Source organism: Aquila chrysaetos, chromosome 2, assembly GCF_900496995.4.
Source record: "Aquila chrysaetos chrysaetos chromosome 2, bAquChr1.4, whole genome shotgun sequence".
Taxonomy (NCBI): domain Eukaryota; kingdom Metazoa; phylum Chordata; class Aves; order Accipitriformes; family Accipitridae; genus Aquila; species Aquila chrysaetos.
Genome location: NC_044005.1, coordinates 29,551,991 through 29,617,685, shown reverse-complemented (window position 1 = coordinate 29,617,685; position 65,695 = coordinate 29,551,991). Strand labels below are relative to the sequence as shown.

General features: G+C 41.2%; 2 protein-coding genes and 1 long non-coding RNA gene across 8 annotated transcripts; 2 read left to right on the top strand and 1 right to left on the bottom strand.

Moving 5' to 3' along the window:
• The first annotated feature begins 466 nt into the window (after nucleotides 1–466).
• On the top strand, nucleotides 467–4,485 carry LOC115352393. The gene is made up of 3 exons (XR_003927132.2): nucleotides 467–609; nucleotides 1,516–1,645; nucleotides 3,734–4,485. It is a non-coding gene; the product is annotated as an uncharacterized LOC115352393 (long non-coding RNA).
• A 19,779-nt stretch (nucleotides 4,486–24,264) lies between these two features.
• Nucleotides 24,265–48,556, bottom strand: LOC115333362. Of its 5 annotated transcripts, XM_029996255.1 has the most exons (9): nucleotides 48,420–48,507; nucleotides 45,285–45,433; nucleotides 37,086–37,207; nucleotides 35,834–35,972; nucleotides 34,860–34,981; nucleotides 33,056–33,166; nucleotides 28,697–28,803; nucleotides 27,225–27,315; nucleotides 24,265–25,737 (listed from the first exon to the last, which is right to left on the bottom strand). In XM_029996255.1, exons 2-9 carry the CDS (start codon nucleotides 45,301–45,303, stop codon nucleotides 25,621–25,623), a joined length of 828 nt encoding a protein of 275 aa, XP_029852115.1. In that variant the 5' UTR covers nucleotides 45,304–45,433; nucleotides 48,420–48,507; the 3' UTR covers nucleotides 24,265–25,620. The 5 variants fall into 5 exon arrangements, with proteins under 5 accessions (XP_029852115.1, XP_029852105.1, XP_029852125.1 ...); XM_029996245.2 differs by lacking the exon at nucleotides 45,285–45,433 and having other exon boundaries at nucleotides 48,420–48,556; XM_029996265.1 differs by lacking the exon at nucleotides 45,285–45,433 and having other exon boundaries at nucleotides 35,834–35,991; nucleotides 48,420–48,537.
• Nucleotides 48,557–48,879: 323 nt separating this feature from the next.
• Nucleotides 48,880–65,283, top strand: SRP54 (signal recognition particle 54). Of its 2 annotated transcripts, none has more exons than XM_041119924.1 (16): nucleotides 48,880–49,158; nucleotides 52,723–52,831; nucleotides 54,297–54,388; nucleotides 54,976–55,060; nucleotides 56,011–56,115; nucleotides 57,337–57,403; nucleotides 57,485–57,542; nucleotides 58,256–58,406; nucleotides 59,304–59,452; nucleotides 61,438–61,538; nucleotides 61,659–61,745; nucleotides 62,172–62,245; nucleotides 62,498–62,606; nucleotides 63,393–63,563; nucleotides 64,058–64,250; nucleotides 64,294–64,800. In XM_041119924.1, exons 2-15 carry the CDS (start codon nucleotides 52,754–52,756, stop codon nucleotides 64,216–64,218), a joined length of 1,488 nt encoding a protein of 495 aa, XP_040975858.1. In that variant the 5' UTR covers nucleotides 48,880–49,158; nucleotides 52,723–52,753; the 3' UTR covers nucleotides 64,219–64,250; nucleotides 64,294–64,800. The 2 variants fall into 2 exon arrangements, with proteins under 2 accessions (XP_040975858.1, XP_029852092.1); XM_029996232.2 differs by lacking the exon at nucleotides 64,294–64,800 and adding an exon at nucleotides 64,818–65,283 and having other exon boundaries at nucleotides 48,887–49,158; nucleotides 64,058–64,153.
• The last annotated feature ends 412 nt before the right edge of the window (nucleotides 65,284–65,695 follow it).

Genomic DNA, 65,695 nt, shown 5'->3' with positions numbered 1-65,695 from the left:
GCGACGGCGCCCGCAGGGCGAAGCCCCTCGCGGGCCGCTCATTAGGGGCGGCCTCGGGGCGGGCCGAGCGCCCGCGCCTGTAGATAAGGCGGATGGTTAAAGCTTAACCCGAGCAGGCCGAGGAGCCGAGCGCCGGCGGGAGGGGGTGTTCTAGGGAAAGCCCTGGCAGTGTGGCCGGACCGTCTCCCAGGGGGTGCGCGGGAGGCCGAAAGCCGCCGCTCCCCGGGCGGGCTGCCCGCCCGAGGAGGAAGGCTCGGGGTCGCAGCCGCCGCGGAAAGGCCGCGCAGCCCGTCACCTCCACCTCCTCTGTGCGTCGGGCGCGTGTGTCCGCGTGGCGGGCCGGCCCCAGCGCAACGGTCGTGGGCCGGCGGCCCACCACGAAGTAGGTCACCCCCTGCCCGAGGGAGGCCCGCGGCCCTCTGCACCTTTTAGGCCTTTGCCGAAATTGGGTGGGAAGCGTCTTTTGGCTCCAAGCCGCGTGGAAGCTTTGAAGCGTGTGGGTTACGGGCTGCCCCTTTGGTTGACGGTGAAGAGGCGGCACTCGGTTCGTCGCCGTAAGCTGCGCCGTTCCTCGCACAGCAGCGGGATCGCGTCCAGCGCTCGGCATCGGTGCGTGGCGTACGTAAAACCTCTCAGAAATTAAGAGGCCCTTCTGCCGAGAGTCGTAAAATGTAGTCGGTTCCAGTGGGGGGTCGAACAACAAAATGCTGCTGGGAGTAACTTGGACTTTGTTTCTTCAGTTAGACCAGAATTAATCTATGTAACTAGTCTTTCATATTTCCCTGGTGTGTAGACCTTGTGCATGTGACCATCCTTTTTTGTAGAATTCAGTCTGTCCCTTCTGTCATTTTGTAAACTCTCAGTTCATAAGGATTTAGGGAAGGATAAAAGCCCCTGTAAATTGTTACTGTTTCACAATGTCAGGCAATGCAGGAGGAAACTTCCCTGACTCCTCTGTTTTTTTAACACAGTCTACTCCTAAATCCTGCTCTTACATGTATCGTGAGCTTTGCATGCAGACCAGACCATGAACTAGTTTAACTACACTTATTTTGGCATCTGTTTAGCTGCTGTGCTGCGAACTGTCAGGTGGACACACTGAGAAACAAGGTGTAAACGTTGTATTAGCACGTTAACACAGGGTTTTAAAGGTATTTAGTTAAGTAGGCGTAAAAAGTGATCTAGATGAGCCAGCACAAGCTTTGTGCATAGACTAGTTTTAGCATTATTTGGAATTAAGTTCCTTTTGTCTGGAGTTTGCCTGTGTAGGAACTCTGCTTAATTCTGTATCAGATGACTGGTGTGAGTATATACTTGTCCCACCAAAGGGAGATTTGCCTTGAAGTATCTGAAATATGTGACATAGTATGCTTTCCTCCTGTAGTAGTAAAGCTAAAAATCCAGCCCTATCAGCTGACTTACATGCTGTTTTCTTTACACTTAAATGTAATTTATTAATTCCTTTGACAGTCAATAGCCATGTATTTCAAGACATAATTATTTTCCCCTATACAGGTATGTTCCAAAGCCTTTGCAAAAGGTCTGTGAGAGGAAAAGCTCATTAGTGTGCTTGAACTTCTAAAGAAATGAAAGGTAGAGTGAGCAGTAAGATGAAAAAGCATCCAGAAGGAGGGAATGTTACCCCGTAAGTTCAATCATACTAAAATTACTCTTCAGTTCATTCTGGAAACCTGATTATTTTTTCTTAATAAATGTAATATGGATGAACATGATCTGCAGTTTTTCTGAAGGTGTAAGTGAAAATACACACACACACACAAATGCCTTGTGAGCAGGATCATTAAAGATTCAGTAGTGTTCAGTATGTCAAAACACTTGAGCAGCTGTAAGATCAGAACCCAAAGGCCTACAAGCAAGGATGCAGCACCTGGGAGGGCGATTAAGGTAAAGTGAAAAATGCTTACATGGGTCCTATTGTGGTTGCTATTTAAATAATCCTATCTGAACTTAACCATTGTGCTAAAAAAAATAATTAAGTCTTGCAGGTTACTTGCACTTGTACAACTTGAAAACAAAATCTATCAGTTGAGCCAGGTCCTTGGCTCTGCTCCAATACTTCAAACAGGTCTAGAGCCAGCTTAACTGCCCCAGCCATAACTATTTTCACTTCTCCAGGAACAGCTCTGCAGGGCATAGACCCACTGAGGCAGCCTACACTTCCCTACTTCTGAACTCTGACTCCCTGAACGTACGCAAAGAAACAAATGGCATGGGCACCATGTACCTGCTCTGCAGTGCCTCTCTGCCTCAGGAACACTCCCCCTGGGCTAGCAGCAGCTGATTAATTCTTCAGACAACAAAACAAACCCCAAGATAGGTAAACAAAATGTTCACTGTACTTTTTCTTTTTTTTCCCCCTTTTTTTTTTAAACTCTTCATCTTTGGCGATAGGATAGAATCAGCATTGAGAAAACTATTATTTTTTAACGTCAACTGATAGGGTTCAGGCATATTTGCTTTTCCTTAGTCTCTAGTGAATCATCCAAGGTATCATTTTAGAGTTCCTGTTGCTTGTTTTATGCAAACAGGGTCTTAAGCTTCTGTCTGGTGAGGAAGTAATGAGAATTTGTGGAGTAATAAAGAAGAGTCAACATTTTACAATGTTGCAAACTGTTAATAATCAACATCAAAAGGCTTTAATCTGTTGACAGTCATATACTTGATTTATACAGCTGGCTGCTCTACTGGCTCTTCTTTCAGGCTAACTGGAGGGTGCCCTGGGACATGTGCCTTTGTACAGTGATAACTGGAAATGTTGATGTAGTAGCTATCCAAAGCAATAGCTTGAATCTGAAAGCCTGAGCAAGAAGTAGCCCAGGCAGTATGTGTGATTTTGCCAGGCTGATGTGAGTGAATTAAGAGCAAATGCACTGCCTCCAGGAGAAAAGAAACAAACCAAACCAAACCAAACCAAAAAAACCAACCCCAAACCAAAACAGAACAAACCCCAAACCCTCTGTCTAGCAGTTGCCCAGAGCAAGGGGACGGAAATTTTGTTTTTGTGTTCCTGTTGCCTAGAGTCATGTAAAACCTTTGCCCTTTTACAACTATCTACAAATCCTGGGGCTGGCTGCATATTACACTGTGTGAGAAGGAAGAAGAAAGAAGAGAGAAAGAGCGCTTTGGGGCGCTGAATGGGCCTGAGGGCCAAGCACAGTGTTTGGAAAGAAGAAATTGCTTACTGTCTGTTTATTTACAAAGATTTTAGAGGAAGGGCTAGAGCTGGTACTGCCCCTTTGTCCTCCTGATAGGTGCACTAATTCAAAGTTTCCAATAATAACTTCTAGAGCCAGGAAGAAAATGTTATTTTCCCCTTTTATGACAATCAGATGTTTAGTGGGAGGAGCACTCAATGTGCATCTAAGAGATAGGAGATGCCAGTTATGAGGAAAAGAGGACTTCACACCCTCAAACTAAACTAGTTTGGTTGCCAGTACAGTAAGCAGCCTAAACAGTGCAAAGATAGGTTCATAGTCATTTAAAGTGTAGTAGGTAACATACAAAACCTTATCTAGAGACACCATAAACTTGCAGGGCTTGCTTAGCAAAATGAAATGACAGCTAAGGTTCTTCAAATGTGGGATAGTCTCTTTCCAGGTTTGACTGAGAAGGGAATGGAACAAGGACACCAGAGAAAGATGCTGATTTCAGCCCGTTTAAAGCAGCTTCACTGGCATAAGTGATTATCACGTCCTGTCCTCTCTTTCTGCAGGTGCATGAAACCCTGTTTCAAAGGATTTTCATCAGTACCATATTTTGGAAGGTCAGGCAGCGACAGCAATGAACACGTGACAGCCAAAAATTAAAAGGCAACACAGCTACCTGTTTGAAAGTAGCCTTTTCATCATTTCAGCACTCACTCACCTTCTCCCAATTTGCTTCATCTGCTTATCGCTTCACGTGAACTTTGTCTCATGAAAAGATAAGAAAAAGATTATGCATCAAAAGATTCCGCTGACTCCTTATTCTGACGCTCTGCAAGGAAAGCGGTATAAAAATGTTATCTGTACAAGGTGAATTTCCCCTTGCTTTTCACTGCCTGATTTCAAAAATATTAGATTTATAATATTTCTGTTGATGTTGCCCTTTTCAGCTTGTTGGTTTTTTTTTTTAAATATCTTTGAACATGTTACAGTTTCCTAGAATTTCTAGTTCCAGAATAACCTAGATCATTAGGAAAAATAAATTGCTAGTGTTACTTTAAGTGCGTCCTTATCAATCAGAAACACAGCTCAGCATTGGACTGTCATATCCAGTTTTACAGCAGCAATGTACATCAAAAGTGAGCTTGCTCTGATGTTATAAAAAGTTTTTAGGAGAGAAAGAAGTCACAGTTCCTTGGGATATTTATAGTATTTAAGAATGCTTTTAAGTAACTTGTAATGGCAGATGCCATTGGGTACTCTGTCATAAGTGGTTTTCTTATTCATAACAAGTAATGCATATTATGGTATGTTTCAAGCTAGGCCCACATTAAACTTTGTAGAAAAAAAAAAGACCACGTCTGTGTTACTCTATGAATTCCATTTGGATTTAGTTAATGCCATGTTGTATTTTGATTTTTGTTTTGAATACAGCTCTTAAGTGGGGTTTTTAGCCATCGCTTTGGTAGTGTAACACATGACAGACTTCAGTGGATTTTGTTTAAAGCTCCAACACAGGTATCAATGGCACACGCTGAATGGTGTTACCATGGGGTAGAAAATGGACTTGTTACAACAGGACTGACCTTTGAATGGCTTGGGCAAGAGGCCCGCGGAGTGAGATTCCTGCTCTTCCAAGTGCTGGCCCCTTCCTCCCTTTCACAGGAGGCTACCTCCTCCCACCTCTACTATGCAGCCTCTCCCCAGGAGGGCAATCTCTTCCCCCAGGTTACATGGTTGTGGATTGCTGCCCCAGCAAACAGGGAGATGGCTAGAGCACATCCTGGCTTGGGGTTAGAGGAGCAAGAGGGACTTGGAGGACCACTGGGAACTCAGAAGGGCTGGGATACCAGTTCTGGGATCTAAACAAGCTCCCACTGCTCCAGAAAGATCCCAGTTGTGGAGCTAAGAGTTGGCAATGCACTGGAAAGACAGAGTTAGGAATTATTGACCTGTAAGTGACAGGATCAATTCACAACACCGTAAGTATTCCTAGAACAGGACCAGGCCACATTCTAACAAAAATTGCCACATTTGACCAGATTTAATGTTTCATTCGGGCCTTTCCAGGCTAGAAAGCCCCACTCCCTTGGAAATGATGATAGCTTCTCACACTACATGTGTGAGGCTCCCAGCACTACTACAAGAGTTTTGACCTACTTTCAAACAACATATTTCTGTCCTGTATGCCCCAGTCCCATCTACTGTCTCTGGCCTTAGCTTTGTTTCCAGCCCTGATCCCTTCCAACTGTTGCTCTTAATCATCCAGTCATAAACATACCTTTTAATGCGTATGCTCAGCTGCCAGCTTGCTTTTCTTCTAGAACGGCTGTGGTTATTGATTATTCAAAGTTATACTGTAATTGGCAAGTAACAAGTGATTTCACAGCTGTTTAAAAACTTACAAGAAAATAAAGTTGGAACTTCAGGGGCATGTAGATAAAAATATTTACAGTCATCGTTAAATAGGTTAAAAAGTAGGTCATTCTTCTTTTATTTCTTCTCTTTCCTCTGCCGTTTAACATCATGTGCGAGGATTTTCCTTTTGTAAGTTACATAGCTGCCTTAATCAGCACTTCTCCCCCATCTCGTAAAAACCAAAGAAACTGGACTGGGAGCTTCTTGCATGTTCTCAATTGAGGCCTCTAATCCAAACTCCATCTTAAGCACTGTTAGTATGATCCTCACTGGGAAGATGTAGTTCTGCTGATTTCTGAGTGGGTTTTTTTCCTTGTTTTTTCCTTGTTTTTTTGTTTTAATACTTTTATGTAGAACTAAGCAGATAAGTCTCTGTGTGGTGTGCCTCGACACGCTACTTGAGTCACTCTGGCTTTGTTGAAGGACTGAATTGACACCCGTCTTCATTTACAGCTCTATTCATAGCTGCCGAGTCCTGCCTACCACAATCATTCCAGAGCCTCATAACTCAACAACCTGTCCCTTTTCCTGTCAACACAGCATTTCTCTAAAGAATGCTGTTGACCAAACAAATACCTGCAGAGAGGATGAGACTGCTATTGCATGTGTAGGTTTTTTAAAAAGTCAATCATCTGCTGAGGTGATGAGAATTCTGTACTATAAATATACAGATGTTTATAGTACATATATGGCTTGCTTGTAGACAAAGCCAGCACTCAGGAGACTTCAGTATATATAGAGAAATATAAACAGGAGATGTTTAGTTCTGTCCTAGTGAATTACATACCAGACACAGAGACTGGGGATTCTGAGGATTATTTTTGAAAAGTCGAGCATTTTTTCAGCCCCTGTTTAAGTGAAGCAGGGGCTGAAAGAAGAAAAGTCAGGTTCTGGTGGCAAAGGAAAGCTTTATATTGCTGCTAGCCTACAGTTTTCAGTTATTGCCTTTAATTATTCTTGAATTGTATCATATTAGGCATGGTTTATTCAGGTGTTTCTCAAGGGCAACGAGTGTTTTGTTTCAGCAAAGCGTAAGGGTTACCGAAAGAGTGACTCCCAGCAAGTAATAATTCAGTACAGAAATGTAGATTTCGTTCAGAGGAAACTATTTTTAAGATGTGTCATCACCAACAGAACAGACTTTGGTTGGTATAAGCTAGTTATTAATGGCTTTCTGATGTTAGGCACGGTATAGGTCTGAATGTGATTAATTTAGCAGGAATTCTGCCACTCTTCGGTGACAATGACGTTGAGTCCTGAACTGAAAAATAGAAACATCTTAGCAAGAAAGTAGCTATTTTGAATAATTCAACTAAAATATTAGAAAATTTCAGGGTAAATGGGAAGAGCAGACCTCAGCATGAGTGATCAAAAAGAACTACAGTTGTTAAGATCTAATTATTATGCAAAGGCTGAGAAGCTTAAAAAATCCCCAATGTTGCAGTTTACCATTATCAGCTTTTTGAGTACCTTATTTCTAGGTGATGGCGTGATTAACATCTAACTATGGAGGCAGCTCAAATTCCTTATAATACTGCTGTAGCTGTTAGTCATGCTATCAGCCCTAGCAGAATCCCTAAACCTAGTTTTCAGTGTATTAGTACAGGAATAATTTGTTTCTCAACTGTTACTTTGAAACATATTGATTTTTCAGCCTACACATGTTTTTACTTGTTTGTGATCTTATCTTATTTAAATTTCAGAACCACACAATTCACTGCTAAGATAAAGAATGCAAAATTATCCACCCAGTTTGGCTTCAGACAAACAAATGCAACTCAATGCAAACAAAGGGAGTTGTATCCAAGCGTTATTTGCCTGTGTTCTTAATATTTCAGTACTTCATGGAAGAAAGCAAGTTGGGTAACGAGCTGTTTTGACTTCATATCCAGTACACTTTCAGGTTTCTCTAGTCTCCAAAGCCAAGAATCCAGTCTAAAGATGCCACAAAGCTTCAGCATGCTTAAGGCAAGGCAGTGCCATGCTTTTTTTCAATCCCTGTTGCCATACTTTGGAATAAAATAAAAGTTTTGCTGTAGATAAAAAGAAAAGCATGTCTGAGACATTACCTGAATCTTCTACACCTATTCCATATATCATTTAAGCTCAGAAGAAGGAACCGTGGGTTGGAGCTGGTTAGATTTGCTTTTTCTGCTGAAACAAGCTCTGAGCTTGAAGCGTTTCACTGGAAGCACTCTGCTTTGATGAACTTTCAGCAATCAGAGCTGAAGCCAAGCTCCCCAAAACAGGGCACCACACCGGCCAGACCTCTGGTGTCTGACCCGCTGGCAAATGGTCTGCAGATACAGCATCCAAATCATCCATCTCGATACGGGCTGACACAACTTCCTCAAAGAGCAATTTGTGACTTTTCCAGGAAAAACTCAAGCCTCACAAGTGTGGATGTTGGCATGTGGATGTTGCTTTTGCCATCATGTAGTAAATGGGGTCAGCTTTGCAGAGAGCAGCCTCTAGACTGCTCTGGGTCATTAAACTGGCAGCTTGAAAGCCAGCCTCCCGCAGCCCCAGAAACCTCCTCCCAAGAGTTAGCAAGCTTGAACTGCAGCCCTGTGAAGGACTGCGCTTTCTAGCTGAGTAAAACCCTTTTGTGATTCCTTGTCTCTTAGTGCCGTTTCATTTTGGAGGGACTTGTTTGTCCCCATCAGTACCAGGGAGGACAGGACCTGACTTTTTGAGTAACTTGGCTGTACTACCCGGCATGTGACAGAACTGTTTGGCAAGATCTACCACCACCTTTCTTTACAGACAGGGCCGCTCTTTCAATCCTGACTGAATGGAAAGTGTTTGCCAATTTGTGTTTTATTTTAATTTCCTCTGCACAGATCTGGAGAGTGCCTGCCTATAAATACCTGCTTATAGGGTGCTTGGGGAACCACTGTTTTCTCCAGGGATTAGGTCGTGTTTTCAAGTCATATCTTGCCATGGTAACAACAGGTAATGAAGGATCTGAACTGGATTTCTCTGCATGAACATCTCAGTCATTCACTCAACCAGGTGTCAAACCCTCATTACAAAATAAAGGCTGCAATCCAAAATGATGGTTACAGTAAAAGCAGGATCCCAAAACCAAAGGGTTCACAGTTTAACAGAGATAAGGAGTCTTTTCCAAATCAAAATAAGTAGTGCAGTGGTACCTACCAAATATGATAAGGAAATTTTCAAGTCTTACTATAAAAGGTTTTCCAGTCAATTCTGAATGCGTTTCAGACTGGCCTATGAATTAAAAAATGTATATTAAAACAGAGACCAGAATGTGTGACTGAATTCTGATTCAGTCTTTGCAACTGAATTCCAGACATCGTAGAATGATTTTCAAGATGTTACTCAAAGCAATGGGATATGTATTTTAAAGTGAGCTTAATCTTGCCCAGATTCTGCACAAAATCATTTGGAAATGCATGCTATTGCAATTTTTTTATTACATCTTAATCTGTTACAGTAATAAAAAAATCTATTGGAAATTAAAGGCTATGATCCTGCAAATATCACCATTAACTTTAATAAAACTACCAGCATGCTGTTAGGGGCTGCTAAATACCAAGAATTAATAAATAAAAGTTTTCTTAAAGGTGTTTGCTGAACCAGTACAAAACTATGTCAGCATTAACAATAAAATTGTTCAGATTTTTCAGGATGCTATTGAAATTATCATGAATTTCTGAATATACAGATTCATCAAAACAACCAGTCAACAAAATGAGGGTTTTAGGAAAGACCAGACCTTTCTTTGACAATATACCACACGGAAATGCCTAGAACCCCTGCAATGGATGCCAAAGATTTGCCGTGGAACATCTCTCTGTGCTCTTGATCAGAACAAGAGACAAAGAGTATTCCCAAAAAATTCACCATGTGTTTGACAGCCCTTAGTGAAGATTGAAGAAACACTTTAGAAATCTGAGTTTGTCCAAGCAGAGCACATAGTTTCTATCAGCTTTAGTAAACCTTGTAATAAGTCTCATCATATTATTTTAAAGATTATTTAAGAAACTTAATCTATAATAGTAGTTTTCAGTACTGTCATTCCTGAGTAGGAATTACTAGTTGCTTGGTGCTGTTAATGTATGTTAGCTAACTGGAAAATGTTGTGGAGATCAGAGAGAATGTTAGTAGAGAAGTAATTTTCTTATCTTTTGCTTTGCTTAGCCCTTTTTCCTCTTTTGTGTGAAAGAGTAGTGGTAGCATTTCATTCCTCATCCTCATTACTCCATGGAATTATTATTTTGTGTCTGATCATCATTCAGCCCAGTTTGTACCTCGCTCATGATGCTGGTCCAGTAAAAAGGGTGGTAGGAGCATTCTACCAGAAGGTGAGGGAAAAAAAGCTATAGAAGGACCATGTAAGTGAAAAGGTTTGAAAGTCAAAGGGAGGGCACATGTTTGACTTCACAAAAGAAAATGCTGTTTTCTGTTGCAATGTTGGTTACACAATCACATAAGGTTTTATTTTTAAAAGCAAATAAAAAAAATTATAGTGCATCAGCTCTTCGACTGGTGTAAATCAACATGGTTTTATTGACTTTGATGGAGCTATGTCGATTTATACCAGATGAGGATTTGGCCCACTGTATGGAGATATTTTTATTTCTCTTCTCACTCTATCAGTTAAGGAAAGGGTAATAATCAGCAAGCTGGAAACAATTATGTGTGTGTGAGGAGGGGTAGTTTCATAATAGCTAACTTGATATTATTTCCTGTAAAATGCATCAGGAGAATAGAGCCTGGAGCCTGCTGACCAGTTTGTTTTGTAAAGAAATATTTGGTCAAATCTGTTTATAATAATTTGTCAAACGATGGGCAGACTCGGCTCAAGCACTTGCCTTTCACTGACACCAGCGGCGGCAGTTCTGGTGCTGACCAGTGCACCCAGCGGCAGCCGAGGAGGAAAGACCCAGGCAAAATTAGGCTTTCATTTGCATCCGTGTAAACCTGGAATAATTCTACCAAAATCAGTAGACATATTCTCTATTTACAACAGTGTGCCTAAAAGCAAAATTTGGCAGAGTTTTCAACTGAGCATTTATAAGCTGTTTCTGGCAGCAAATAAGACTGGGGGAGGGGAAGATTATTCATTGCAGATGCTTTGTAAGATTAACAGAGGCTTTCTGGTGACAATAAAGTCTACTAACATAGTCACTTTTGGAAGATGCTTTTTAAAATGTGATTTGAGGGAGTTTTCTGTCATCCTTTAATTCTTAGAGCATTTCATGGTGGTAAAAAGTGCTAACTGAGACCTCAAGTGAAATGATCAAAATTGTTCTCTTTACCCTGGCGAGGCAGATGAGTCCCGCCCTGTGATACCAAGTGGGCCAAAGCAATTGATGGGAAGCTAAGATTTCTAAGAAATAATTTTGGATAAATGCATTTCATAAGGTTCAGCTTTAATTATTGTTAAGCAGCCCCACATTGACAAGGGAGCTGAAGACACACTAGTCACAACTAAAATAAATCAAAAGATTTGTCAAATTATTTTTAAGTTATAATGCAGATTATTCTAAAGTACCAACACTAGCACTGTTAACGCTGAAGTGTTCCAACCAGCTCTTGCAATATAGCTCACTCATCTGTTATCTTTGCTCTCAGGGATGATTTAAACATATTTTTGTAATGTTTTTAACTTACAAGTATCATTAAAATTACTTCACACCCTGTTAGATTGGAGGCAGTTATACCAGGCTAATGGTGCTTCTATCACTGTAGCTTGTACCCATATGGCTACCTCTTTCTGAACTGATCTACAGTTAAATTAATCCCAAAACTGGCACGTAGGTGAACCCTTAAACATTAGCAGACAACTTGTAAAAGACTGGAGAATACACGGTTCAGAAATTGTTCTGGAAAGATGCATAAATGCAGTTCTTGCCCCAACTACGTAGAGCCCCATGGAGCTGTGCAGCCCTTCTTCCCCACGCCGGCCCTCTCCACCCTCCCTGCTGTGTCTCCCTGGGAAGGGTCAGGTAGCCTATTAATTAATCATGCTCTTGTCTTTGATTTGTGGTATATATACGTCCACCGCTTCCTGGATCCTTTTGAAGCAAGGAACAGTGAGCAACTTTTCAAGGAAAGAGTGGGTTTTCTTATTTGGGGGTTCTTTTTTTAATAGCTCAAATACAACCTCCTTAAAAGCAACATAAGATAAGGCACCATTTCAGCTAGGGCAGGTGACGGTGTTCTGACATTGAATTTAAATCCACTTTCCCATAGTGAATATGTAACTTTAGGTATAAACAGCTAGGGTTTTTTATTCTGTATGGTGTTACAATGCATCTTTCACTGGTTTTGTTACTCAGCTTTTCAGCTACTCATGGAAATTCATGGGGTGTTTTTTCCCAGTAAGTTTCAAATGTATATGCTGTTCTGGACTGGAAAAGACAACTGCAGGGTCATTATCATCTTTTCTAGTGAGAACACAGAGTTGAAAAACAAGTGCAGTATTGTAACGAGCACTACCTCTTGATTGAATTTCTACAGTTATGTGGATTGTATAACAGAATTATTCTATTTTTTATAAATACATGCACCCAGATCCTTTTTACTATTTAATATCTTGCACAAAATATAACTGCTTACAGACAGTATTCCTAGAATCAATACCACAAAATCAATTCACACTAAGAATATTTTAATAAGGATGAGAAAACTTTGAGCATGACACATCAGTGAAATGGAGGTAGGCTCTTTTCATTATTTTTCTGCTTAGGTTTTAGATCTTTACAGAAAAAAAAAAAAACAAAAACATGAAAAGATCATTTTCAAATCTGATGTGCACTGTGAAGATGATGTCCCAGCTAATTTTGATGTGGACAGAGATTATGACTGAAGTCAGGAACACACAGAAGATTAAATCCTAAACTGTAACGCTGTTTTCATAGAAACGTATTAAGGAAACAAAATAGAATGACATACCTAAACCAAAGCATTTCTAAGTAAGGCATCTGTCAGATTTTTCCATGAGGTGTAGGCCGTTTAAGATGTGCTGTGACAGTATTTGAGATTGTTGCGTTTTAGTATTGCTCAGCTTTCAGGGTGAGGGTGGTCCAAAGCCTGAAGATTAATTTCAGGGACAAGCTGAGCAGCAGCCAGGAAAAAAGTTAATATTATAGTAACTACCAGTTCATACGTGTCAGCTAATCTTTAACTTGAGAAACACTGGACGAGGTCATCATTAAACCAAGTGAAGCTTGAATGTATGAATGAATTTGAGTTTAGTGTCAAACTACACAGAGGATCAGGTTTTACACCAATATCTGATCCTGTACATACAACTGGAGTTAGTGCTTAGCACAGCAGAACTTCAGGCTGCAAGCACAAGTTCTCACAGGCAGTAATGGTGGGATGCGGTGTATCCCTGTTTGGTCTTGATCAGGGACCAAGATAGTCCTGTCACCAGACAGAACTGAAGTCTGCTGAGACATCTCCGAAAGGCACCTTTCAGGGTCCTGCAGGAACTGACACTGATCACTTGCTGCTTTATTCACTCACTGTTACCCAGCGCAGGAGGGAAAGGACCCAAGTACCAGCTGAAACCGCCAGCCAGGCAGGACTAGGGTAAAAACTGACAAACTACCACAAGTTCCCTTCCAAGTGCTCTAGCCTGATCTGAGAGGAAATATTAATCACATCTCTACTGCCTAAAATAGAGCTGAGCTATTCTGAGGTACATATTTAAGGTTCTGGAAGCCTCCTAAGTTTTTTTGTGGGTTGTTTTGGGTTTTTGCTGTTGTTTTTTTTTCTTACTACACATGTAGTCAATTGGTTTACCAATTGGAAATAAATCTTTGGAACCAAGAGGCACCCACCTCTTTTTGATCATCATGTTCCCACAGATACTATGAAGACCAGAAAAAATAGGGCTGAAAGGGATCTCTGAAGGTCATCTAATCCACCTTCCATTCTAAGGCAGGTTGAAACAGCAAAGATCAAATTGCTGGAACATCTTCCCTCACAATAACTGTTTCTAGTGTGCAGCCTGTGTCTGACTCCACTACGAGGTTTTACAAAAAGAATTAGTGTGGGACTTACAGCTCCCGGGGGAAGAAATGAAAACAGGAGTGGAAGTAACAGAATGACTTCTAAAGTGCTGTTGCTCAGCTTGGCCTCTGATTAAGTATCACTTTAGTAGACCTGTTAATTAAAAAACTTAATTTGATTACTCTGGTTAGTCCTGAAATTTAAGAAGCTAGTGTCAAGGCCCACAGAGCCTGAGACCAGCTACAGTCTAATTACTAGGCTGGAATTTTTTAATTACTACAGATAAGAGTATTGGGGAAAAACGGTCATGATTCAGAATTCAAAAACCACATCCTCCCTATTTTCTACCCATCCCACTCAGCCTCTGAGAGGGAGTGTTGAGAGTGTAGTAAGTGGAGGCAGATAACCACATCCCCAATCTGCTGTCATCCTCAGACAGCAGAATTTCCGATGTGCCTTCTGCTTAACAAAGAGAAGCGATGAAAACAAAGAGGATGTAAGTAACCTCACTCATTAACAGGTGCCTTCACAATAATTACTCGTAGTTGGCCTTTTGCCTATAGGCAAAATTTCCATAGGCTTTTTAGCAAATTTCTGCCATGTCTCCACTCAGAAAACTCAGGATGAATCAGCTGAAGGCATGAAGAAAACGTGAACAATTTAAGACATCTTAAACCCTACGTAGATGCTCTCATTCAGGAGCAAAGGGTCTGCAAAGCTCTGATGGATCTGCCCTTCTGAATGTCACCTTTGTCGAAAAAGCTTTAAGCTAGCATAGTCATGAAAAGTTACTGTCTCTTTTGCCAGGTAGCAGAGCAGGATTCAGGTATTTGTGAGGGACATCCTCATTTACAGCTCGGTGTCTTAGCACAAGCCCACCTTTATTATTGGCTTAAGCCAAAACGCTGGGCTGTGAATGGGAAGGGGTGAGGTGCGGTACCCATCCTGTTCTGCTCTGGGGGGAAAGAGCAGCAAGCCGGTTGTGTTAATGCATTACACTGCCTAGCTAGATTTGGCAGAGGGTGCCTGTCCAAGTTTTCGGTTCATTATAAGTAGACCCTACTAAATAGCATCAAACTAAAGCCGCTCGATCTGTAACAGAAACCGCCATCTTGGGACTGAAAGTATTTTAAGGGCTCTGACAGATGGGCTCTGTTGGATTGAACAGCAGCCACCTTTAACGCTTCACCTCCCCCGCGTCTGCTGTAGGCCTCTTCCAGCGCTGCCTGTCCCAGGAGCAGGGGAGACGGGAGCAGGCGCTGACGAGGGTGGCCTCGCTGCCCAGTCTGGCCGGGGGACGGTGCGCGCTGGGGCAGCAAGCCCCTGCTGTGGCTGCTGCTGGTGCAGAGGCAATGACCCCGGCAGTGAGGGGGAGGAGGGGGGAGGTAGGCGACGGGTAGCCATCACTGCTAAACCTGACAGAGTCCAACCAGGATGTTTCACACTCAGCCGATTTGCCAAAACCTTCTGTAGCCGCCTCATGCTGGCAGCTTCTTCACACGCATAATTTGACCACAGTGAAAGTTTTTGCTTAAAGCAAAGCATAAGAGGGTGGTGGTGCAGTGCAGGCAGAGAGCAGAGTGGATTTAAAAGCCCTTTCACAGCTTTGATGTGAAACTTTCTGGGTTCCGGTAAACCCCTTTTGCCCTGCCAGCAGCAATCCTCACAGGAGCTCGAGCATGGGCCCTGACTCCTCCCTGTTGCAACACCACCCCCCCCTCGTGTCTGGGCATACCTGCCAAGTTTTGTGCATCTCTGTGTCTGGCACCTATGCAAATTAAGCAATCTGTATCTAATTTATATGTGGTCATAAATACGGCTTCTGAGAAAACACTGGCTTTAGGGGTGGTTAAAAGTGTTAGGCCGAGCCTAGGCTCCGCAGGGAGAGCTCCTTCCAGTTCCAGGGTCTGAGCGCGGGGGAGGTGGAAGGGGCCTTCTCGCTAGGCAGCCTGGAAAGAGCAAGTTTTTGTGGAAAACAGAGGTAACAGGTGAAGACCAACGAGCATAGCAGCGGAAGGACAGAACTTGAAAGAGGGCTGTTCCCCGCGGGAGGACGAGCGCTAGCTGCTATCCCACGCTGCGTCCGCGTCAGGTGCTGCCAGTCCCTCGTTGGCAGAGCCCTCCTCCTGCCAGCCAGCTCCTTGGCCCCCTCTTCCCCCTAATCCACCTCTTCCCCTGCGTTGGATGCCCAGTGCCTTAAAACTGCCCTGGGAACAGGGAGCACCCAGAGGAGGAAGGGAAGGCTGTCCGCCAGCTGTGCATCACCCCAGCTCCCGGGGACAGACAAACCACAGCCCACACCAGCCTCTTTGCCTGGAGCAGTTTTCCCTAATTTTTTCAGAACAAGTCTTGCTGCTCCCGATTTCTCCTGCTTTTCCTTCTCGCCTTGCCCCTCTCCCACCTCACAGGGAGGCTGGCTGGGAACCAGCATCCAGGTGAACCAGTTTGGGCAGAAAGCGATCCCAGTCTGTTGACCTCTGTACTCCAACTCCCCTTACTGAGGTGCGGGGTAATGGGACAGCCCGCGTGCATTTCGGAAAACACTGTAGGAAGAGTAAAGAAGGGAAGAGGATTGGGGGAGGTGGGACGGTTCTGTAAGGCAGGGGAGAGAAAGCTAGCTCAGTCATGCAAGAAGCAGGGTGGGAAGCTATGGGGAGAAGTCCTGACTTAGCAAACCTGATGGCTGCAGCAGCAGAGGGTTGGGCTTTTCAGGGCTGCGAGCTATGGTGCAACGCTAAACAGGGCTCATCCCTAGGCTCAGGTCATCGTTGGGGTTGTAGGCTTTACCTCTTCTCTCTGGAGCACTGAGCAGTATATTGCTACTTTCCCCACCAGGCTGCTCTGGAGATGCTGAGAAGTTTGTACCTTTTTTCTCCTGCGCTGTGATCACAGCACTGAGGTGAGCCCACTCCCATGGGCTGGAAATACTTGCTTTGGAGCCTAGATAGCTCTGCCAGTTAATCTAGGCTGTGAGCATGGATGTCACCCACATATATAGGATGCTTGTCCACTCTCCGCTCTGCCAGGGTCCTTCACCACCATTAAGGCCTGCATGGGGAGGGGGGAAATTAGTTTCTGACCAGCTGTGTGTCTTCTTCACTCCCTTCATGCCCTTGCAGGCACTTGCAGGAAGGACAAAGGAATAATCCAGAGTCTGGATATCGTAACACTGTAGTTACAAGACAGTAAAAAAACATAAATCCATATTACCAAACGGCCAGTAGCTCTGGGTTGAATGGTCTGCTTCTAAGTCTCAGTAAAATAGCTCTTTCTAGCTACTAAATAAAAACTTGTCTCTGTTATTTGTGAGAGCTAAACCATATGTACAGTTATGATGAAATGTGGGTGCTGCAACTAACTTCTGTTAATTCAGAGCATGAATATCAACTCAAACCGATGAGTGGTAAGAGGAAAAAATAGTAAAACATGTAAGAACATCCTTCTGTTACCAGAGAATTTCAGGGTGGCATCAACTGTTCTGAATACAAAGTCTGGGCAAAATAGCTGACCAGAAAAAAACACCAAACAAAACCAAAGACAAAAAGCAAAAGGCAAAACCAAGATGGGCAGACCACAGCAGCTCAGAGAAAAAGGAATGCAGTAATGGACTGTACGTCATACGTGTACTGTGAAGGAGGGTCAGTTTGAAAGGGATTGGAAAATTGCACAGAAACCATCTTGTTATCTACATAAGTAAAAATGAATCTGATTCTCATGCTGTGCTCAGTCATGCTGTTGCTGTGAGCAAAGCCCTCTCAAAACTGAACAACAGAACAAGTCATTTTAAGGTTCCTCTTACCTGCAGGAAAGCCTGAGGAGGATGGGAAGGAAGAAAACAGTAGCCTTAAGAGGTGCTTTCAGCCTTCTAGACATTAGCTGGTAGTAGAGACCCTGGGATAACTGCTAAGCAGCTCATATTCGGCTATTCTGCAAGTTAAAGTTGTTGTTGTTGTTTTTTTTTTAATCAGAGCAAGCAAAATAATACAGATATGGAAGAACTTCAAAGGTAGCTTAAAGCCATTTTTGTACTTTCTCCCCCAGCCCACACCTTTGGCTGTAGCTCAGGATCTGAGTATCTGTGCATAAATAGGTTTAAAGATCCATCTTCAGAAGTCTCGGTGCCCTGAGTTAAAGGTGGAGAGGCAGATATTCAGCTGATAAGAACTGAAGGAAATCCACTGAAGTCTTGCATGCATGGAGTTACACCAGCAGGCATCCGAATCAGCGTGCTCCCCTTTGCTAAATAATTGCCATGCTCAGCACCATCTGATAGGTCACAGTGGCTCTTGTAAAGGGAAGACGCTTAAATTGTGCAGACTTCATGCTGCACAGAGATGCTTCAACTCACTTGGCTACCTGATGGGAAGGGACGAGTGGCCTGTAGCAACCTCATTTGCTAGTGCCAGACGTTGAAGGTCTCTCATTCCCGCACGTGCCTCCGAGGCACTGGTTCCAGGGCAGCAGCGCAGCATGCCTCACTGCAGAGGCACACCAGCATCCGAGATGAGGTACGGAGCAGAACACAGGCTAAAAACCTCTGCTAGGCGTGAGCTGAGGCTCCTTTCCAAAGCTGGCACTCATCAGGAAGCAGTAAGCAAGAGCCTGGGGAGTCGAGGTTAGGAAACAGCCCTGCGGAGAGGCGGGATACAGCAGAGCTGGCAGGGGCCAGGGACGCGCCAAGGGGCAGGATCAAGCCAGTGGGTAAGAAGAGCTGAGAAGGTAAGAGCCAGGACAGTGTGGTGGCCGCCGGAGGTGGCCTGAAAGCAGGAGCTGGGAGAAGACGCCGTACTCGGAGCCCGCACGAACAAAAAAAGCAGCTACACCTGAAAGGTAGCTCCCCAGCTATATCCCACAACTCTGCGTGCACAAGTAATGCGGCAGAGGTAGCACTAAAAGCTGGTGTAACACCGCCACAGCTAAATGTCAGCAGTAGCCTGAAGAGGGGACTTCACTCTGAAAAATGCATAGCTGTGAAATCCATAGACAAAACTGATGTCTGCTTCTATTAGTACCAAAACAGCAGTTTGACCTAAATAGCAATTTCTGTTTGGTGTTGAAAGACAAACAGGAATAAGGTCCAAAATATGAGTCATTAAAAAATAAAAAAAGCCCAACAACATGTACTGTACTCTGCAATCAGCCCCTTCCTGAAAGAGGGCCAAAAGCTGTACATATTTTGGAGTCTTCTCTTCCACAGCAAATCTTAGTGCAGCTTCAGAATTTTTGGCTGACACCTTGATGACACTGAAATAGAGTCAGTCTACGAAGCACAAATTTTAACTAGGCAGTGGAGGTCCTTACTAATTCCAGTAAGTGCATTAGAATTACAGACTCACAGTATTGCAACACCACATGTTGTACTTACACGTGCGGTAGTTTTGATTATAAAATCCTTGAATGCTTACTGTGACCCGCTCATTGCCTGGCTCTGTTTTGGATTTTTTTGCTGAGGACATTCTGGGTTATTGCCCTGGCAGGAACAGAGCTCTGACAATGACCTACCAGTCATCGGTCCAGTCTTTCTAACATGCCCAAATGGGAAAGGATCAGGGAGAATGTCCGAGATGCTCCTGTGCAGACTTCTGAGAGACACATACATAGCATAGTAGTTCAAGATCACCTGAACTTAATAGTTCAAGTAATCGTTTTCCCTAATTGTCACAGTTCCTAACTGAAATGTACTTACTATTCAAAATGCTTTCAAAATTACCAAGAAAATGTACCAGTTTATGCACATCCTCAGCTTGCCCACCTTAAGCAGGACTGAAAGAAAACATGCAGGCATCTATTATCTCTAGTACAGAATACTGCTCCTCAGCATCCAGCCCTAGTTAGTTGGCAAGCACTTTTAAAACATCATGCTTAGTTTCATTTTAAGACACGAAGCCTCGTGTTTTGTTAGCTTGCCATTTAACTTACTACTAAAATTGTTAATTTTTCCTTTGTTTGTTTCTTTGTTCAAGCAGTTGGAAGCAGGCAGCTCCACCCAAATTCTTCATTGCGCCAGTGCCCTTGCAATGTTTATCTGTGTCAGCTTGGTGCCTGTATTCTAGTGTCTTAAACGTTTTGCCAGGAAGTTGTCAGTGATATTCCCCTTCCCTCCTCCCTCCCCAGTAAATTGCGTACTATTTATCTTCCTAATGTCATTTTTAAAATAGAGACTATTTATTTTAGCAGCTGTGTGTATATTTTCATGCTCACAATTCTAAGTCCCTGAATATATTGACCACAAAAAGTACACTCACCGATCCTACAGCAGACCATGTGCGTGCAATTACCTCATTTACACAATCACAATAACGACACAAAATTCAATGCCCCATCTGGAAGATAGGAAATAATATTTCCTTTCTTCTACCTTTGTCCATATATGTTGTAGACTCTTGAGGATAGGCAGAGTCTCATTCCATGGGTGGATATGTATACACACATACACAATACACAGGCTCACACAGTACTGCAGACAGTCGGGACCTGATCTCTGTTGGGGCTGCTAGCAACTCTGGTAAAATATTCTGCTTCAAATTTTGGCATGAAATCTCCTGCTGACTTTCCCTATCCTTGCTATTTCCAGTCCAGGCTGACAGTTTGGGCTGGCTGCCTTCCACGCTCTGGCAAACCTGGGGAAGCTGAGCGGAGAGGCAAGAGGAGAGAGGCAGAGCATCCCCTCTCCCCCACTTGCCCCACGGGCCTTTGGTGGGGCTTGGGGCAGGCGATGGAAAAGCCAGCCCTCCCAGCCATTTTCACAGAGAAAGGGGCAGATCAGCAGGAGCCCAGGAGGACTCTCCTGCACCCTGTGATGACAAATGAAAACTGCTTTCCTCTTCTTCCACATCAAGTGGAAAGAGAGGAACCTCCCAACAAGAATGTATCAAAAAAAATCCCTGAGATAGGGTCTACAGGTAGAGAAGTACCACAGCGGCAGGAAGGGCTGGGACGTTATGCAGCAGAAAAAATGGGGGCCGGTGGGGGGATGCAAAATGCTTAGTAGAAAAGACTTGCAACTAACAGGGAACTTCTGGGTTTGGGTTTTTAAGAGCTATTTCTTTTGTTGGCATTCCTGAAAGAGAGAAGTGGGGAATGACTCCAGCATGCGCTCATGCAGGGGACTCTTACGTTACAAGGGACTCTGGAGGCGATCAGCTCCATGCCTTCAAGCATACTGCTACCTCGTTCCTGTCAGGAAAGACTCATCCCTAGGGCCACACAAACATTTCATTTTTTAAATGTGGCAAGCTGCATTGAGTTGCAGGAATTAAAATAGGGGCCTGGAGCACCTCCCCTATGAGGACAGGTTGAGGGAGTTGGGGTTGTTCAGCCTGGAGAAGAGAAGGCTCCAGGGAGACCTTATAGCAGCCTTCCAGTACCTAAAGGGGGCCTACAAGAAAGCTGGAGAGGGACTTTTTACAAGGGCATGTAGTGATAGGACAAGGGGTAATGGCTTTAAACTGAAAGAGAGTAGATTTAGATTAGATGTCAGGAAGAAGTTCTTCACCGTGAGGTACTGGAACAGGTCACCCAGAGACGTTGTGGATGCCCCATCCCTGGAAGTGTTCAAGGCCAGGTTGGATGGGGCTTTGAGCAACCTGGTCTAGTGGAAGGTGTCCCTGCCCATGGCGGGGGGGTGGAACTACATGATCTTTAAGGTCCTTTCCAACCCCAAACATTCTATGATTCTATATATTTAAGCATGACGTTCCATCTTCCTACCTCAAAACCCTGTGCCACATTAATCTGATCTCAAACAACGAGTGGAAGTACAGACATTTCCAGAAAGAGCATTTAACATGCATTTGCTGGCCAAACAGCATTGCCTCCTTCTCATTTCTACAAATACATGCCCCTCTACTGCAGAGGGCTTGTGAGAGCCCCAGGGTGAATTTTGAGAGGCCATTTGTTAAAATGCTGGCAATGAGCAGTGGCATTGTGCATACGGAGCTCCCACTTTACCAAGGTGGGCGAGCCAGAGCCTGAGTCTGTCACGATGCCTCAGAGATGAGATGGAGCTGGTTCCGCCCATTTCTCTGGAGTCCCTACTGAGAATTCCTGGAGAGTGCAAAGCACCCCCTTAAAAACGCTTCCATTGTTACTCCAGTCAGCATTGACCCTGAGAAGTTGCTCAGCTGAAGTTACTGGCTATGTTTGCTATTGTCTTCCAGTAATGGAGACAACATGCAGGCTGCAGCCACGCTCAGGCAGAGCTTGTGTGTACCTCCTGCTGCACCACGGGCCAGTCCTGGCGCTGGGAGTGGGGAGAGAAGATGGCTGAAGAGACAGAAGACATGAGAAACCTAAGAAAGAGAGGACATAAATGGTGAGGAATGAAGGAGATGGATTTGGTTTTTTTTCAGGCTTGCCCTACTGTCAAGTTTTCCCAAGCATGGGTCATTTAGACCCTTCCAGTACTACTTACTGGGAAAAAGCACACATGGGAAGTGACTCACCTTTGACAGCCAGGCTGCCCACACCAGGCATTTGATGTTTTTTTTTTTAAAAACAATCTCGAGCGAAAACATTTGCAATGTTTTGTCTGCAAAGTTAATCTATCATTCTTACCACTTGACAGTTTTTGCCCTATTACGGTGGATCTGAAAAGTCTTCTTTGGTTTACAGAAGTAGTTCCTGATGGATTTGAATTTCAGATAGCTCATTCTGCAGAAGCCAGAGTACTACAGGGAAAGTTATGCTGCTAGGGAAGAGTGGAGCTGCTTTCTGTGTGTGCCAGAAACTGCTGGTGATTACAAGCACTGCAGATGCACAGCTCCCTCAAGATTAAGTTGTTCTAATTCAGGCCTACAAATGTGAAATTTTGTGATTTATGAGTTGTTCACCACCACAGGGTTTCCATGTCATAGCTGGCGTTAGGATCTCCATCAGGTCATACACGGAGTTGTCTTTCACAGGAAGATGTAACACACTGGTTGTGCAGCCCAAGAGCTGTTTGGGGCAGCAAGCAGCTGAAGGGCTGACAGCTTGCAACAGCCACCGTGCCATCTGCGATAGCTGTCACAGAGCTGCCCTGCACACAAAACCAAAAATCTGGGTACCAGTAGGGGTTTGTTTCTCCCCCTCCCCGCCTCCCAACACCAGTGACCATCTAACAGCAAGGACAGCATAAAAACTGTGGACACTAGGAAACAATTACTTACACGTTTTCAGCACTGTAGTGTGGTTAATCTAGGCTTCCTTTTCAATGCTGTCTTGTGAAGAAAAGGGCCAGAAAGTTTATCTCAGAGAGGTACCGATATTTTCTTTGCCTTTCAGGTCTTTTAAATTAGGTCAGTTTACAAAGAACAGCTTGGCTGTTTAGCGCGTTTTATATGACAATCTCAAAGCAACTGATATTGAATTAATTCACAACCTTGCTCTGATTTTGGATATGTTATTCACATTTTCACTGTAGGCATTGAAGCAGGAAAAAAGTTCAATCATCTGCCAAATACCATGCAATACAGCAGTAGCAGAACTGAGAACAAGGACTCCGCACCCTGGATATACCCTTGGCAGCTTCCTCAAGCCGAAAAAGCAAAACCTGAGTTGAGGCAATACACACACTCTTGGGAGGATTTCAGCTGATGTCCAAGGCCGCCCGAGCGTATACAGGGAGGACCGATTTGCCCACTTTCACACAACAGGGTTTTGCAAACCTCCTCACACCTTACTTTTGCTACCCTTGTGTGTGGGAATCTACAACAGGACTAGAAGGGGCCAGATAACAAAAGTTAAAGCTGGAAAAGGGACAAATTCAATTAATGCCTTCTTTCACACACTAGTTGTTTCTAGCTCTTCAGTAGACAAGTTAAGCAGCTCATAACATCCTTAAGAATGGCCCTATGAGCTCCAGCCCTATGAATCCAAGTTAGAAAGAGATGTCTAAAGGGACAGAGGAGTTGTATTTCTGAGTATCAATTTAACAAAAGCAAAGTGAATTACCACCACCTTTTCTCTGTGAACATGTTGTGGTACGGGTTTAAATCAAGGACCTGTTAAGGACAGGAGAGGAAGACACAAGTTCCAGCAGCTTGAACTCGCCTCTTGAGTTTCTCCTGATGTCTAAAAAAGACAGGGGGAGCTTCCCTATTGCACCCTCTGTTGCATATGAGCTCCAGATGCGTGCATGCTATTTCCAGAGCCAGAGGATACAGATGTCATTAAATATGCTGGTGATCTGCTCCAGTCTATTGAAATTTTTTTAATCTGAGATCAACACCCAAAAAAGTATTTGAAGACTCAGCATGAAGAGGGGAAACAACTGCAATGAAAGCTATAGTTCCTGTATTACCAAAACAAGGTGCAGGGCAAAGATTATACCCAGTATTGTGAGCCAAAGTCCTGACAATTGATTCGGGAGATCTTGCAGGACCTCTGGAAGAAGTAAGCAACCTTCCGACATGGTGTTTTCTTCTCACATGATAGTAGGGTTATGAAGTAGCTTTTTAAGACCCAGTCAGTTTTCCTTTTATAGCAACCTATTTATACACTCCAAATTCAGTCACAGCTTCCACTGTACTGTACTGATTACTATAGTGCTCATTTCCTCATTCTGAATTGCATATGCATTTCTTTTCTCATTTTTTATTCTCTCCTTGTTAGATCTATTAGCCTTGCACTACCTCCACCCCATTGCTTAGCCTCTCCTAGGTTCCCTTTATAGGGACATTTGTCTCATTGACAACAAAGTAATCAACAGTTCAGTTATTGTACTTTAATAAAATAAACATTTTAAGAAAAGCTTTCCATCGTTGTTCATTTTTAAATGCATGAAGAATAGATTCACACAGTATTTGGGCAGCGGTTTAGTATCACTCAAGTTAAAACATCCTCCTCCACTCCACAGACCATGGAAAATAAGACTTCTTAAAACTCACTATCCTTTCTACAGTACCATTTGCTTACTATGTTAGTGGGTGCCTAATGGCCACTGCTCCTTTTTGCTTACAGCATATATTATCAAGTTCACTGACCTGTAAATCATTTGAAGACTGAAATCCAATTTAAAGTTTTCCCATTTGCACTAGACATAAGTTGTGTAGCAAACTTTTAGACACTAACAATGCTTCTAAATTCACAATGCACTTAGTCCAAAACTCCTAGTATTTTTGCACTTGGATTGTTAATGTTTGCTAAAAACCATAACATTCTTCAGCTGACTAAAAGCTTCACATCCTGAGAATGTAAAATCTAAATATAAATGTGGTGGGCGTATGTGGATCTTTTCTCTCTGAGGAGGCTCTGTTACGAATTTCCAATGTTTTACGCCACCACCAAGCCTCTGCTAAGCCGTGACACCTGTTCAGAATTTTCAGCTTCTTAACCCCTTATTACACTTCCTACCATGCCCAGCAGAAGTGCAGAAAGTGGAACAGAGTTCTGTCGTCCCAGACTTGCTGTATTAATTTTCAATGGCTCCTTGGTGTCTTTCACCATTCACTATTCACCATTAATAGCCACATTAAGGACAACTAAATGGAAGGACTTGCTTCTCATAACTGATGCCAGTAGATGCTCTAGTTATCAAGCAGACCCTGGAAAGAAAACCTACAAATTCCATAGGAGGAACATTAAAGATAATGCTGTTAATAGTAAATATTATTACTGATAATAATAAATGGTCTATACCAAAACAAAACAGCAAACTCTAACGTACTGCAGCTTTTAATTAACATTATGCTAAATGCATTCTTATCATTCACATGAATAGATTCGCTATTGTTAGGTTTGATATATTTAGCAAACATGAGCAGTGCACAATGCTAGTGAACAAAAATTCTTCTAGCATCAGTATGTAGCCACTTTCTAACATTTCTGCAAAAATTAAACCATAAGGATATCTCTTAGTTAAAAGTTAATATAATTCTGTTGAGACAGAATGCCTCCATGAGAAAACTTGTTTCAGAAGACTTTTTCATTACAAACCACAGATTCAACTCAGATTAATTACATTAAGAATTTTGACCTGATTTATTCATACAAATCAATCCAAATTCATTTTAGATCCAAAATATTACAATGATATCACAATGATATTAGTAAATTTTTGCAGGTACTAGGGAATCTTGTATAAATGTATTTGTTCAAGTGCTTCTCTGTCAACATCCTTTTCCATATACACATCATAGTTTAGCTCCATCTCTTCGACCCATTGGCTGAGCTGTATGTCTGTCTGAAACAATGAAAACAGATCCTTATATTAACACAATGTTGAGAAACACAGCAGGAGTTTCAACGTCAGTACAACATTAAGAAGGCAAGACATAGTAAGAGAGATTAGTCATTCCAAATTACGCAGCAATGATAAATTCATTTCTGGAAATGCCATTTAACTTAAATAGGAGAGAATAAAGATAAGTTTTAAAAATTATCTCAGTCAGTAGTCTAGATATTTTGCTAGCATGTTACAACTGCTTCTCTACATGCATTTGTATAAGCCTCAAGCAACCTGATCAGAGGGCAACATTCTGACAGAAGTGTTGAGGGAACAGCTAACTGTACCATGGAAGAATCACAGGTACTTTCTTGTTTTACACCCAGGGAGTATTGTATTAAGGCTACAAAGGGCTTCTCAGCTGCTGTGTAACTACTGCCTGCTCCAAGAAAAGGTTAAATGATACCATTGCTGCTCCTGGGGCTGAGGATCTATTTCACCCATCAGCATATAGGCAACAAATGATTCAATTTCTCTAAAGCAGACTACTGTGGCAAGCAAGCCACTTTATAAATAACCTTGTAATGTATGATCAGAGTTTGTTTCCTAACTAAAGCCAGCCCACATAATTTGTCTAGGCATCATACACGGAACAACTGTAATCTACCAATGACCTATGGCAGAATGGACACAGAGCAGAGGTTGGTCCATTGGAAGCGGTTACTACTCAGGGAACAGCAGCAGCAGCACAGGGCGTTCAACATCTTTGAAAGTTGCACTGTTGTCATGTTTGTTTCCAACTGCAATTTAAAGCTATGTCACTGATCCAAGATGCCTGATGGCAATCACTTGGCTAGTTGGGAGGCCACATCTCTCCCTAATCTGTACTCCTAACAGTTCATACTGGCATCTTATGAGTCATGTTCTGTGCTGACAGCAGGTCAGAAGACAAGAGTATCCTCAGGGATGATCCTTCTTTAATATGGCCCTTTCTCCCACTGGCTTAACAAAACAGTTTGTCATGTTTCAAGGCTATGCACAAAGGTAGAGCTAAATAGAGAAAACATTTCAAGGTTTTGCCTCTAGAAATTTATAAATACATCTGTACTTCTGAGGTTCTACCCCTATACCTGGAAGAAGTCTGATGGAAGTCCATATGATTATCACAAAACTTACTCATACCATAATATGGCTTTTTGTGTTGTTTTTTTTAACCTCACAGCTAAGGCATTGTTAATAATATGCACAGTAATACAATGATTCATGCAGCCTATTGATATAGGCTGGGATTTCAATTTTACAGGTGGGGACAATCAAAGTACAGGAAGATGTGTTGGCTGTCAACCTGGAAATACAATCCAGAGTCCTACATCTTTTAATCTATGCACAAAATAACACATCCTTCCTCACAGCAATCCTGGCAAGCAGATAACCTCAACTACAGAATTGCCACTTTCACAGAAAGTGACAAAACGTGTTGGCTAAAACTGGCTGAGGGAACTTACCTGGAGCTTTGAGAGCGATTCTTTAAGGCTTGGAACTGTCACTAATAAGGACCCTCTTTTCCTTACATTACAAGCAATAAATTCCCAAGCTCTGAAACATATTTAAAAGTAGGTCACCAATTTTTAGTAAGAAACCCATATTTGATATAAAATGAATCTAACACTTGTACAGTTTAGTGGCCGGAGGTAGGCTAAGCTTAAAGACTTACTATACATGCTTATCAGTCGCTATTAATATCTAAGCAAAAATCTTTGTATGAACAAAATCAAGCTTCATATTAAAAACAGATGGAATACATGGTCTTATAATGTTAAGATTTTGTAACTTCTTAACTCTGATACGTATATGCATGTCATTTTGTACTGTCAACACCTTCACTTTGGACTAGGATTAAACAATGACATTTAGTCCCTTTAAACTTTTGAAGAAAACAGAGTCTCTGAGCACACTGTTTTATTAAGCTTAACAACAAGCTGCTCTTTACATACATACTTTGCAGTCGTGACAAAATATTCTCTTAAGACATTAGCAATCGGAATATTTAAATATAGCCCCCAGCATTCATTTTTTTCTGATTTTGCAAGTCAGATCATTTCTCACAGCACAGCAATTCAGACTAAAAAGAATTTAATTTCCAGCATTCTTCAGATGTCATTTGTCTTCATGGTACTAATGCAACATTAAACCAATACTCCTGAGTTCTTGAAGAATCAAATGAATTCTCAGTCATGTGCCTGGAAACAAATCTCCTGGCAATTTGAAACACCCACTACCCTTCACCCATCCACTCTGTGCCTCTCTGGTTGACATTACCACCTGATATCAAGGGCAGTAGGACAAGCCTTAGCTGAAACAGCTAGCAAATGTCAGACTGTTGGCTGGGATGGTAGAGACACAGGCACTCTTTCTTTTTGACTGCCCATTCTAAAGGCACAGTGACTTTGGACGGTGAAGTTATTTATGTTTTAAACTGATAATGCTGGATTAGCAAAACCTCAGCTGTGAGTGTCTTGCACCTGAAAGAGAAGAACCTTAGCCATGTATTTGTTTGCTACCACATCCTTATGAAGTTATATTAGAAATATCATTAATAACCATGTTTTGCAGTGCATCTATATTAAAGCTCTGACACCCACAAGTCAGTGACCTGTCTTCTTTCTGAAGATTAAGCTTTATGCTGATATAGTAATTTCAGATCCTTTAACAGCAAGACACTATTTTAACAGATCAGTACAAGGATTCAGGGCAAGATTTGGGTAAACAAAGCACCAGTGTTTAGTGGGTTTAACAATAAACAACTGCCATAACACCTTAGCAGTTAATACAATTAAGTGTAGGCAGTTTAAAACAATTTCCTTATGTAATTTATGTATGTGACTTCAAAAAGCACAACCTTAAGGTTTTCCATAACTAACAAGGTTACACACACATTGTCAAAGAACTAGATAACTTGTTTGGACACATAGCTTACCTGGCCTGTTCCTGTCTGTCAAGAAAATATTCAAAGACATTATTCATTACAACAACATCAGCCTTCTGAAGAAGTGAAGCCTGAGTACAGATGTCTGCGTGAACCACCTGAAGGAGAAAAATGTCACAAGGCATAAATTAATTTAAGAGACAAATACAGCCTTCAAGTAGCCATGAAGCTTGTCAACCTAATACAGCACCTGCTACCACCATTTTGAACCAGTCATAAAAAAGGGTATTTCACAGGCTTTATAGTAGATAAAACTGTAGTAAATAACCAGAATAAGCTTTAAAAAATTAAAGAATAAAAATCAGATTTATCTCCTCTAATTAAAATATTTGATTCATTATGTTAAGTGAAATAAACTACATCTGACTTGTGGTCTAGGACACTGTGTGCCATAAAAGAGGAGGTGATGTATGCGATGGCTGTTAACATTTCACTTACCTATATTTTATCACAAATGCTCATTGATTTCAGGAAAGGAGCTAAGCTAGCTAAAGCTTTTTGAGGATATTAAAAGGCATCGCAGAGGTTCAGTGGGTTACTAAAGGATTACAGCTAGAAAAGACACTACATACAGACCCAGGTTTGACAGCTGAATTCTCATGACACGTACTGGGATTGGGAATGCCGGAAAGGCAGGATGCTCACAGTGGCACTGAAGGACAGCAAGTGCTTTACCTCACTAAAAAACTACCTCTCCAGTCAGCATAGGAGCTGGTTTGATTTCATCTACCTTCACCTACCAGAAAGGATATTAGCATATCATGTCATTTTCAAACAGGTGAGATTATAGTGACAGGAGAATAGGGATGCTCATTAACACTGACAAAATGTGTTTGATTTCCTCTTAAACATGGAGAAATACCATCACATCCCAAATCTGAGGAGAAACATAAACATCTTTTGAAGGGATAAGGGAGAGAAAGCCAGTCTGAATATTACTTGCATTCCACAATTTTTTTGGAAAGTGCATCCCTATATGTTAAAAATTGACAGAAAACCTGAACAACTTCTTTTCTTTCCTGTGTGACATATTACTAGGTTGTGCTGGGAATATACTAACCTGATGGATTCAACATTTCACATTTTGTCAAATCCTTCCAACACTGGACAGATGTTTAAAGGAATTCTTAATTCTGACAAAGAAGTTGAATGTTAGTATAGAAGATCAAAAACACTTATCTGTTGAAAAACGTTTTGCCCACTTAACAATATATCAATACTTGTTGGGAGGGTAAATTATGTATTCCTCCTCATAACAAACACGCAAAGCATGCTGTTCTGATTGATAGAGGAAACAGGTACTACCACCTCTGCAACTGGTAAGAGTTCAAGTATGGAAAAGATGACGAGTTGCCACAGTTTATGACTGTGGTTCATGCTATCAGAATGCATTACAGCAATAGCAATTATAGCCAAATATTTCAATATCAGTAATAACAGAAACAAAACTCTACCGTTCATAAAAAATTAGGCATCACAGCATTTCATCTCTGAAAGCTATATTCCATGGGTTTTCTGCAAGTGCTCCAAATCAGTAAAATAAACAGCTTTATCTCCTTAAACACATTACTATGCCAAGTTGTTCACCACTGCCTGTAGTGAGTGGAAAGGAAGCAACTGTGTTCTTGTACCTTACCCAGAACTGGCAGGTTAGTGTTTGAAGGCTCTATCTCATTGAGAAATAGGGACCGTTTAGTTGTCAGAATGACTAGTCAAATTTCTACTTTCACCTCTAGTGTGTGGACATCTGAGCTATTTATCCACTAGTTCATGGAAGTTAGAGCTTTTTAGACAATTAAGATTGGCAATAATTTATCTTAAAACAGTGCACTGTAAACTGTAGCAGTACAAGAGCTGATTAAGAAGTTCAACCATTCAGGCAGCAGAGAAAGATGACAGACCACTCAGGCCAGCATCAGTAGTCCTAAATACAGTGGGTCCTGGTTGTCAACTCATGTCTTCTGCATAAAGCCACTGCTAACTGTAGATTAAAATGAAAGACCATAAACTGCGGTGGTAGAGATACTGTGGACACAGGCTTAACTGCTGCCCTGTTACAGGGGCAACAGCCTCCTGCAGTGGGGCAGGACAGACAGCTAGGGGCAAAACAAGCCTCAGCTAGATCTGCCAGAACTCATGTATTGGAACCTAGATTTACCTAGACTGTAAGTGGGATTTGGCTCACTACTTCTGAGGCTAGAAGACATTTTACTTCACTCTCTTATTTTCAAGGGGCAGAAATAACAAAGCCACAGAATTTCCGTAGAAAAACCTGAGCAGCAGTCCTTTAATCCAAACACATGTGACTGGTGGCCTGTTCTACCAGTGGACTTCTTGTAGCACAAGAAGTCATGATTAGCACTACATTTTCTTAATGCCCTACTAATGGCAGTCCTAGTATTTTAAGCCTCAATTCAGAAAGATGCTTAAACTACTGGGAAACTTTGAACATGTGTTGATGTTTCCTTGACTTGAATAACACTTAAACCTTAACTTAAAATTAGTCTGCATTTACAGAGTAGGTGACCATTCTGACTAAAGTGACCTAAGCACCTCATTCTCCCCAAACACATCCTCATTCCTATGGGGGAATGTTGGACCACATAAGCACATGTGGCTGCACCATGAGCCAGACCCAGGTATTGCTCCAGCCAAAACACCACTTTTTTGCTCAGTTCTTTTTCAGCTGGACCAGCTCCCTGACCCACTTGGCTGTGTGCTGGCACAACAGAGGCAGCAGCAACTGATTTTAAAACTACCCTGTTGCCCAATGGGATACACACAAAGGCTTCATGATTACAGGCAATTTCTGAATGGAGGTCTCAAGTTTCCTAAGATCTGTTGAACTGTTTACTTTCCTCCCAGCATTTAAGTGTTTGCTCAAATGGCAAAAGATGCTTAGCAACTTTCTATGTACTTTAACAAACCAAATGTTGACCAAAAAAACACAAGCTTCACTCAAATTTAGCTACTATAGACATCATTCCACACTGCTGTCCTTTGGGAACAGGCTCTAATAAACTCAGAATATCCTGAAAAAAAAAATGTTATTTAAGAAGGGTCTCTCAATAGTTTTTCAAATTAGTGTCATTAATTATTATTAGCAACTGGATTCTTACTATTTTTCAAGCTGGTATGTATCTCTAGAGAGGATTCATTTGGGGGTGAAATAAAAATCTAAAGATTGAAACGTTCAAAGCAGTGTGATAACAGGAGTCACATGACTAAATTAGCATCTAATGAGACTCAAATAGCTAAGTCCTCAGGCACTGCTTTGAAAACGTATTATCTTCTTATCTTTATGCTCTGAAATGAATACTTCAGCAGAATTACAAGGTGTGAAGGAAAAACAAAAAGGCTTATATACAAGGTTGAAAAGCATGCATATAGATCTCCAGCTCCACTGAATTAACTTGACAGAGTTCCTAACTGCACTTTCAGTCTCATCACAATAAAGTGTTATGAACACAAAACATACGCAAAAACCAAAGGTTATGGATAAACTGGCAGCAACTGGGATTGAATCAGGCAACTCAATTATACTGCTTACCCTGTGTTAAATATTTTACGTTTATTGTTTCTTTCCAGTTTAAAATTGGTTACTTTAACTCCCAAGAAACTACTACACCCAGCAGTTTGTGTGACTCCATTCAAGTGCATACACCTGTGCATAAATCACAGGATTAAAGCCAGTATTCTACCCAGCGTATTCTACTTACCAATTTGTGCTGGTAACAAAATAACTGGTATTCCCCAAAAAGGAAAAAAAAAAATTTTTTTTCTCATTAAAATAGTAATTATTTCCATAATGGGACTAGGGAAATAGTTCCCATAACGGTATCGCATTATTTGAAACTCATTTTATTTGTGGAAGGTACATATGCACTGACATTCCAAGAAAGGAAACACTAATAGCCATAAGTTCTTTAGGTATTCTTAGATGCAAATTTGCAAATCCTACAAACATCTTTCTGCTAACATTAATGAAACACAGACATTTAGTTTTGTTATTCATAACAGAAAATATTACAGACTCAGTTTCATGGAGGTTAGTGGCAATAATGTCATTGATTTCACTGGGAGAAACAGCCAAGATATATCTGTTTTGCATGAGCCAGTAGGTAAGTCCACTCAGGAAAAAGGCTAAGCAATTCAACATGTTATCATATTTTTCCCTCTTCCCCTCTGCTATGAGATTTTTTTTTTTTCCTAATGCAAAGCCTTTGTTTAGGACCAAAACAAGCAAAGGCAGAAACTTCTCAGAACGCTGATTTACCAGCCACTCACATAAACAGGATACCTAGCACAGAGTGGTTAAAAATACATACACTAAACCACGTATTTAGTTACCTTTATTCTGTCAATGAACTGGTATTTTGTAATCATCATTTCTTGCAACTGGCAAAAGTCTGCATTCATTTCTACTCCATACAGTTGGGATGCTGAGCTATAAAGATAACCCTACATTAGGAAAAGGAAATTTAGTAACTGTGATGCCTTTCAAACAAATACAAAAATTTCAATTAAAATGGAAAAAATAAAACACAGGTTAAGATTAAGAAAGCATTTAAAACAGCAAGTTGAGAAATGTCTTTCAGTGGACATGACGTTTTTCAGAGCTAAGCCACTGATCTGGCAATTCCCACTTGTGTCTCACGAATTTTAATAAAAGATCCAAAATGACACGTCAAAATAATAAAAAGGAAAGCTCCAACTTCATTTCAATTGCAAAACAGATGGAAAATGGTCTAAGAAGGAAAGTGTGAAAGACTCTGCACATTTTTGTTTCTTGGGAGAATGGAAGAAAAAAATAGCAAGAGGAAAAAAACCACCCCCAAAATAAGACATACACATAGTCAAAGTGAATGAAAATGGAGGACAATATACCAGTAATATAATGGGATATTTTGGTACAGAGTCTTTGTCAGCACCTCTAAGTATTGTGTTACTCCCATTTTCAGGTGCTTCATACAGGTACATATGAAAAAAGATAAATTATCCCTTAATAATAAGCCCAAAATAATGGTTCAGTTTTGGACTGAGATTTTGGAAAATTGTTGGAGATGTTAGGAAAAAAAAAGTACAAATACTTGAGCCTACAGGGCCCTAATGAAGATATTGCTTTAAGTGCTATTGTCTCTGCTGAACACCATAATTACACTTTGCCAGCAATGGCAAAGGCAAACAAAGCTAAAGATACAGAATATCTGAGATATCTATCTACTACAATCTAATTATTAATGTTTTCTGAAACCCTTCAACTCAGAGTAGGAAAGCAACCTGTGAAGGTGAAGTCACCCCTCCTCCAATACAAGCGAAGAACATGATTAAAAAGGAGAACTCCTTTTTTAAAACGTTTCCCCTGCTTTATTTGAGACTATCTTCTACTGTAACAATACAAGCATTTAAGTACTCCAAAACAAATTCAGGCTAGCAAAAGTGTTACCATTTAAGGACCCAATGCTGCAAATATTTACAAATGGGAGTAAATTTCCTCATTTGAGTAGTCCCAAAATTAGATTATTCAGATGAGTAAAATTACATGCTCAAGTGTTTCCAAGATTGAGCCCTAAACAGCCATTGACTTTTGTAAGAAAGTTGTAATGTGTGTTTTGCATTGCTGTTGGCCATATGTTCCACCAGCCATGCCAAAAGCAATCAAAATTGCACTCAAGTTTCTCGATGAAGTATTTTATGTGCATTTTAAAACGCAGAGCAGGACAATATGCTTTTGGAGACAAATTCATATCAAAGTCTTCCTTTGTATAATTTAACAGTTTGTCAGCTTCATAAAGGAATTTAGCGTAACTAATCTATATATAGACATGGTCAAGACATAGAGGACAAACTTACTTATGAAGGAGAGACAGAGCAGGAACTAGCAAAAGAGCAGCATGTGTGACAGCAATATGCTACTCTGTTGGACAACAGACTTTTCCTCTCCATAAGCAAGATCATTTGTATTCCCTCTTGTGAGGAACAGAGCAACAACTGAAATCGCTAGTAAACAGCACCTTATACTGTTCAACCAGTCAGATCAGAGGTGCCTCTCAGAATGACCCGTCCCAAGATGGAGTAACGAGAGTAGGCAGTCAGAGAAGAGGGAAAATGTTTGTCACAGTAATAAAATATGAATTCCTGTGCTGGAAGTTACCGCAAATAGCACTGCACCAAGCCTGGAGCCAACGTCAACCACTACCTTTCCTGTCAGGTCAGGCAGTACATGTTGATAAAGAAACTTCAGTTCCATGAGGGAAAAGGAATGCGAAATAAACTCTGGGAAATAAGAACAGAACAAAGGTGTTGGGTGGGCAGTACTAACTACTGTATTACTAACCAATGAAATATTAATCTGAAGAGTTATCATCGCTGAAAACCTGTATGGTTTCCTGCCTGAACTAGTGTTGGGGACCCTGGAAAACCAGGGTTTGCAGATTGGAGGTAGCTTGCCAAGTAGTCTGTCCCAAGTCTGGGGATTCCTTCCCTTACATGGAGAATTTTGAAATCCTTCATGAAACTGAATTACCTTTTTCTGCACAGTGACATATATTAAAGAGTTCAAAACAAAGTAACTTGGAATTGTTTAAGTGAAAAAGGAAACATGGTACCTAAGGCTCAACTCAATCCATGCAAACCTTTTTATGGGAAGACACATTAATAGCTTGAATTTCAACTCCAAGGTTTTAAGGAACAGAATGTTCTCCATATAAACCATTCCTCCTTCAATGCCTGGGCTATACTGGCGACAGCACTGATCTGTACCACACCACACACAAGCTTTAAGACAGACGGTGCTTTTCAGCGTGCAAGAGGAGACTGAGGCTACCGCGTGGACCTTTACAGTATTGTCTTCCTCTTGCACCTTCCTTTTCATTGGTACGTAGCCCTACCTCCTTCCCTGCCCAGTTTCTGTGGGCAACTAGTGTCACTCATACACTGCAAATTAATTCAACTTACGTGTGTAGGAGTCTCCTTCCATTGGTTATGGGAAATAATTCTGGCCTGTGTGCTGCACGAGTCTGGACAAAGTCCTCCAACAGCTGGATGTTGTGTTGTCCAGCTGAGTCACTGCACAAACCAGTTTAGTTAAACTGAATTTGTTTCTCGTGTTCCCAAAAGAGCACTTACCTAAAGATGCAGTCTTGTATGAGCCACACTCTGTGCAGTAGCTCCTACTCATTTTTCCCTCCTCACACAATGAATCAACAAAATCATCATCATAAAGGAATGCATCAACATGAATCATGGGCAGTGGATGCTGGTGTATCTGAGAAGAGGAACAAAACCTAAGAAAGGCATAACCAAGTCTCTTAATTGCACCTACACTGTTAACACAGTTAATTGCCCCACCACCCTACCTTTCCCAAAATCCCTGAGATCCAAGTTTTTCCCTACTCATAAGTTACAAATCAAAATTAAACCATAGAAATCCTGCATGTAAACTGGATCATGAAATTCCACTGAAATAACCAGTAAGTGGAAGTCAACAAAGGAAAGCAAGCTGGTTCCGACAGCTGAGTAAGAGACCTGCCGTGAATTTTGTCTCCTTAGTGCTTGCTTGGCTATAGAGGGGATACAGGGTAAAGGAGGTTTTTTCCTCTTCCACTTTAATGAGGAGAATGTAACTTAAACTTAGGAGAAAGGGCAATTTTGCTTCTCATCTTCGACTGTCTGAATATTTTCATCTTCATGCCTTATGCCTCCATCTAGAAACACCCCTGATTAACACGGGTGTCATTTTCAATCAAAAGTACCAGTTGGGATGCTTGCCTTCTCATCATTTCAAGGGGTATAATCTTCATCCTCCTACTCCTCTTTCCTCATTCTCCCAGGCTTGCTGCACGTGGCCAATCCACTCTTCCCGTTTAAGCGCCACACACCACTTTTCTGGGAAAACGCGTTAACTTTCCACCTATACTGACAGCTCAAGTAGAAAAGGTGCTCTCCCCTCCCACAGGACTCACAGCCCACTTCTTTCTGAGCCATCAGAATCTGAAAAGAGCTGGAAATCATTTCTGGGCTGCCCACGTTATGGCAACAGCAAAACACTGGCCCTGTATTTCTGTTTTCTTTAAGGGGGCTGTTAGAGTCTATTATGGAGCTAGCATTAAAGAATCACTGTGACAAGTGCCATACCACACAGAATGAAAGCTATGCCAAATAACTTCTGATCAAAGTATTAAGAACTATGAAGCAACTTTCTTCGACTTTCTTGGGGTCACACAATCATGCAGCAACAGACCTGAGAACCAAACTGACATTTCCTATACCTCAATCCAGTGCTCATTCTCTACTATGAACTACTGCTAAAACTGAAATCAGCATAGTCCCCAAATAAATTATGTGGTTCAGCAAAAGGAGACCATAACAATCAGCTTACTTTCTGAATAGCTCGATGTTCTGAATTAAACATTGCCTCGATGGGTAAACGATTCCGCAAATCTTCAGCGATATTTTTGAGCACAACATCATTGTTACTCACCACAAGCTCATCAAAGTCATCTATAAATCAAGACAAACAAAAACTCATGAACAATCATATGTAGATCATGTGGGCTAAGTGATGACCAGTACAATACAGTTGCAAGACATAAACAATACCAGATGTCTAAGGTTTTTATTTGCAATGCATTTTTCAGCCTTTGTTAGCTTTTCCAGCCAATGACAGATTTCGATTGTAATAACTTTGCCACTTAAAATAAACGTAGAGCTTTTTTGAAATCTCAAATTATTTTCATATTTATAAACTTATAACTCACATATGATGGTCTGGGCTGCCACCAAAGTGATACTGTTTCAGCTTAAGATATAAAAACATCAAAGATGTTTTTGAACTATTGGAGAAATTACAAAACTCATAGTTGCCTGAATGCAGGCTTTTTTTTTTTTTTTAATACAAGTTTCTTTTTATACATACCATCTTTCTAATAAAGTGGTTACAAAAAAATCAGGGATAATGCACAGTTCAACAGTTCAACTTACAATACATTTTACATGACTTAAACTGAAATATCAAAATATTTCAAATGTGAAAGAAAATAGGAATGGATGTAAAACAGTACATTTTTGCAAAGCCACACTGTAAATTCTTGCTATTTTTCCAGGATATCCCTGCACTACTTTAACACCTTTTTACCTTTTTTTTTTTTTTTTTTTTTAAAAGACATCTAGAAAAAAGATTGAGCGGGAACCTTGGGAAGTCACCAATCCTTTCTTCTTCCAAGGCTGAATCAATAATGTGTCACTACTTCTCCAAACTATTCTTTTAAAAAAAGATTGTTAACACTGGAGACTCCACAACCTCCCTTAGCAATCTATTCCAGTGCTTGACTACACTTACTATTAGAAAGGAACACTTTTCTTAGTAACTGCTCTATATTTCCTCTGCCACAGTTTAAACTCAGTACTGTCCCACTTGCAATGGAAATAGAAAAGTTTGCTCCTCTCCTGTATATAGCAACTTTTTACTTCTTTGAAGACTTATCATGTGTCCCGTCAGTCTTCTTTTCTAGAAGAAACAAGATCCAGTTATCCAGCCCTTTCCTGCATTTTTTCTAGGAATCTGATCATTCTCATCACTCCCCTTTGGATCTTCTGGACTCCCTCATCCTTTATGAGCTGCAGTATTGAGTACTAGACACATTACTCCAGCTAAAGGTTTATTTGCACTAACCAGACTTTTCACACCTTGCAGCCAACATCCTGCTTACACACCCCAGTTTCATATTAGCTCTCTTCCCAGAGTATGATGTTCCTAACTGACATTCAGCATGAGATCTGCTGTACGCCTGTGCTCTGTTCCTTTTCTGTTACATTTTCCTCAAAAGAAGGACTAGATGAAATTCCTTTTTGTCTGGACACTGCTCTGAGGACACTGAACTGGTTCTAAACAAAGGCCAAAACTACATACCTGTAAAAGAAACAAAAACAACACAACAAAAAGCAACCACAAACCTAATCCTGAAAAATATACCAAACCCATCTACTGATTCTTGTCTAAAAATAGACGTGTTTGTCCTCTCTTCCCCAACCCTTCTGGTTTGTTTCTTGTTCTATTTAGACTGCCACCATGTTCAGCATGGACTGTGGTTTTTACATGTATGTATATCACTCACCAAAAGAAGATCTGAGAGCTTGTAGACGTGTTTAAAAAAGTTACTGTTTCTTAGCACTGCTGTCCCAGGTGGGAACATTAGTACAGACAACCTTGATGGCAAGCAGGTTCAAAATAAATCTGTAAAACATTCTACAAGTTTCTCTATGCTAATATACTTCATCTTTCTTGTGGAACACAGGCAACGCTAGAAACAGCGAGAAATTTTAAGGCTAGTATAGGAAACAGAGACCAGGTAAAACTTACAACTATGAAATGCTTCTGAAATGCTTTTTGCTTAAGCACTCTAGTGAGAACAATGATTAGAGAAACCTTCATTCATTAGTGCAAGACACTCTCTTCTTAAGAGTGTAAATGTAAATGGTTCTTTCAACATGTCCCCAAACTGACTCCAATAGATAATCCTGAATCCCCCCTAGTAAGCAGCAGAAACTTCAAATCATCTGGATTCCCTTAACATACATTTGCTTTATTATTTATTAAATGTATAGCAGTAACGCTCCAAGGCCCTGATGGGCACAATACCACTGGTAGCTGTTATACGACAGGAAGACAATTTGCTGTTCCAAAGAGCTCACAGTTAAGTTCTCCAGAACCTCAGCTCCTAAAGAGATGCAGACTTTGCATTGAGGAACACAGGAGGGATAGAGGCAGCAGCTGCAACAGCAGGAGCATTAACAACACAACAGGTGCAATGCAGCAGCTCCAGCTTGTCAGCATTTTAATTTGAAACCTCTAATGAGCACCCCATCTCCTGTTAAACTCATGGTCCATCCGACACTTGCAGATTTGTTACAAACATCCCAGAAGCAGAAGAGTGATTTTTCTGATCAGCTCAGGGAAGATTTCTATGGATGTGACACAGCACAGAAGTAAACCAGAGATTATGGGAAGGGAAGGTGGACAGATTTAACTGTTGCTTAACTGGGACCGTCAGCACCACGACAGGCCCTCAAGTGCAAAAGAGCCAGAGTTTGCTGAGGTGGATAACATCTAAGGAAGCAAGGAGAAAAATCGTGCTACAGACAGAAGGAGCAAGTAGAAAGCTGATATTAGCAGCTGTACAGACCAGTGCCTGTGGGCAATAAGCCCCTACATCTGGCACATGCTTTAAAACAATACTATTACTATGCAAGAGAGCTCATCCAGCTGTTATACTGCCTGTTAAGAGTATCAAATTCATATATAGCATTTAATGAAATGCAGGAAGTGTTCATGGACCACCAGGCCAGCCACATCACACCGCAACTGCGGAACTTCAGCTCCCTTTCTCCCAGAGCTGGTGTGTCAATAGCATCTGCTCCCTCATGGCCTGAGTGACCTTTTCTGGCCAACATTAGCAGCGGACAGCTCTCTAGGCTATTCAGTGTCCCAGCTCTACAGTAGAGAAATGGATACTCTCAGTGGGACACAGGTAGCACACCCATCTTCCTCAAATCCAGAACACCCCTTCCCTGCCTTGACTTCCATTTTTACAATTCTTGTCACAACACTGACTGTCAGGTCCTAAGGAAAAATCTTACAACACATGTGCAGCTCAAACAAAAAACTGTTGAAACACTGATACTGGAAAAAAAAATGATGAATGGAAATGCTCCTTCCCAACTATTAGTTAATACTGTAAAGCATGAGCATGCAGGAACAAAAAACAGAGAAGGAGGTTTGAACACACTCCTTCCAAGATGACAAAATGGCAGCTTCAGCAGAAGCTGCGCATGCAACGCTCTGCGCTTGCGTGTATAGTCTGTGACTGGGAGAGTCACCTCATTCCTGTGAAAGCAAGAAACAGCAACAGCTACCACAATAACTCATTTACTTTTGCAGTATGTAAATATTTATAGATTGCCATCAAGTACAGAACACAGGTGCCAAATATGAAAATATGCATTTCTGCCTCTGCCCGTACAGTTTTATCAACTCCACCCTTGTGTTTAACAAATTGTTCGCTCTTGAGAATCTCAGTATTGCCTTACAAGGGATCTTCAAAGAAGAAACAAAAATAGAAAACTGTTTTTTGTATCATTTTAGTGCCTGTTATATATATCTGAAATGGAGAGTGTGCAAACCAACCCCTGTGTTTGTTGAACAGACAACTAACCAGGAAAGAACTGTACAGTTCATGGAATACTGCAAGATGAATCACAATCATTTGTTTATGGAGGAAGTGTGAGTGCATAGTGTTTGTATTTTACTTCAAAAACCGGTTCCACTGGATCTACTCAACATGCATTTATAAAATTTAATTAACACATTGCAAAAAGCCTAATTAACACCCTGGTGCTGCTCAGCCTTTCTGTGCAAATGTAACACAAGTTAAGAAAACATCACAAAGCCTCACACAGGATAGAGAGCACCGCTATACCAACATCTAAACATCCTGGCACTGCGAAATACATGACTGAAGACAAGCAATGTATGATTTCCAAATGACAACAGAAGATTACATCACGTGGACAGAAGAGGATTTAGCAAAGGCAACCATAACAGCAAGCACCTTACGGTCTTCTAGACATATACTCAGACTCTCAGAAGTAAAAAGCAAATATTAGCCTCCATGTTACTTAATACAAGGTTAATTTAATCATTCAGTGTGTTTTAATGACACTGAACAAACAGGTCAAGGAGGAAATCCCACATCTCTAAAACCTTACTATCTCCTTTTTTGGGTAAACAATTTGAGAAGCAAACTGTGACCTCAGTATACCAACTTCTTCAGGAACTCTAAATACTATTTCTATCCCTAAGCATACTTAGCTACTGGTAGAAAGTAATCAGCTTTTTCCAATAGGAATACAACCAGAGTTTATTCATTCTTTAAGTCTTTTACATTCATAAATTGAAAGAAGCTTCAAAGTTAAATTTTAAACAAGGTAAGGCACACACCTATTTTACAATCACTAGTTTTACCCACCATTATTAAGTTTCAGTGACTAACAACTTAGAAGTACCTGGTATTCTTGAGACCTCTCTCGCAGCAGTATCATTTGTCACAACAAAGAAAACTAATGCCAACTCCCAAAGTTGGTGATTCATCAAATTACAGGTAACATCCCATTTTAGTTTACCAAACAACAGGGTAGTGGAAAACATTTTTGGTATGGCATAATTTTAACAACAAAATATATTCCAGTTAATGTGGCTCTGCAACGCTATTTTGATCTCTTCTGAAATGATATTTTACTTGGGTAAATCACTTCTACCAATTTGGATATAAAGCCTTGTACTAAACTGCTTTTTCACACACACAAAAAAATTACATATTATACTTGTTACATTGCAGAAACCCATGCTTTCATCCTTTTAAAGTGACTCATTCCACCTTAGTTCCACCTGCAGTGACAATAGTACTGAAAAGAAACATCAAAAACCATTTCCTGTAAAGAGTCAAGTTTTTTCTTACACTATTTCCTATTCTTGTCTTGTGAAAATCATCATCTGATAATTTTACCTAGCAGGTTTGGGAACACAATAATGCCTAGACCATAAAGTACATAATAGAAAAAGCTGGACAAACGTGGTCTGTTCCTAAGAGTATGATGAGAAGTTTTTTCTCCATATGCAGAACACTGTACTAAAGCAGCAAGTCCACTGTGGTCTGTTTAAGTTAATTTTGTTGGATACCCCTCCCTCACAGCCTGTTAAAAGCCTGAACTTACAGCACTGACTTCCCTCAACTTTCAAGTCACAAGCCTAAATCCTATACCAACCTCTTAAAAAGTTGCTTTGGTCCCAGTACAAGTGAATCCACAAGAAAAAAATTAATTTGTACTTAATTATATGTCATTTATCCTTAGAGGATTTGCAACAGTTTATTATTCAATGATTGTTTTGAGTAATACATCACCGTATGAACAATCAGCAATTCAGACCAGTCCATCACTTTGAAATCTTAGCTTTATATTTAAAAGTTTCTAGTGAAATGCATATAATGGAAAAAGTTTGTAAGATTGTTTTATTTTACTGTTACATGACTGAAAAAAAATTAAAAGCTAGTATTAGAACAGTCAGTTTTAACCTTGGTGAAAAAAATTTTTTTTTTAATCTCAGACTCCGCAACAGTACATGAGAAACCATAAAGGGTCTTTTTATCACCTTATCTGTGATTCACTGACATGAATTGAGAGATAGGCTTTTGTAATCTGCCTTAAAACTCTAAGTACAGCAAAAGTGTTCAGTAGTTGCCAGTAAGTAGAGTGGTTTGGTGACTTCAATCTCAAACTTGAAATTAGGATTCCTGTATTTACTCTGCCCGATTCCTGTATCTCTGTCCATGTATTCAGATAGCTTGATCAATTCTGCTTTCACTGCTTATCTTCTCCAGCACCCATTCTTACCAAATGCAACCTCTCCTGCTACTGAAAATTCTTAAGAGTTTGGGCAGTGGAGAAGTGAGAGAGAATATGACCATGCACACATTTATAGAGAAGCTATACATCAAATGCTGAGATCCAACTGAGGGGGATCTTCAGGGGGGGTTCCCCAAGTGGTTTGAATTAGCTCTTGGGCTTTACCCAAGTTTTCTTAGCCAGAACTTCTGGAACGTGGTTATTGCAGAAGGATATTAAAGCATTAATCATCCTATTATAAAAATGTTCAGTTAAGACACCAAAAGTTCCTGTTATTCTTTCCAACTCTTATTATTCCATTTTCTTTGAGATCTAAGACTAACTCAAAAGAAAAGCTGGAATGCAAGTCACCGTGAAATGACGTACATTTCACTGCAGTGTGTGGGAAGAACTGGCCGATTGCGAAACAGCAAGGCAGTGTTGCTAAGCAGCTGCTTTAAAACAGTAATGTCTTCTTCCATTATACGTAAAGATTTGGAATTTCTAAAATTTGCAATCCCCTCCCCCCCAAAAAAGCATGACTAGTTATTCTGTATTCATACAAAGAAGAAAATGAATAGCATCTTGCATACACTTACATTCCCATAATTACTAATGAAGATTAGTCAGAAATCATTAGAGTGAGAACCTGTTCAATGTTCTCTCAGTTCCACATACATCAGAGTCTTTACTTCAGAGAAGATAACTTGCTTTACTATAAAGTAATTTGGATCTTCCATGGAAAAGTTTCTCAATAACATTGCATGCATACAGCATGCGAGTCAGAAAACACCAACTAAGTTAAATTAATAAAAAGGCTGTCTTTGCGACAACACTAATCCTAACGGGCAACCACTTTCAGCAAGGCTTTACTCTAAGGCCGCATGTACACTTTACTTGAGAGAGGAAAAAAGCCTGGCTATAGCTAACACTGGAATCATGCCCAGTCCTCCTCAGCTGGAAGTAAAACTATAAGCTCAACATCTTGACAGAAACAGGAATAGGATGGCAGTAGGAGGTGGGGGGGAAATCCACACACCACAGAAAAACAACTTGTCTGTGAGGATGCCATTTTTGTTTCCATTTATCCTATCCTTGTTTGCTTACAGTTTTTTCATTCAGAATATTATCCCTTCCATCCCTACAACTTTTTAAATTTTGTTCATCAGAGGTTTGTTTCTTTCCTACATCTGTATTGCCAAAGACTAGGCTTTTATTTCTGTGTGGTACAGAGATCTGGTAACTTTTTAGCATCTCCCATAAAACTGTTTTTCTCTCTGCACAGAGAGAACCCCAAATTTCCTAGCTATATTCAGGGTACAGCAGCAGAAACCTCAGTACCAGCTCCTCACTATCCTCTGCCCAACCACCATTAATTATTACAGCACTATCTGGGTGTTACAATGGGCAGTGTAATTACTCAAATGCAACAACTCTGAGGGGAAAAAAACCCACAGTAAAAGTTACTGTCAGTATGAAGCCACAGAAGCAGCTCAGAGAAACAATGCAAAGAGAAGTGTCAAAGAAAAGTTGTGTTGGGGACATCACCCAAAATATTTGCAAATTTGGGGAAACTGCAAAAAGGGTAAAGGAATGTGACCTGCTGGACAAATGCCTCTGCTTACTTACTGTTCAATGCTGCAGGAAAATAAAAACAGTAAGAGAGACAGGTATCTCTTCTACTCTAGTCCTGTACTCACTCAGGGTGAACAAAAAGAAAACTGGAGATAAACCAGAAGGACACAGCCATTCAGAAAAAGCAGGGTGGAAAAACATAAACAGGTTAATGCCCAAAGAGGCAATGAAATATATTAACTGGATAACAATGAAAAGTTCTTACAGATAGGCACAAAGCTTTCTAATTCCCTCTCCTCTACCATACACCTACATGTACATATATATGTACATTAGAGGGGGAGACTGCAGCACCTCAAGACAGCACAAAAATTGGGCAAAGATTAATACTTTTACTTAAAACATCATGATTGACAGATTCAGAAACTGGTAACTTCTACAAGCAGTAGCATCAGACCAAATTCTATAGGCTCTAAATTTCTCCACAAATGTGGCAATCTGGGAAATAAAATGAGCCTAAGTCACACATGTCCCAAATGACATATCTGGGAACAAATATGATTACCTATAGCTTTATACTGCATCAGCACTTGACAAAACACAATCAAGAACTGTAAGGAAATGCCAAAGATGCAGATGCCCAAAGTACAACTTCATTTCTCAGAAAATAAATAAATAGCATCCAGCCACGACATTAACAGTGATAATTTTTTCCTGAAAAAGAGAGAGAAAATTAGTATAAATTACTATCAGAGCACAAGCCTGTAAACAAAGACAATAAAATATCATGGATAGGACCTGTAAGAATCCTGAACCAAAAAAGATTCTGACGATGGCCTGTCAAGTAGACTACACAGATGAAATTAAATTCATTACTTCAGCTGCTTGATCCTGATTTCCCTATGTATCCTGATCTGCAGCATATGAGCTAAAAAGTCATTGAAAGGCAACTACTAAACTAATTATGTTAGTTTTAAGATGATGTACATAGTGAAGCAGCAGCAATCAGCACTGATGCAAACAACATAAAAATGGAAGGACACAGATTGCTCAGATGTACCAAGCACAATGTAGTTCAAAATTTGGAACCCAATCTACACTTTAGCTTGTATCTTAATTACGAAGAGTAAATATGAAGTAAGAATATATACTTCCTTTCACTGAAAGACTTAGGCACACATCTAGATCATTAAAGTTCAGAAAAAAATATGTGAGGTATCATAATCTAATAAAGGCTAGGAACCATAGCCTACTTGTCATGCACAGAAAACTATCTATCTCTGAGACTTTTTGGAAGCTGTAGCATAAAAAGAATAATTTAAAAAGTTGTTCATTGACAAAGGATTTTTGCAAGTCTACATAAACTATGCCATTGGCTAAAAATTCCTATGGTAGAGGTAAAGCACGATCATAGAATTAAAGTGGAGAAAATAGTAAGTATGTGTTTCTTAACTGACATTTTAGCATTTTCAAGTTTCACTATAAAGTTCCCATTTGCTTTACTGTATTTGTAAAGGAGGCAGTAAGCTGAGAAAGCCATATATGCACACCACACAAACTAATGTAGTGTAGAAGGAGCTGTAACGATTTACGTTAAGTGAACAAGCAGTATGAATGATTGCATATGAAATTCAGTGAGATTTTTAAATTAGAGCAAATTGGATGGAAGAAAACCACTTCTAACAAGATTATTTACAGTTACCCAGGCATCATTTAGCAAGCAGAGCATGCTACTGCATCCAGACATGGACTCAAAAAGGAAGGGATGAAATATTGCTTCATAGAAGACTGCTCTACCATTATGTCTATACAGACATATGTGTAGACATACACATGTGTGTGTATATACAAGTGTACATACACACACACACAGAAAATGTTTAGTTACAATTAACGCTAACTACACCCACTGAACTTCAGCCTTCAAGTCTTAGGGAGTCCCATCCCTGCTCTAATTGTGAAGGCTGACTCGCAGATGCTCTGAAACATCTGGCAATGTCTTTTCTAGGAAAGAACCCGTTGGGGTGGGAGAGCTGCGTGCCCACCCAAGGAGGGCAAATGCTCTGTTCCCAGCTGGTTCCCTTCCTGTGATGCCAGTAGAGGGACCGCTCGGCCAGAGAAGGATCTTCCCCGCCTCCATCCGAGTGGCCCTGGGAGCTGCAAACCACAGGGCAACACTGAGATTGCAGTTCCAAGTGCCCGAACAGCTGGACAACTTCTAGGCGTCACAGCTGGCCTTTGTGCAACAGTCCCCATGCGTTTGCTTATGAAGATGTTTCCACCCTAAAGTGGAAGTGCTGCAACAAAAGAACTGAACAAGAAGAATAACCCTAGCACAACAGGGCACGACTTGGGGAAGTAATCTATCGTATGACAATTTTTTCCAACCCAACGCATGATCACCAGGGAGCAGGTTTACCGTCCCAGCAGGCAATGATTAATAAACAGGACGCACACTTATTGGCTGCTTGAGACTGGATCAAAGGATCAGGGGGCCTTCAAGATTCTTATCTGCAATGGCAAAACACAAATATACCCACAGACTAGACTAAGCAGCGTTTAGTTTATCCAGCATGGTGCTACATGCCTACAGCTTTAGTGCACTGCCTATATTCAGATTTTCCATGCCATCTTTTTGTTCAGTTGCAAATTAACAGCTTGTGCACTGTAAAATTATACTGAGGCACAAACAAGAAAGTGAGCAGAAAATGAAGTTAACTTAAGATGACATTAAGCAGGGAAAGTAGTGTTTGCAAATTAGCTCAACTCGCTATTTTCAAGCTTCTGAGAGGTTGCTGTGAAGATGTGTGAAGTTGAACGAGACAAGACCAACGTCTCGAAATCTCTAGATGCGCCAGGAGCAGAGTGCCTCCGTATGACCTCTGACGTTTCACGCTGGGGAGTTTAAGAGGTGACCACCCCAGCCATCCGTCCCGCTCTTCTGCCGGGAGCGGCCCTCCCCGCAGCACAGCCGGCAGAACAACCGCGACCCTCCCAGCCCTGAGCGTCCCAGCGGCTCCAGTCCAGACGGACACGGCAGCCTGCTGGCTAAGGCGGCTGAGAAACGGGGGCCGGTGACCACGGACAGCAACGGGCAGCTTCAGGCACAGCAACCCCCGCTTAGAGTCGGAGAGGGCGGGCGGCATCAGGCGGGCTGCCCGCGCCACGGCTTCGGGCCCCCCCCGACCACTGCCACCCACGCCGGCTGTGCCGCCGGCTCCCTGCGGCTACGGCGGCCCCGCTCCCGGGCGGCCCTCTAGCCCCGGCCAGGCGGCTCCGCAACGGACGGCCTCGGGCGCGGGGGGGGGCTGCCGGCCGCGACGCGCCTCGGCGGGCCCCGTCGGCCTTGTGCCGCCGGCAGAGCCCAACGCCTGCCCGAGGAGCGGAGCGCCCCAGCCCGGGCACGGCTCCCCTCAGCCCGGCGACCGTTAGGCGGGCACGCACTCGGCCCCGCGGCGGAGGGACGCCGCTCCCTCCCTCCCTCCGTCCCTCCCTCCACACACACGCCCACCGGGCGGGACGGACGCCCGGTCGCTCGGTGCCAGCACCGTCACGGAACGGGGCAGCTCAGGCCCGCTACGACCAGCCGGGCCTCCCCCCGCGATCGGGGCCCGCCCGCGGGGCCCCGCCAGCTGCCGGGCGGCGGGCAGCGGCACCCGGAGCGCAGCGCCCGGGCCGGGCCGGGCCGGGCCGCGCTTACTGGTGTTGCGCATCCAGTGCAGCAGGCGGGGCAGGTCGGCAGCGCACGTGCCCCGCACGGCGGCCAGCACCGCGCGCCGCGCCGCCTCCAGCTCCATCGCGCCGCGCCGCGCTGCGCCGCCGCCGCCGCGGGGGGCGCTCCCCGCCGCCGCCGCCTGACGCGGGCGGCGCCTCGCGCCGCGCCTGCGCGGGCCGCCCGCCGCCTGCCGCCGCCCGCACCTGCCCCGGGCGCAGGGTGCCGGGGGGAAGCCCCGCCCTCCGCGCGCACCGACGCCCCGGGTGCGCATGCGGGAGGGCGGCAACCGCCCGGCGGTGGACCGTCACGCACGCCCGGTCTGGCCGCTAGGAGCTCCTTCTCCGCGCATGCTCAGGCTGACGGGCCTGCTGCTGGCGCCGTGCCCGGTGCCGCCTCACCGCTCGGTGCGCACCGTTCCGTGGGGAAGCCCTGCCCTTTCCCCGCCCTTAAGCTGGCGCGGCGCAGTTCTCGGCGGTGCCCCGTCGGGCGCGGGCAGGCCGTTTCCCCGGGACCACCTTAACCGGGCAGGGGGCGCGCGCGCCCCGGAAGCGGAAGCGAGCCGGGGCCCGCGGGGTGAGGGCGAGTGGTGACGTTTCCCTGGTCGGCGGGTAGCGGCGGTGGTTGGCGTTTCGCGGTTGCCAGCGGCGGCTGTGGGCAGTGCTGGGCGGCCTCGCCGCGGCGGGCTGAGCTGGGCTCCGCCCGCAGGCCCCGCGCCGCGCTCCCGGTGAGTGCTCGGGCTGCCGCCGCGACCGGCGCCAAGCGGGACCGCTGACCGACGGCGGTTTCTCGGGGTGAGGCGGGGGCCCTCGGCCCAACGCCGGCGGTGGTGCGGCGGGGAGGGCGGGTACCCCGGGCCCTGTGGGCCCTGGGGAATGGCCGGCGGGTCAGCCCTCTGGCAGCCCGGGCGCGGGGCGGCGGCTGGGTCGGGCCGGGGCCTCCGGTCAGCCGAAGTAGTGGCTGCGCTGCCCTGGCTCGGAGGGAGCGGAGCTCTGGGGCTCTTCGGGGAGCCCCGGCTCTCTGCGTCACCGGGACAGGACTCGCCCAGCCCGGTGCCTGGCCGTTGGCTGTGGCCAGCTCTGGAGGCACAGGGGGAAAGGTAGGGGCCGGACATGGATCTAAGGCTATGCCTTCACCGATTTTCTTTTTTTCCTTTTCTGTGAAAACGAGGGTGTCAGGCCATAAGCAAGATAGCCAGTCTCAGCTGCGGCTCTGGGGGTCCCTTCCTGTTCCTCTGTCAGATAATTTTAGAAGGTGGAAACTAGTAAGTTGGCTTTGAGTGTTGCTGCAGTAGCCCAAGCTATTTCCACCTGTGAATCGGCCTTTTTTTCAGTTATAGTGTTAGGCTTTCAGTGGGTCTTAACCCATGTGTGTATATATGTAGTGTAACTTGATTATGCAGGCTTTAAGTAAATGTCCCTTTTGCATATTGCCTTTTAAAACAGCTGTTTAAACAGCTGTTATCTGTTAACACTGTTATCTTTTAAAAAGTCTGCGCGTTAAAGAGTACTGCTGGTTTAGCTAGACAAATTTTGGCTAGAGGTTTATGCTAGATAGGTAGGCAGTCTGTCTCTTCAGAGCTGTTTCACTGCTGTTTATAAAAACCCTAGTATTTCTGCTGCCCCTGTTTTTCAGCAGCAAGTGAAGAGGTCTTGGGAGTCTGTGCAGTAGAACGATGACCTGGGAGCTCAGTGCGGAGGTGCCCAGGCTGCTTGTGCTGAAGGCAGCTCAGACTGCGTAGAGCTCGTGGCCTCGCGCAGCACGAGGCCTGCTTGATACAGCCTGGATTGTTTACTGTGGGGCCCTGCCAGATTTAAACCTGTTCAGTGCATTTGTGGAGTGCTGCATCAAAGCTAAAAACCTTTTCCAGAACTACAGATGCTCTGAACGCAGCATATACACATTCTGCAGTGCAGTCACTGCTAATGCCCATCTGGCTACCTGCCAACCCAAGCTGGCTACCTGCTAGGACAGCTTATGTGTCTTTTTGTCTGTAGTGTGGCTCGCAGCTTGGATGGACTGTGTGTGAAAAGTTATATTAATTTCTGTACTTGGCGTCCCTAAGTAATCCTGATGGCTTATAAATCCTTAATGTGCCAGAGAAAGCAGTTGATATTAAAGTGCTTAAACTCATCCCCTTAGCATAGTATTTGCATTACTCTCATTGTAAAGGTGTTGGAAGAAGCTTTTGGAGTTCCACAGTGGAAACATTCAGTTTTTAGGACATAATTAACTTTTTGTATTTGGAGATCTGTGTAACTCTGGAAACTAATTTTAAATATTGAGTATGTACCTGGCAGCTGTGTGTTGGTCATCCTATTGAATTTCTTAGCTCTTATATCTAAGTGTTCTAGTTAAGTTTTGTCCATGGCTGCAGTTCTAGCAGCTCAAAGCTTACTGAGATGCAATGCTATTTTTAAACATGTTTTTTTGCATTGTTGTGATTTTCATGGGAAACAAGCTTGAAAAACATTTTGTACATCTATTCTGCTGACACCCTTTGGTAGATCATATTGATGATAATGCTTTTTCAGAATTATTCTGCAAGAATGTGACTTGTGTGCATCGTAAGGAAAACTTGTTTTCCCACTTCAGATGTCATGCAGAAGTCCTCTTCTAGCAAAGCAAGAAGATGGACATCCACATCTTCTAGTGTACTGATCTGCAAATATTTTACAGGCAGAGTTCTTTAGGAAGCAGAGACTAATTTTTTTATGAAATATCGAGGTACATGGTAATGTACGTCACGTTGGAATTGGGTGTACATACAATGTACGTTAAATCTAAAATGTGTAAATATATTTATTTGCATCATTTGCTACACCTGAGGCCTGTACTTAGACTGAATGCATTTATCCTACATCTTCTGAAACTTCTGGAGACTTTGTTCTGTGTTGTGGCCTCAGTATTGGAGGGGTTGGACTGGCAGTTGTTTTTTGGTTTTTAACCTGCCAACTTCATGACAATATTAACTCTCAATTAGGCAAAGCAGTCAGGAGGTTGGCTTGCATGAGTGACTTATTTTATCTACTTTGGAATATGTCTTTTTACTTGTTTATAAACACATTCTAAGCCTTGGTTTTTGGGGCCTGTGCAGCTAGTAAATCTCAGTGTGTATATAATGAGCTTCTTTCTGTCTTACCTAGGCTGGAGCCCTATCTCTTAAAATAAGAGTTGTAGCTAATGATGCATTCTTCATTTTACTAAATGGACCAGCCTTTCATGTCTGTTTTCTTCTCTACTGATTTGAGGGGGGGCAGGGGGGGAAGTCCCAAAAATCTTGAAAACTCTGAGCTACTTTGATTACGGAGGCTGTCGTTATTGGGAACTTTGCTTTCAATTCTGAAAGGAAGGACTCAAATGTGAGACTCTGAATTCAGCTATCAGCAAGGGAGTGTAGTTTCAGTTGGATACGAGAAACCAACTGTGAGATTGGAAGACAAGAAGTATCTAAAGTGCTGCATTTCAGCAGTAACCATGGTGTTGCAAATTTTTTGCTCTTTAGACAAATTTTGGTTTGCCCTTTTTCAGAATTTTAGATTGCTGTTTCTGCCATGTGTTCTTCTGACTATCTTGCCATCTTGTATAGGAGGTGGAGTAGTTTAGCATGTTGACTAGACTGTGTGTACCCTTCAGAAATTGACTTTTTATGGTTTCCTAACTGTAAGCTGTGGTATGCTTTAGGCTTATGCGTAAGATTTGTGTCTGTAGTGAGCAAAAATAGTCTGGTTTTGCAATAAAGCCATTAAAAAATACAACGTGAATTTTGCTTATTAAAATGTGGGTATGTTTGTAGGGTTACTGAAATGGGAAATTCAGTTTGATTTAGCATAAGGTAGATGAAGTAGAACCAATAAATAATGTTCAATATTGCTAGCAAAACATTTTGCTTCTGATCATACTGTGTTTGCAGGGTGCTGAGCTTCTTAGGCTATTCTGCTTGGTTTTATTCTGTCATGTAGCATATTGCTGATAAGAAGATGAAAAGCAGTTAGCATTCTTTCTGGAAGTCTGTCTGGACTGTTCTTTCATGGTGAATTCAATGCACAAATATTCCAGACAGTGAAATGCTTCCTAATTGCAGTGTGGTATCTCTGTTTTGAAGTAGGCCATCAGGATAGCCTAAAATTAACTTCAGGCCAATATTTTCTAAAAATAACTCTAAAAAAGTAAAACTTGTGCTCTTTCTGGAATGCAAAGCAGATTTCTTAACGCAAAAGATACTGGAATAATTAATTTGTGAAGGCAGAGCTTCAGCTAGTTTTAAATTTAATTTTTAATTGTTTTCCAGATTCTTCTGAGTTGTACTTGAAGCCGCCAAAATGGTTCTAGCAGATCTTGGAAGAAAAATAACTTCAGCACTACGCTCACTGAGCAATGCTACAATTATCAATGAAGAGGTATGTAGTATGCATGTGTGATGGCACTTACATTTAGAAAGCAAGAGTTCTGGGAAAAAGTTCTCAAAGGCTGATGAGAAGCTTGAAGTAGGTTGACGTTATCCTGAGGCTCTTTTCTTCCTTCAAGTGAAATTTCTAGCTAGGGTTTTAAACCTCCTGATAGTACTGCCAAAACTTAGAACCAGATTTAGACATGTGTAATCACCTCAGGCATAGTGGGTCACATGGTGAAAGGGTCCTTGAGCCTGGTGGCTGTACTTATGGAGATTAGTGTTCTGAGGAGGTGATGCTGGAAGAAGCAATATGTGCCTGAGTTTGTGTGGAAGGTAGGCTGTGAGACTACATTTATGTGTGTGGGCACAGCTAGACTATGGCGATGTGTACTAGGCTGCTAGAAGCTGAAGTGTGGAAGAACAAGTAGCTTTCAATGCAAACTTTGCTGTCTGAAATGTGAGGATTATGTTATGTTTACTGCCTTTATATTCAAACCAATACGGTGTGTGGTTCTGGAAGCTGTTTAAGTTGGTATAGTCTGTGCTTTTTTTAATTAAGAGTTTGAAATTATAAATAAGTGTTTTCTGTTATATGGACTGAAAAGCAAGATGGAAAACTAAATGATGTGATGGTTTAGAAGTGCCTCTGAGTAAACAAATTGCTAGAAACTCCTTTCAGGTAGGCAGGCACGTGGCTTAAAGTAACTAAAAAGTAGGCTTATCAAGGGTTGTAGGGTTGGAACTTGTGCATAGAGGAAAGGTTTTAACAAATCTTCAGCTGGGAGACAACAAATCCTTAACTAAATCAAATATAGGCCAATTAATTTTTTTTTAGCATTAGATACTTTTCTTCTGCAAGAGCTCAAGCTGTGCAAATGAGGTCATTTACGCAGATGTTACTTTCAAAAAATCTTTTTGTTCAAGACTTTTCACTTTGAAAAGTCTTAGAACTACTAAACTGGGTTCCTGAGGCACCTGTTGGCCTAAAAGGCGTACGCCAGAGCAGCAGCCCAGTTTCTGCTGAGAACGCAGATGGTAGTGTGTCCATCTTGCAGTTAAGGAATACTTTTATTTACAGAGATTGTGTTGTGTAAGAGATTTGTTTGTGGCTTTCTGCTACAGCTGTCTCTAAGGAGTACCCATAGGGAAGTTTAGGAAGTCTTGCTACTATATGAGCTGCTGTTGTCCTTAATGCAATAGGAGGTGTTCTGTGTTACTTTGTTATAGTGTGCGTATTACAGATTGAAGACCCTTCTTTTGCAGTATTACCCTTTCAAATTTAAATTGCATTTACATAGGAACAAATGCATAGACTTTTTTTGTGGCAGTCAATGTAATGATAGGACTGCATGCATTTAATTTGTAAAAGCCTTGGATATATCATAAATACACTTTTGCATTCCTATTTTGAGCTAATACTGGCCTAGTCAATACTGTCTATTGTAAAACCATCTTTCTTTTATACTCCAAAGGTTTTAAATGCTATGTTAAAAGAAGTATGTACAGCGTTACTGGAAGCTGATGTTAATATTAAACTTGTGAAGCAACTCAGAGAAAATGTCAAGTAAGTGAAATAATCAAAATGCATTTAACTTCTAATATTTGTAAAAGTTGTAATTTGAGGTTACAGAAGAATAACTAACTTCTAACTTTATATGGTTTTCTTAGACACACCTAGTTTACCTTTAACAGGAAAGTACAGTTTGAACTAGATGTCTAACGAGTTCCATGCAAAGAATCCTTGTCAAGTTCAGCCATTATTGCTGTTATAGTCTTGTTTCAAAAAACTGTTGCTGTCATCAGTTGAGTGGTATAATAAACAAGTTCTTTGTTACTTCCTAGACACCTCATCTTCACATGGTCTGGGCTGGATATAAATAGATCTGTGTATATGACCAGTACTGTTACCTTGGCTATTTTCAGATGTGTAATTCAAGTAGATGCAAGTCTGAAAGATGCAAGTGTTTTAGAAACCTGTTTTTGTCCTGCATACAGAAGTAGTATGTCCAATGCATGTCTCTTCTTAAGTATGTCCTATCTGAAAACTCAAGGCAAATCAGAGTGCTGTTCCAGTTGCGAAGACTTCATTCATTACTAGGTTAAAGTGATGCTTTAAGTTATGCTAGTGTTTCATGGTTTTCCTAAACTCAGGTCTGCAATTGATCTTGAAGAAATGGCATCTGGCCTTAACAAAAGAAAAATGATTCAGCATGCTGTCTTTAAGGAACTTGTTAAGGTAGGACTTCAAAATTCTGTATTATGCCACTTTTCTTGTACAGCCTGGGCTGTGGAAGCAGTACAGTAGCAAGCCAAGCTTTACGGTTACTGTGTGGTACCTGCAGTTATGTTTTCCGTTGTAAGGCTTCTTACTATTGCAAACAGTAATATTCTTCTGATTGAAACTACTTCCTGGGCATTTCTCAGATTAACTTCAATTTAAGCTTCAAGTTCAGCTGTTCTTACTCTTCAATTGAAATTTAAAGGCAAAATAAGGGGGTGAAGTACTACTAGCTTCTGGACTGTCTTTGGTTGTCCCAGAAACACGCCTTTGCTGCCCGAATGAAGATTTGTTCAAACTACTTACAAGCCTTTGAAAAAGTGTTAAGTAACAACCCAGCAGTTCATGGCAACATTTCTCTTTAATCTGCCTTGCTCAAATCAGCACCTAGGTATCAGTATTCTGTCCTCCTTCCAGTTAACAGTATAGTTTTTTGTTCTTCTGTAGCCTGTGCCCACCCATATGATGGCTGTCTGGAATGTATATACCTTCTACTCATTCAAGAAGTGAGGCAGCAACCCTAAAAAGTTTTCTGTACTGTAGGATTCTCACCAGAAGAGGTCATCTTGAGCAGTGATGGTGGGGTGGAGGTTATGTTTCTGTGGTGGTTGTTATACTTGTGCCGTATATACAGGCCACCCTGACTTTGGTACTTGGTGTTAGAAAGAAATTAACACTGTTATTGTTACAGAATTATTATGCATAACGCTATATACTATAGTTATCTTGCACAGGCTGTTGCTGTTCACTGTAAATCAGCAAGCATTTAGGCCAAGTTAAGACTAGAATATGCAAAAATTGGTTTGCTCCATTGAATATAAAACCAGGCACCTAGCATGACTGTGACGCTGACTGTTCTGTGCTTCTAAAATTCGGTTCTGCAACATACGTTATACTTTGTTCTCTAGCTTGTAGATCCTGGAGTCAAAGCATGGACACCTACCAAAGGAAAACAGAATATTATAATGTTTGTTGGTTTGCAAGGAAGTGGTAAAACAACGACCTGTTCAAAGGTAACTTGCACTGAATCTGTTTGCCTGGGTTTTTTTTTTTTTCTTGGGGGAGGTGGTGGTCATTGGATTCCTTTGGTAGGATTTGGTTGTGATCTGTGCTGTTTCTATTAGTAGGAAAGTGCTAACTGATTACAATGTAGAGATATTTTTGTAGAGGGGTTTCTGAGATGAGATGAATGTCCAAAGTAATATTCTTTTGGGGCAATTTATGGCTTGTAGGACTTCCTTCAAGTTTTTTTTAAACTAAACTCTTGATGAAACAATACTGTATATGGATAAGAAAGATTCTTTCTATTCTTTGCTTTCTGGGTTTAAGACTAATACTATGAATGGAACCTACCTCATTCCATTACCTATTTAGAGGAACCAGTGGAAGTTGGCCTGTGTGTTAGGTACCTCAGTTAAGTATGAGTGGGTGGTGTGAAACATCTTCCAGCCCCCAATTCATTGAGGAAATTTGGATTTGTATTTTCACAGCTAAAAAGGAATGCTCTGAATCAATGGTTAACCTATTTATGATGGTTGTTGGGAGGAAAAATTACTCTGTGAAAAAAGACTGATGCATCTTTGTTGCTTTTTTCAGTCGTCTGGTTCTGAGATTCACACATAGGCTATACTGAATATATCACTGCTCTGAGTTCATAAGACTTTCCTAGTGTTTCTGTAGGCAAACTATATTTTGGAAGTTTGTCTTTGGTCAATCAAATGTTCCGTGAATATGCATTGTACCAGTGAAGCTGTTACAAGAGAGTAAGGATTCCATCCGTTGCTTTAAAACATGTCCTTGCTCTGGAAGTACAGAAAGAGCTGTACAAGTTGTAGCCGTTACAGTACTCAATATTGAAGTACTTACTGCTGTGGGTAGTTTCTAAAAACTAGTCCTATCTGCAGTATTAACAGCAAGCAGAATCCAGGAATTAGTAGAATGGGAACTGGAATTATTTGTAGTCATTCCTAGCTCTGGAAACTGAAATCAGAAGAAGAGTCAAGCAGCTGTTTTCATCTTGCCATTAATAATTATTTGTATAACATACTTTTCTAAGTAGCAGAGAGGCTAACATTTAATACTTGTACAGTCTTAGTAAGTGATCTCAGTTACAGGAAGGCTGGCTTGACTTTGTGTCCTCTGTATGTACTTCAGTGACTTATAAGCTGTAATACAGTGTCATGCTTTCTAGTGGGATTTTGGTGTAACTACTTGTTTTGGATTTCTTTTCACAGTTAGCATACTTCTATCAGAGGAAAGGTTGGAAGACATGTTTAATATGCGCAGACACATACAGAGCAGGTAATATGGTCTTTAATGATGTGGTTCTTTAATTCTTACAGATTTTTTTTAAATAGTCCCTTGACTATACCTGTCTTACAGGTGCTTTTGACCAGTTAAAGCAGAACGCCACAAAAGCAAGAATTCCCTTTTATGGGAGGTAAGCATCTTTCAGAATCAGTTTGGAGAATGATTCAACTCCAACGATGTATTGTTCCTTACTGAACATCTCACACTAAGCCCCATTCAGTGTTGCCTAATTACTTAGATTTTATTATAATATTTTCTCTGATCAGATGAAAATTCTGCCTAGTTCAGTATACTGTTTGCCAGTCACAGCAGGTAGGCATAGTGTAAGAAGAGATCAGGCATCCAGGGGTAATGCTGTTGAATGTTCTTTCAGTGTATAGCAGTTTATAGGCCTTTACCAGACATGTTCAGATTTTCAGGAAGTATCTTTACAGATCAAAGGATATGATTTTTGGACCTGTAATTTTTATTGCCAAGTAGGGGCAGCAGTGGACCTAAAATAGCTTCTATAAAACAGTAAATAACTTTCCCCTAAGCTTCACTGGGGGTGTACTGTCTAGGTGCTCAGTTAAATCTTGTTTCAGAGGAGGGCTAGTAGAACTTAGTGCAGTCTTCAACAGGTGAGACAGACAGTCCTTTATGCTTCGGTTTGCTGTGAATAGTAAGGGCAAATGGCTTAGGAAGGCATATTTTTAATCAATTTTTGCTTGACATACAAGGAAGTCCCTCTTGAAATCCAGATAGATTTACAGTTAAGAAGTTTACAGTCAAGTGATGAACGTTTAATTCGTTTCTTTAGGAACAAAGAATTGCATATATATAGATGTTTCTCTTTGTGATCAGTTATACAGAAATGGATCCTGTAATTATTGCCTCAGAAGGTGTTGAGAAATTTAAGAATGAAAACTTTGAAATAATCATTGTTGATACAAGTGGACGTCACAAACAGGAAGACTCTTTGTTTGAAGAAATGTTACAAGTTGCTAATGCCATAGTGAGTAGTTTTAAGAAATACAATGACTTCTGTTACAGTAATTTGACTAGAGTTAATTTATGTTTATCTCCTAAGGTTCTGTGTGGATTTTGCTCCTCTGGAATGTGTCAGTGCTTTAACTCCTAGATTGTATTAGAAATTACAAATGGATATGAACAAACAAGAACTGGATGATCAGTCCTTGATAGTTCTGTGTCAGTTTTAATTCTTGTCTCTGTAATTCAAGGATGCTTGCACATAACTAGACTACCGTTCCTGCTTTAACTGTTCCTTTTCAGGATCTTTGCATTGAGAAACTAGATAAAAGAACCAGTCTGATCTGGTTTCCTGTAGCTATGTGTACTAAATTTCCTGTGATTGTCTGAATAAGTGCCCTGAAACAGAGAAGATGATTGGATAACTTTCAACAGTTTTGATATGTAAATGAAGCTGGTGTTTCTTGTATGGCTTTAAAAAGTCTGGCTCTTTGTTTGATTCTGTGGTCTTGCATGACAATATGACACTTCCCATACAACTCCCACTAATGGCTAACTTGTTTTCAGAGGAATGGATGTCTTAAAGCTCTTACTGTAAAACTGGATGGAATATGTTGTTAGCCATTAATTGCTTGTAGATACTAATTACCTTATTGGCTCAGATACTGACTAAAATCACTCAAAACGTACGTAATAACTGTAAACCTATTAAATTTTAATATTCTGCTTTGTAGATGAGTCTTTCATATAGAAACACAGCATCAGAGTTTTAGAATGGTCTTTAGACAATACTGTTCATAAAACAGTTGCCCTTTTGCTTTATATACTGTTATTGCAGTAAGTTCTGCTCCTGAACATAATGCACAAACACTGTTTAAGAAAGCAAGAAATTATTATTTTGTGTGTGTCTCATTTCTCCCAGCAACCAGATAACATTGTTTATGTGATGGATGCTTCCATTGGCCAAGCTTGTGAAGCTCAAGCTAAAGCTTTCAAAGATAAAGTAGATGTAGCTTCTGTTATTGTTACTAAGCTTGATGGACATGCAAAAGGAGGTGGAGCTCTTAGTGCGTAAGTATTGTGATGTTATAGTGTCCAACATCTGGCCATGCATGGACAACCACGAAATGTGTTGGTGTCTTGCAGAAACCTGTCCTGTGAAAGTGTCACTGTCACACGCATAGAATCTGAGATTTAAGTCAGTAACAGTTATGTTCTTACCCCACTTCTGGTGGATAGGATCACCCATTGATGTTTTAACGTCAGTCAGAATCAGATATTATGATGTACTTCCAGTACAGTAGTGTGTATGGTCACGTCAGACTTCTGTCTTCTGAAAACAGCATCAAGCAATTATATTTACAGCATCTTGCGTCCCAGGAGATTTTACCGAAAAATATAAATTTGGACTTAACAGATACGGCTTGCCTGAAAAGTTTTGCTTCTCATTTAATACACAAGGTTTTTTTCCAAAAGGGGATAAACTCTAGCTAGTCATATCTAATGGCCTTAAAACTGCAATGCAAATCAAACTTCTGGATTGCCAGTGTCCAGTAATTTGGTAAGAAATTAGTCTGCAGTCATACTTTCCCGAATTCCATCCTCATTGGACTTCCCATGTGCTGTATCTTGACAGACTCTATTGACTAGAAAATGTTACGTTTTATCTTCAGCCTTACATGATGGCAGTCAGACTAATCTCCAGCTGCATTTCAATGATATAGTTTGTATGGAGCTGAGATGATTTATCAAAACAGTCAAAGTTAACAGACACAAACTTACTAAATCACTGTCTGACTTTGATCTTAAGTGTTAGAGTTCTTAAACTGGCAAATGTATTTTGCTGTTATTTATAGTGTAGTGATGGAAAACTAAAGAGCAAAATGAAAATACCAAAAGCTTGTTCCAGTTGTCACGTGCTTGTATGTGTTAGTTGTGCTGGTTTTGTTCTATACCTTCTGTAGACTGGAAGCTGAGTTTATCTAAAAGCTAGTGCCAGTGATTGATTGGTGAAGAGGTTCTGATTTTTCTTATGTCTAAGCTTTTTTGTTGAAAGTGAGATTGCTGTCTGTTGTAGGAGGTACTTTGAAGAAAAAGTAATCAATGCTTGTGTTGTGGTTTAACCCCAGCCAGCAACTAAGCACCATGCAGCTGCTCACTCACTCCCCTCCCACCCAGTGGGATGGGGGAGAGAATCGGGGAAAAAAAAAAAGTAAAACTCATGGGTTGAGATAAGAACAGTTTAATAGAACAGAAAAGAAGAAACCAATAGTGATAATAACAATAATAAAATGACAATAATAGTAATAAAAGGATTGGAATATACAAAACAAGTGATGCACAATGCAATTGCTCACCACTCACTGACCGATGCCCACTTAGTCCTCGAGCGGCCATCCCTCCCAGGCCAGCTCCCCCCAGCTTATATACTGGGCATGACATCACATGGTATGGAATACCCCTTTGGCCAGTTTGGGTCACCTGTCCTGGCTGTGTCCCCTCCCAACTTCTTGTGCCCCTCCAGCCTTCTTGCTGGCTGTGCATTAGAAGCTGAAAAATCCTTGACTTGGTCTAAACATTACTTAGCAACAACTGAAAACATCAGTGTGTTATCAACATTCTTCTCATACTGAACCCAAAACATAGCACTGTACCAGCTACTAGGAAGACAATTAACTCAATCCCAGCCAAAACCAGGACAGCTTGTCTCTTCTGACTTCCCAATATTGGGATAAAATGGAGATTCTTTATTTTTCTTTCTTTCCTCTCAGTTTCTTAAACTCAGCAATGAAAATAAGCAACTTCTATTTCTGTTGATGATTTTTTCAAAGCAGAGTTTGTATTTTACAGAGTTCTAGTTAGAGAAACATCTTGTCAGTTACTCCCAGCTACCCATCCTAAATGCTGGATGTTTTTGCATTAATAGTTTGAGGAATAAGAAAGATACTTCAGTGAGGATGCATTGTGTTGATGATGCCTAGCTAATTATGTTAATAGGTGGTACAAAAGATTGGTGGTTTTTGGGAGGCCATTTTATAAAATGTGTTTTATTGCAGAGTTGCTGCCACAAAGAGTCCTATTATTTTTATTGGAACTGGCGAACACATAGATGACTTTGAACCCTTTAAAACACAGCCTTTCATCAGCAAACTTCTTGGTATGTACTATGTACAACTGTACTTAAAAGACACTTTGAATTGGATAATAGAAGGTAAAAGTGTAATTTTTTTAATGCTAACTTCAGAGTTCGTTTTTTTTTTTTTTTTTTTTCCCCCAGGTATGGGTGATATTGAAGGATTGATAGATAAAGTAAATGAGTTAAAGTTGGATGATAATGAAGCACTCATAGAAAAGCTCAAACATGGTAAGTTATTTCCAAGGCCTGAATAGTGGGTGTATTACCTGCCGTGATTACGTCATGGTTCTCTCAGATGTAGACCACTGAGTTAATTTGTATTATGTGTTAGAGACAAGTAACTTGTTTCATGTGCACAATGAAGAATGGTTATTCTTTCTCTAATAAATGTGGCAGGCAAGTAAATTGAGTTATGTTTTTGAGTGTTAAGTCTGTCAGATTGTAACTCTCTATAACTGCAGAATATCTCTTTAAGTGTGTGCCATCTAAAATGGTTTAGCCATGTTGATAGTGGAGAAGAGGTTTATGTATCTACTTATCTATGCAGTGTAGTATTTAACTTGTAAATACAAAATAATTGAGAAAGGACAGTAAGACCAAAATGCTAGTGTGACTTCTGCTAATCTTTTTTTTTTTGTTGTTGTTGTACTTCAGGTCAATTTACGTTAAGAGATATGTATGAACAATTCCAAAACATCATGAAAATGGGACCATTCAGTCAGATCTTGGTTAGTTATCCCCAAAATAATTTTATTTTACCAGATTTTCATTTATATTTGACAAACATACTGTAAACTTAAAACTCTTTATTGAAACTGGTGTTAGAGTCTGTGCTTTATGTTTTTCAAAAAGGTGAAATGATTTGCCTATTGCCATACATAACTACTGAACTAAAACTTGCTGTCCATATTTCTGGCTGTTAAACTAAAGTTAGCTTTGCCTATTCTGACATGGCTTTTGTTTTCCATTTTTAAAACAAGGGTATGATCCCTGGTTTTGGAACTGACTTCATGAGTAAAGGCAATGAACAGGAATCAATGGCAAGGCTAAAGAAACTGATGACTATAATGGACAGTATGAATGACCAAGGTAAAACAAATTTCATTCACTATTTTTTTTTTCCCTCCATTTTTGAACAAGCTTATTTACAGAGATCTTTTTGGAAACAAGTTGGATATAAGGCAGCATCTACAGTGACAGAAAATGATGGGAAGCATTTATAACTCTTAGAAATGGCAAAGATATGTATGTGTGTCTTAGACTTTCTGAATAAGTCTAAATATTTAGAGACATACCTTGACAATTGCTTGTTGCTGCTCTATCTTATGTAGAGTAGGTGGGATTTTGAAGCATTCTATTAGAAATTAATGTATTTTTCAGACTGTAAGTGTGCTTCTTTAATTATTAATGCTATACTTGCAAATTAAAAAGCTACATTCATCTTTAATCTGTCATTGCTGTCTTTCTTCCTACCCATCCTCAAATTTACATGGTGACATAGCCTGGTCTCTGGAATTCAAGGTGTGTTGCTTCTAATCCATAACTCTTGCAGGAGAAGTATGCTCTTACCCTTGTGCTAACCCCATTAATAGGGCTTAAGACCAAGTAAGTATGCTGAGAGCATAATTTAGTCAGGTGACATTTTCTATCATGGTGATTAACATAGGAACATAACATCTCTTTAGTACTATTCCCTAAAATATTTTATCTCAATTATTTATGTAAAATTCTGCATTATCACTTCTAAAACTAGGGTTTTGTTCTCTGGCTCAAAACTAAACTCTCGACAATAATGAGAACAAATTTGCTACAAGCTGTAACAGATTTTAATGTCAGTAACTGAATGGATTTTTCTTTCCCACACTGTAATTGCAGAACTTGACAGTACAGATGGTGCCAAAGTTTTCAGTAAGCAGCCAGGAAGAATCCAAAGAGTAGCAAGAGGTTCAGGTGTTTCTACCAGAGATGTTCAGGAGCTTTTGACCCAATACACTAAGTTTGCACAGATGGTGAAAAAGATGGGAGGCATCAAAGGGCTTTTCAAAGGTAAAAAAAAAAAAAAAAAAAAAAAAAGTTTTTCTCGTTTTTTTTTTTTTTTAAACTCAGTAGGGAGGTCACTTGATGTGTGAACACAGAGGAAATGTGAAAATGTCAGTTAGGCATTGGAAGAAGAGAAAGTGAGTTGTAGCTCACTTATTTTCATGATGTTTGAAAGCTCTTTTATGTAACTGGTGAGAGCTGCACTATTCTTCATGACACTAATGTGTAACTTAGCAGTGAAAACTACTGTATTTTTGGCTTTATCAATGTAGACTTCCTTACTGCTACAATACTGACACTTCAGTCTGTTATGTGGGGCACAGGAACTGTTGATCCTTAAAATACTTTTAAGTGGCTGATGTAGTAACTTTTGATCATGGACTCTAATGGATTTGAATCTGGAATTAGGAGGTAAAATTCTGGTTTGTTTTATTTTTAGCCCCATACATTAATCCACTTTCTTATGATTGCTTCCTTTTTTTTTTTTTTTTTTTTTTGAGGTGGCGATATGTCAAAGAATGTAAACCCATCTCAGTTGGCCAAACTGAACCAGCAGATGGCAAAGATGATGGATCCAAGAGTTCTTCATCATATGGGTATGTGTTGCCTTTTACAGCTTCAAGAGAGGACTAGCAATTACAGTGGAGCCTTTGAAATATAGAAGTGAGGAAGGTGATGTGAGAATGTGTGCGTTATATATCAGTATTAAGTATTTCTAGGTTTTCTAACAAGAATCAGAAAGTTTAGTCCATATGTTGTGAATGCTTTGCACTTAGCAGTGCTTAATCTAGTCTTTTCGTTTGGATTCAGCTCCCAAAATGAGCAATTGGAGTGGTATCTGATGAAATAGTAAAGTGATGACTTGAAGCTTGACTGTGGTAAAGCAAATTTATTCCTAAACTTCCCTTCCCTTCTCTTCTAAGCTTTGCCTCAAATCATTAAATTTGACAAGAGCAGCTTTAAATAAATACTTCCATACTGGAACCTTACTAATGGATAACGGTCATTCCTTCAAGGTTATTTTTGTCTAGATCTTAACGCACAGGTCATCTTAAAACCTACTTTAAGCCTGGTGTTTTGCAGACCTTTCTGTAATTACTCAGTTGTCCATTTTTGATAGCCATTTAAACCTGGCTTGACAGTCTTGGGCTTTTGCATTTGTATATTATTGAAATAGTGTGTGTGCTGTAATGAGGCCTCAGAGGCAAGCTGTGCTTCAGAGTTAATTAACACATCTGTGTTCTTGCTTATTTTCTGCAGGTGGCATGGCAGGATTGCAGTCAATGATGAGACAGTTTCAACAAGGTGCTGCTGGGAATATGAAAGGCATGATGGGATTCAATAATATGTAAAGAAGCCTTAATAAAAATGGACTTGGTTGACTCTTCTTTGCAACTTCAGTGAAAGAATTTGCTTTCTTCCTTTTTACAGTGATGGGGGGAGTGGTCTTTTGAAATCTTATTCAGGCTTCTCAGTTTCTACATCTAATTTCTGAAAACTATTTTTGCTTAAATTTAGTTCCTCTCCATTAATACCTGATGGCACAAAGAGTGATTAAATTTAATAAAACAATATCATGATGTAAAATTTTAATATTTAGAGACACTTTTTAATTGTTTACATCAAATGGCAGCCATTATATTTGTAAACAACCCTGATCTTTGGTTATAGTAACATAAAATGTCACAAATATACTGTAAAATAAAATTTAAGTGGTTATAAACAAGGGAATGGCCTGTTTGTTCAGTTCTTTCATAACTGTCTTTATCAGTATGTAATGAGATTATTTCCTTGTGGTTTAACCCCAGCTGGCAACTAAGCACCATGCTGTTTTTCAATTCTCCTCCCCCCCGGTGGGATGGGGAGGAGAATTGGAAAAAGTAAAACTCATGGGTTGAGATAAGAACAGTTTAATAATTGAAATAAAATATAATAATTGTAATGAAAAGGAAGATAACAAAAAAAGGAGAGAAATAAAAGACAAGTGATGCACAATACAGTTGCTCACCACCTGCTGACCAATGCCCAGCCACTCCCTGAGCAGTGATCCACCTGTCCCAGCCACCCCCTCCCCCAAGTTTATGTACAGAGCATGACATTCTATCACATGGAATATCCCTTTGGCTACTTTGGGTCAG

Bases quoted from the DNA above. Each gene is read 5' to 3' on its own strand.
- SRP54 (XM_029996232.2), top strand. From the start codon at position 52,754: ATGGTTCTAGCAGATCTTGGAAGAAAAATAACTTCAGCACTACGCTCA. The intron at 61,539-61,658 runs GTATGTACTATG...TTTTTCCCCCAG, and splicing joins TTTCATCAGCAAACTTCTTG to GTATGGGTGATATTGAAGGA. The intron at 61,746-62,171 runs GTAAGTTATTTC...GTTGTACTTCAG, and splicing joins CATAGAAAAGCTCAAACATG to GTCAATTTACGTTAAGAGAT.
- LOC115333362 (XM_029996245.2), bottom strand. From the start codon at position 48,516: ATGGAGCTGGAGGCGGCGCGGCGCGCGGTGCTGGCCGCCGTGCGGGGC. The intron at 28,804-33,055 runs GTAACTAAATAC...TTTCTCCTTCAG, and splicing joins AGTTCATTGACAGAATAAAG to GTGGTTCACGCAGACATCTG. The intron at 25,738-27,224 runs GTAAGTTCCCTC...TCATTGTTTCAG, and splicing joins AATCGCTCTCAAAGCTCCAG to ACAGACATACAGCTCAGCCA.